This window comes from Coturnix japonica, chromosome 4 (assembly GCF_054131305.1).
Source record: "Coturnix japonica strain WE chromosome 4, WE-NBRP24, whole genome shotgun sequence".
In the NCBI taxonomy this organism is placed as follows: domain Eukaryota; kingdom Metazoa; phylum Chordata; class Aves; order Galliformes; family Phasianidae; genus Coturnix; species Coturnix japonica.
In genome coordinates, this window is record NC_140666.1 from 29,022,484 (window position 1) to 29,088,057 (window position 65,574).

Below are 65,574 nucleotides of genomic sequence, written 5' to 3' on the forward strand. Positions count from 1 at the left end.
ACTGGAAACCGTCCCAAAAAGCTTCAGTTCAACATTATCAGGCAGAATTACATTTAAATCTTCAACTGGAGGCAGTTCCTGAAATTAACAGAGTCACACATTCACCACTGAAATAGAGAACACATTTTAAACTATTAACCATGCTATGTACCTGAATTAGTGCAAAAGTGTACATTTAATCACTGTTTCCCTGACAATTTAAAAATATATAAATTACTTCAGGTTGAGTTACTAGAAAAACATTTAAAAAGACACTGCTTTTTACTTACATCAAGGGGCAACTCATCTTTTGTTCGAACACAGTGTGTTCTGTTATCCTTCTCATTCGGATGATCATCATCATCATCAGATACTACCGAAGGAGAACTTGAAGAGGATGATGTAGTTGATGAACTATCTGAATCTGTATCACTGAACAGAAAAAAAATGGAGTTAAAATATGGACTCCTATATTAAAATTACTAAAAACTGCTACATTACAAATGTGCTTGCACAGCACATTTTCTTAAATACATTTGTATAAAGAAGAGATCTTTCCTGATCCTATCTTAGCCACAGGACAAGACCACAAAGAAGCTGAGAAGAGTAATGGATTCAGCAGTTCAGAACAAGTGCTAAAAACAGCTCACCAAAAGTAGTTTTGAAAAATAACATACTAAGCTACCTACCACAGCCAATCTTGCTACAGCTTCATGCTGATGTTAGTGTTCTAAGCCAAGAAAATATTAATTCCAAGGAATGCATCTTGTATTAGAAAGAATTTGTTTTCATAGATATAAGGAAGAATTCCATAATCATTACTCATGTTGACACATTTCTTGCAGCAAAAGGCTAAGTCCTTCAGGAGCTGGCAGGCGAAACAAGCATTATGAAGGAGTCAGTCCTGGAAACTTAAAACACCTCACAAATTCTATACAGTGATACAAGCAAAGATTCATAAACTAGCACCAAGGCTTTATTATACTATCTGGCAGTTAACATCACAGAATTTAGAAACAGCAATAAATAAAATACAGAAAGTGCTCTCTTCTAGAGTCTTGATATCACATTGTTCCCCTCACAATCAAACTGATTGCTTTCAACTCTCTGTTGCTGTAATTCTAACAAATAGGACAAAAATAAGTCAACAAATAAGTATGCCACCATTAACAGATCCTATGAAAAAGCCAACTAAGGACTTCTTCCTAGAAAAATCAAAATAGAAAAGCAAAATAAAGTTTGGCTATTAAATAACAAGCTGTGGTGGGCTGAGGAAAAACAAAGAAAAACAAAGGAACTTTATGATGCTGTCAGCTATATGCAGTAGTTTAAAGCTTCCAGATTATAATGAACTTTTAGTGACTGCTGAAACAGATATTGGAAGCAAAACTATAGATGTCTGAGCCATGAACCAGGAAACTCTCCCTCCATCATTCATCATGCCTTATGAAAACTTGAAATGAGCCAATACAATGTTTGATCGTGGAAACTTTACAGCATCAATTGTTAGAGAAACTCAAGAGGAAACCCTTAAGACTTCCCAGAAACCTCTGATGGTTCGAACGAGCATACACCAACCTGGCATTATCAAACGGCACAGAAGGAAGACGCAGATCTCAGTGAAGCTGGGAAGAGGCGTGCTGGTTTCAGAGGCTCTGCCTACATCTAACCTCTTAAGTTAACTTTAATCAACTACACCGAATACCAACACACTGATGAGTGTGTAATGTAAATGCTTTCTTAAGAATACATGGGTGTGGGGGCAGAGCAAGTCCTGACCCCGCAAATCGCCGACCGGCCCCCCCACGCCGCCCCAAACCCACCTCTCCGAGTCCGAAGCGGCGTGTTCGCCGGGAGCCTCCGTGGGCGGCGTGGAAGGGCACGTTCCCTCAGCGATGGGCGGCTGGTCTGGGCCACCCTTCTCGCTATCTGGAGGGCCCGGAGAGTTCGCCGACCTCTGCTCCCCTTCCTCCACGCCCGGCGCCTCGGCGACAGAGCTGGGCTCCACCGTGAGGGTCAGCAGCCGCTCCAGCACCTCCTGTTGTGCCGCCATCACCGCGCCCCACGTGGTTTCCGGCCATCCCACGGCGTAACGCGCAGGAGGCATGCGCAGGAGGCGGGTGCTTCCCCCTCCTTGCAGCCTTTCATTAAAAGCTTGTATAAAGAAGTGCTGAGTTGAAAGCTCTGGTTTATTATTACGGATAGTAAACTCTGTGATTAAATTGAACACGTTAAGGTTTTGACTGCATTAGGCTACTCCAAAAGACAAAGCTGCCGTTCCTCTGAATGGCAGCTCTCTGCAGACCTAGTGGGCTGCAAGCTGCCATAGCTCCTGCTGACAACATACAAAAGGGATGTGTGTAATTAAAATTAAATAATAGTAACAATAATAATAATGAAAACTTTATAATCTTTATAACCTGCTGTAGAATGGCTTCCAAACAGAGCCAACAGAGTTTCCACTCCCAGCGAATGAATGAATGGCGGAGTGCAAAGTAATTCTAAAGAGGAAAATCATAATTTAAAAAGAATTAAGATATTACATGGTGAGAGCACAAAAAAAGGTCAAGATTAGTATGTATGGTGAGAGGCAGAAGACAGAGCGATATGTATCGTCCTACAGAATTTCCATATAATAAGCTTCCCCTCCAGCTCCGCGTAGAGTGTACTCAAAACACCTGTTTCTCCTCCAAACTGCGTGGGCAATGTTTAATAAAGGCTCAGAAGTGTGCTTCACAAATACCCCAGGCAAGCTGAAGTGAGCACATGCCAGAAGGTAGATCTGTTTCTCTGGCTGTTCCATTTTTTGTTCACAACATGTAAGAGCAGCTGCCATATGAGTTTATGTCATGGTTTTATGATTTTAGTTTACTGGTACTCTGCATGATAACATCATGTAGTGCACTGGAAGTTAAAGTGTTAGTGCTCTAGTTCCAGTTCTCCTTTGCCTCTGCTCACTGCTGCCTGTCCCAACTGTGCACATCACTTTGGTATTACTGTAAGGCCTACAGCTTTCAGATACTCTCCCAGTATATTTGGTTTATTAGCTTCAATTCTAATTATATTATGTTATAGTGTTTTATCTTGCCAATACCATATTTAGTAAAATTAGTTTCATTCTCCTCAGATTGTTGCCACTGTTTTAAATTATTTTGGTATCCCCTGTTTCCTTTTTCTGGAGGCACAGATTTTGCAAAATCCCTCTGCCCCATTGGTCAGAGAACTGGGCCAAACCAGCCTGCAAAACACTGACAGTTTAGTAGGATAATTAAACACGTATACATAAATGTATTTCTAGTTACAGCTATTTAAAATAATATATAGGCTAAGCAGGACAGACATATTAAGATTAGTTTCCACAAGAAATTTAACATCACAAGCACCTTGTATTTTTTTTTACTGTCTTAGGCAAGGTGCCTATATAAATAACTGTATAAATAATGGGCAGAAATAAACTCATTGCACATCTACTCAGAACACCTTGGTTAGGAATTGCAGTTCTTTAACTTGATGGAAAGTTCTGCAGTAACAGCAGGGTGGCAAAGCCCCAGCTGCAGCAAATAAGAATGGGCCCAAATGCAGCAACCATAAACACAGAAATGAAGAAAAAGAACTGATTACCTTTAGAAGGCCTCTAAACAGCAGGGGTCTCCAGCAAAATACCCCTGCCTCCACTGCCAACCCTTAAATGAGATTTGGGAAGGAGTGGATCCTGGCTTCACCCCTTCCAATCACTCAGGTGCATTGGGTGCACCTGAGCTCCATTCCCACCATGTGCTCTGTCACCATTTCAGGCCATGGCTTAGCATTTCTGCTACAGGAATCTTCTCCAATGACTACATGGAGGTCCTGAAGTATGTATGCTCTTTAATTAAAAGGATCTTTGCAAAATTATACAAGGCTGGCACACAATAATTAAATATTGCACGTTCATAAAATTGTTTTATATTGAATCTCAGTGGCAAATACGTTCTTATCCCTCATAAAGTGAGTAAAATTATGTATATATGGAAGTAGAGGCAGAAACCTACTAAAACCCAATGCCACAAAAATTCAAGTTTCTATTTGTCCTTATATAAGTAAAATCATTCAACTGTCACAGTTTGCCTTTCCTGCTTTTAAAAGTGCTTTAGTTAAGTGTTATGTAGTTGTACACTGGCAACTAGATTGTGTTTTGACAGTTTCCTCCATATTTGTGCAGAACTCACAGCATTTTTCCAACAAGAAGATACTTCATTTCATCTGAACACTTCAGCTTAGCCTCTATCATATAAGATAGTGTTTATGTTGGAATGAGGGTAGTGAAAAACATGATGTACGGTAAACATCATCATTCTTTCAACCAGGATATTTTTAAGTAACCTGCGACGTAGCAACAGAAGCATGAAGATGTTCTGTGAAAAGAATAATTTCATAGATGAATGCTTGAATCACTGTAGCAGTAAAACTAATTCTCAAGATGTAGACAGTTAAGAAATAATACTGCTAGGGCTGGAATTCAATGTCAGCTGTCAAGACAGCGCAAACATGACTGCAGGCCTGTTTTCTGCCTGCAGTTCCTTTGATGAAGCTCTCTGGAGGTGTTGTTTTCTAAATTTGTTTGATAGATTCCTGCTGCTAAGACAGGTGTGTATAATTGTCTCCATCATACTTCTAAAGCTAGAATGACACCGTTCAAATTATTATTACGTTCTACTAAATTTCCTTGGTTACAGAGGAGGAATAAGTTAAAAAACATAGCTTAATCCCAATATTTCTCCTGGAATTGAAGGTTGAAAATTGCTTGGAGATTTTAGTATATTGTTTTTTATGTCTTCAGTGGAAAATAAACAAACAAAACAAAGCAAACAAAAACACATGATTAAGAAAGTATGTTTCCTAATATATCTGAAATGTGAAACCCAATATTGTTGTGACATTTATTGTTTATGCATTTTGTGCTTCTTTATTCTAGTCAATTATGCACAGAGATTAAATGCAGTATATGAACACTGCACTTTAATTAATAGAGGGAGCACAGTAAATTTGAAAAATACACTGTTGAAAATATTTTTCCTAATTTCTAGGTCAATTTATGCAGGTTGTCTGGCAGCATTTTGTGTATAATTAAATTCAGTATTTCATCACTATAATCAGCTACTTAAATCTTCCTTGAGATTCTTATGTCAATTAAGAATTATTCTTTTCTAACAAAATAGGAAGGAAGAACACCCTGGAAATATTGTTTCCAAGCTGTATCAGAACAGAACCTGAAAGTGAGTTACAACAGTCCTGATGGTTTCATCTTCCATATATTCTGCCCTTTCTTATTACCTCCCAATTTACCTCTCACCCAACCGTAGCTTTATTAACTGAAGCTGCAGTCAGTTCATAGTGACAGATTGCTCCTCACTGCTCTGAATACAGTCTCCAAGAAGCATGAGCCCTTGGAATTCTGTCTACAGGTTTGGAGGTGGTGTAGGCATGGATTCAACTATAATTTTGTTTCCTCCTTACCTAATGTCCTGGGATGGGTCTGAGGAAACCCTTCAGAAAATCATTTATTCTTCTGATCACTCATCACTGTTTTGGGTCAAGAGATGTCTGAAATTCAGTTAGCATTGATTCAGAAATAAAACTTGCACTGAAGAACAGAATCACATCACCAAATATGCTTTCGTATAGACAAATGTTTAAAAAAGACTTTGGCCTTTTCATTAGGACTGGTCAGAGCAGAATGTGCTGCTCCTTTACATGACATGAGTACATACAGCTTGTCAGATCTCCAGCTTAGGTCAGCACCAATCTTTCTGCTAGTATAGGGAGAAAAGAGAGACAGAGAATGTATGAATTTGATGAGTACAGAAATAATGGTAGTAGAAAAAACATTTGATACTCATAACACTGCAGTTGCAGTAGGGTTTTTTCCACCATATTAAAAAAAAAAGAAAATTACATCCATATGTGTATTTGCTTCAAGCTGCTTCTTAGATTTTCCCCAAGTGGTCCAGAGCAAAAGGATAGCACTTCAATAAGGCCTGATAATGCCTCACTTTTAAATTGATAAAGGAAATAAAATTGTTCTTATAGTCCCTGAAACTGCTTTCATTCTAACCTACAAAAATAGGTACCTACATGAGCTGAATGCCTTGTAAAATGACCAGCAATTTCAAGTACTGACATCTGAATTGTCACACTGACATCTGAGAATAATTACTCCAGAGAACTGAACAGATTGCTTTGAAATTTTCTTGGAATTCTGTTTGCAGACTCTAAAAAAATATATAAAAAATAAAAATAAAAGTTAAGAAAATTTTAAAAACCCTCTGAAAACTATTCTTTTGCTGTTACAAGCAATATTCTTAAGCTGCATGTGAACTCCATCCTTTGCAGAATTGACAACAGAAAGACTAGCTTACTATATCTCTTACTAAACAAGGTCAGAAAGAAATGACAGTTGCTAGTTTCTCTTGTATTGGACATCCTTGCTAATATAGACATATAGTACATGTCTGTATATCAGTTTGCTGGGAAGATTCTGTCCAAGAATTATTGGTTGCTCTTATGGAAGACAGGATATTCATCACTTCTGGTAGTAATGACCATAGTACCTGTTTGCTATTTTATATTCATGCTGTTTCTTATACATAGTCAGTTTTTAAGGGGAAAGTACAGCCTTAGATTTGCAGCAATTTTGAATATACAGCTCATATCTCAGAGCATTTTTTTCACCCATGAGTTAAACTACTGCAAGTGATGTTGAGGTATTCCTGGTCAGGAACAGTGAAAGGACAATGAATCAGATTAACAGAACATTCTGTATCACTCTTGCTAGTTGCATTTAATTCCATTCAGGTGAATCAATACTCTAGCTTGCACAGCTGAGATAGTTTGTTCTGATGCAAGATTAAAGTATTTACGGTACAGAATGATTTACTCACCTCAGAGTTTCACATTATTATACAGAGTTAACACAAACTCTTATGTAAAGCTATAACAAGAATAGAAGAAGCAATGATTTCTAAGTATATCACGTTTTTCCCAAAAAATGTATTTTTAAATATGGAAAAATACACAACTTCATCTTATAGTCCTATATTCTTCTTTCACTTTATTCTTCCAAATATAGCCAGAAATTTTCTGATGATTGAGCTGCCCACAGCCAATTTTATCAATAACAATTCAAATCCCTTCACACTAATAAGCTGACTGCATCACCTCCAGTTATTCTCTAAGAGTTTGTGCAATTCATTTATCAACCTTTTAAAATTGATTACATTCTTTTTCTAGTTCTGATTTTAGTTCAATATTTGAATTTATAACAATACCAGCATAATTTGGTTAGTTTCCAAACCAATTGCATGCAGACTGCATCCATGAATATCACTGATTCTAGTATACATAAATAACTCAAATTTCAAATATCTACATAGCTGAAATCTGCATATTAGACATGGGGGAATCATATTTGGAGAGAATAATATGCTTTGTAAAATTGACTCTGGCTTCCATGTAATAACCACAAGATAAAAAACTAAGAGCAAGAAAAGTTGCTTGTTTGTCTGACTATTGTGTGTTCTTGTGCATCAGGCATGTCTCCCACAAACATTTGCATGAAGCTTTTGTGGCTTTAACAACATTTTAACTGTCTCTGGAACATTGAAGACCTTTTTTTTCTGTCCTGACAAATGTTCTCTACCAATCCATTTCATTTTGGCTGCACAGCCAAGTATTCCTTCAACGCTTGCAATGTTTTTGGTAGACAGGCATTCATTAAAGCATCAATGTGTGACAGATATTAGTCTTGAAATTCTTGAATAAATTAAAGAATGTAATTTCTAATCCACTTATGTAATAATTCAATCTTAAAAGATCTTCCTGAATGCAGATGGTTTGCTGTAGATTTCTGTACGTCGCAGTCTGTGTTTCTCATACTGTAGTTTCAGAATTTTAATGCAGCATAAACTGGCACTGCTGACAAAATAAATGGCTTTGCCGTTCCCCAAGTCTGGGTCTGCTGTCCTGTTCCTTTTGCCAACGCTAATGTTCATGCAGACACGAATGACTGAGGGTAGGGAAGGGATCCAGTGAAATTTAACACAGAGAAATTATGATTTTTTGCCATATTGGTCTCAGATCACACATTTCACTGCAGCTCTACAAATAATAGCACCTGCATAAAGGAGCTTCAGGATATGAAAAGAGCAGGTAGGAAGGAGGCAAAAGCATGACTGACATTTGTTGCCAGTGCAAATCTGCGCTGGATTTCAGGGCAATTTAACAAGGAAGGGAAGGAAAAAAAGAAACAAAATGGAAAAGGAAAAGAAGAAAAACCCCACAACAAGAAGAATTAAATGAAACAAATGCTGCACAATGCAGTTTTCACAGGGCATGCATTTGGCCAGCCTGGGTAAGTTGTCCTGGTCTTGTCCCCTCTCAGTCCTTGTGCGCCCCCAGCTCCTCACTGGCAGGGTAACATGAAAAGTCCTTGACTTGGTGTAATCACTGCTCAGCAACAGCCAAAACATCAGTGTGTCATCAACATTATCCTCATAAATACAATGCCATACTGTCTACTAGGAAAAAAAATTACCTCAGCTAAAATTAGAAGAATTATGTAGATAATAATCTTCATTTAAGACAAGGTATTTAAGAGTTAAGGAATAATATCAAAGCTCCTAACACTAAAAATTGTGCCTTCTCCCAATCATGATGAACTAGCCTGTTTATTTTTTTCCCCAAAGACCAGCGTTAAGAAACAGAACAATAAGAATATGAAAAAACCTAAAACTTTCCTTTGAGACAAAAACTGTTTTGTATGGAAAAGCACAAAAGATGCATTTTTGAAGTATTTGAAGAAAGCAATAACAAGGTAACAAAAAAGTTCAGGAAATCAGCAGGTGAGAAAGTTGCAAATTCAGATGCATTGTTGGATACTTTTGAGAAAGTACTATGTATTTATGAATTTTGTGTATACTTATTTGTCCTTTACCTTGCCTTTGGTACTCAGGGAGTTCCTCTCACAAACTGTACTGATTTCTCTATCTATTTGGTGGGAGTATGATTATCTTTCCTTTGCATTCAGAATAAACTACTGGGAAAACAGAACCAGTTTACTTTTGACCTTTTAATCTATTATTATAATTCTGTATATATGCAAAAACAAACAAAACTTACAAAAAGAAATAGAAAATATCTCAATAAACAGAAGCTCTTCTACCTAGTGAAAGTAACTACTGAAAGCACATTGCCTTTAATTGCTCAAATCCCATCACTGATTCCTCATTAGCAGGTAAGGTCTACATCACACACTCTCCAATATGAGAGCAACAAGTGAACAGTCAAGCTCCCCAGTAAGGCTTGTGTCTGTAAGAAGCAGCTTTTTTGGAAACCAACCTGAAGAAATGTGGAATTGATTCCAGAGAGAAATTATGATGTCTCTGAGCTCAATGTCTTCAGAGAAAATTGAAAATCTTGTAGACAAAGTCATCTTCCCACCACTAAAAGACACTGGAAACAAACACAGTTCAGAGCAATTACTCAATGATTTTTCAGAGATAATAGAGTGGGAGAACAAGCAAGCACATTTCACATTAGATATACAAGTTGTACCCAGTGTACCACAGCAATCTAAAGAAGAAAAAAATAGGCCAAGCATGTTACACAGGATATTAATTCTACCAGATTAAATAATATCCAATATCATTCATTTAAATTAGATAGAGGGAAGTCTGAGTACGCATCATGATTTTAAACATTTTTGCTGCCTTTAACTAAGGGGTCATACAGTCGGTTTCCCTTGTGAAATTTACAACAGTGGGTTGCATTTCTCCATTTATTTCCAGAAACACATCTACATAACTGAGCTATGTTTATGCTGAGCTTTCGCCCTTAGTAGAGAAAGGGGCTTTGTAAAATTTCTTGGGAAACCATGAAGAATTTCAGATAAAGTGGCAGGAAAAAATCAAAATCAAATATTGTAAAATCACAAGTATAAGAAAAAACGGTGCTAATTTTCCATATTCTAAAATGGGTTTGGGCCTGTTTAATATAAATCTGGAAAGAGATTTTAGGATTATGATAAATTTATTAAAACACTAGCTGAGCATTCAATAAGAATTAAAAAAGCTATGGATTACTGCAAGCTAGGAACACCTATGCTAGCTTTGTTAATTATATTCCTTTTGACAGTCAGCATCACCCATTCCTGCAGAAAGGTTGTTCAGCTAAATGAGTCTTTGGTCTAAACAAGTACAGATGGTTTTTTGTCCCTTCTCAGAGCTGTAGCTCTAGAGTGCCCAATTCCTCTGAGACTTCCTAACAACTAGTAATCCTGAAGCAATGACTACTGCATAGGAACTCTCTGATCTGCTTACATGCAGATACAGAAGCGATGCTCTGGTGCATTGTACACACTCAGGTCAACTTATTAATGTATTCAGTATTGTCATGTCATTGCCCAAGAGTCACACATATTATACTCATACTGAATAGGTAAATTTGTATTCTTTCTGTGCAGAATTCCCCTGAGACATATTTTGCTTTTGCTGTTCAAGACGGAATCAGAAAAACAGTTGATGTAAAAACTAAGCTAAAAAAAATAAGGAATATTTATATATTATTATATATAATAATATGGTAGCAAAGTTTACAGTTATACAGACCTGTCCCATTTGTTCAGTGCCAGAGTAGAGGAGTGGGTTTCTGTTGCAGATGAGTTCATGGAAAATGAAGAGTGTTTAGTGACAGATGGAATTAGTGACAGATCAGACTAAGTGACAAACAGGTGGTGTAAAAAGATGGAGAGAAATAACTGCTAAAGGACAATTATTTTCACAGAGGTTTCCCTGACATCAAGCACTAGAAAAATACTAGTTGTGGTAGCGAGAGGTAATGTGGCTACTGGTAAAAGAAAAGGAAAACTGTGAGTGAGAAGGCAGTCTAGTAGCATTAAGTATTAAACTATGACACTGCGATGTATGTGACATTGACATATGAAGCCCTACCTTGTGAACAAGCACTGTGGATCTATTCAATTCTTTGGGAAAGGGTAACAAAAAAGAGCAGAGGAGATATGTGTTTCTGTGGGGTTAGGGGAGGACAATAATCAAGAAGTGGAGTTGTTTTGTGTGGTCCCATATTAATTTCAAAATTTTAAGAAAATTAAAGCTAGCCAGAAGATTGAGTATACTTGAAATAATAATTGAAAACATATATTTTTGCAACTATAATTTCAGTGCTTATCTCTTTTTTTACCTTTTTAGAATCTATTGCATTTGCTTCTGGTAAAATTTGTATGCAAAATAAGAGAACAAACTGTAAAGATGCTCAAAGGACAGTTACTATAGCAAATAACAGCACGATCCTCATTTGATTTATTATTTATCGTCCCTTGCTATCAATCCTTTCTGCACTCAGTTCTTCCTTTATCACTGTATATATGTATTATATATATAATACATATATATAATATATATATATGTATTTTATTTAAGATCAATAACAATTTTGGGTGTTGGGGGCAGGGGTTCTGGCATCCTTCTTGAAGCTTACCAATCCTGAATAAAGAAGCTGTATTAACAAAATACCATATTTAAAAGAGTTTGCTTAGGTAATGCAGTAATTGATCTGCTAGATATTCTTAGACAATTCTTCTCAATTTTAAGATGTAAGTGTAAGAAAAAGCTAGGTTTTTTTCTTCAGGCCAAATTTCATTTCTGTGCAAAGTATATTCTGATGTTAGTCATAAATCCAAAATAAACAATATATAGATTCCATTAATATCAGTAAATTGAAAACAGAAAATTTGGCATTTTATATAATTGTTGATAATTCCATATGGTACAGTCCTATCTAAAGTATTTTCAGAACACAAGTTCAGTAATTACAGTTACTTGTTCTGAATTAGTTTCCACAGACAAAGTGTTTCATTTTCTGATTTCCATTTAGTTAACATATAATCTGGATAAATTTACACCAGCTGATGCCTTTTTGAAGAAAGACAGTATTTATATATTAATGTACTTTCCATATTTTTCAAACACTGTGTTTTCTGGACATTTCAGTTTGAGAGATACAAAAATTGGCTGTTGTCCTATTGCTATGCACAGCTAAAAAGGGACTGGCCTCATTCCTTTGCCTCCTGCACACTAGATATTTGTAGGCTTTGATCAGATCCCCTCTGAATCTTCTTTTCTCAAGGCTGAACTGACCCAGGTTGCTCAGCCTTTCCTCATAAGAGAGGTGCTCATATGAAGAAGGAGAATTTTGGCAAGCAAGCTTGGCAGTGACCAATTGCAGTTCCTAGACTGCTTGCAGACCATTGTGAAGTTGTCTTAATAATCTGTAATGAACTGTCTCAACAGGAGCTCCAAATCCTGCTAAGTGTTTTACATTCTCTGGAAGGATTTGATAGTCAAAACAGTTAATTTATTTTCAACAGAATACTCATACTTGCTAAACATAAATAATAGTCCTCTCATGCAGATGAGTATATGCTTAGACTCTGCAATATCTATACAAGGTTTTGGTTGTGGGTTTTGTGTTGGTTTTTTTTTTAAATGTATTTCAGAACTCTCCTGCTTTTTTTCTGAGTCCAGTATTCCTCTTGTCACCCCATCTCGGAAAATGGATAAAAACAAGAACATCAATACTTACTTTTAGCACTTTCGATTCTGAACTCTCAAAGAATATAAATGGCTTCATGATCTCTTTGCCATCAGAAGTATTGATGTTATGAATCAATCACAAACCCAACTCCATACCTTTCCACGGATCTTTGCAGTGTCATAGTAGAAAGGTGTTGTGGCTTTTGTTGTTTGTTTGTTTTGTCTACAACCTTATTTTCTTGCACTATGATTTACAGATAACATTCCTTTGATGGAAAATTTTTATTCCTCTCATTATTTGTGACATTTCTCTGAGTATGTTCTACTTCACATCAGCCACAACTATTCAGTAGATGGGTATGGGTATTAGCAGGACGTGATGATGTAAAATGAGACATAATAGTGTTTTCACTGCCCAAAAAACCTGCAAGATTTTCTCTGTTTACTTCAAGTAGCACAAAGCTCTTTCAGTAGTGGATATGGACTCTGTAGGATGGCTTTGGAAGTCTATGGAGTCTGAAGTATTGCCTCTATATTGGTACATGAAGGTGCAAGTATAGGGAGCAGGCCCACAAGTTTGGGACAGAGCTCCAGGGCATTTGCCTAAGGGCAAGGGTGACTGTTCCATGACTGTGGAAGATGCTGGCTGAGGGGATGAGAAGGTCTAAAGCAGAAGAATAGAAGTGCTGAGGTGCGCGAGAATAGCAGAGACCCCAAGCAGGTAGAGCGGCTCTGAAGCAGTGGAGATGGTTGATTTGCATCTGAGAGAGGGTAGAATGTTCTGTCTGATCATCTTTACTCTGCAATGGCCCTCTCCTGACACTCCTACCCCTTTTCTTCTTCTTTCAGCTGCCAGAGCAAGCCTTGAGGAGGAAAAAAAGACAGGGAAGGAAAATCACTCTAGGCATGGGGACCTGCCCATAAGAGAGGCTCAGATCATGCATGGGCCTCACTTGCATTTTTCTATAGTGGAAGAGAGTAGAACCATATGAATTCTGAGATAACCACCCACAGCTGTTTGCTCAAATGTGATATATCTTCTATCATTTCTGATATTCCTGGAAACAGCAGAACCAGCTGGTTTGTGTGCACTTGCTACAATGTGATTTTAAGCCTTGCACTTTGCTTCTTACTGTGAAATTTCAAGCATTCAAGGTTGTAAATGAGACTTGCTGATGGAACTGTGTCCTGAGATAATCACATTGCTCAAGATTAAAAGTCTTTTAACGTTTTAACATTACAGCGTGCACAGAAAGCCTTGAAAGAGTCATTACTCCTGGTCAACTCAGTGAAAGGATGAAATGAGTGACACTTTAGATATCAGAAACATCATTCATGAATAAAAGGACTTGCTAAAAGCCCTTGAGAGAAGAACAGAGTATAGGCCCCTTGAAAGGGAATATCAGCTTCCATTGAATAAGGCCTTGAAAACAAATTTATGTAATTGAAATTCTAAGAACTGATGACACAGATATTTCATGTCAGTAACCTTGGATGTATGGGTTTCTAATTTGCACATACATAGATATGGATTCAAACATCTCTTTTAGGTAAAGCTTTGAATTTATGGAAAGCATTATATCCAGTGGCATAGTCTGATTGTAATATAACTGCTCTATAAAACAGTGAGATATGGACTTGCATCTTAAACCATAAGCCAAATCCAATCCTAAAGATAACAACAGCATGAAAAGTTGGTTCAGCAGCCAGCCTGAGAATGCTTTAGTTAGGTTAACTAGTTCAGATTTTTAGTTTTCTTGCAAAATGAGGCTGAGCTGAATAAATAAATACACTGCAGCAGACCTACCTCTTTTTATTGATAACTGGAGAATATGCTGATTTGTCAAAATGAGGAATGCTGCTGGCTATTCCAGCAGTGTGCTGGAAAAGAGCACAAGGACTTTTTCTGTTCTGATACTCTGACTGCTTTTTCTTCATTGTGGAGTTTATTTTTCCTACAAAATCATGGTATACTTACTGCCTCACTTCACTTTCTTGCATCAGCAAGGAGAGAAAAGTGGTAGGCAAGGAAAAATTACATCTGCAAAGAGTGAGGCCCAGCGCTCTTCAACTACATACCCCTGGAGTCAAGTTATTGCCTCCACTGGTGTGAGATGATTCATATTATCCAGCTGTTCCTATCCCTGGTTTAATAAAGAAAATTGAGATAAGCAAGCTATTTATAGAAGCATATGCGAGATACTAGGAAAAAGGCAAGTAACAGTGGATTACCATAGATTTCAAGACTCATAATTTTGGGACGAAGCTTTTATGTACCATGAGAAACACTGCATATGCCTTAGCTAGGGTAAAAATGTTTTCTAGGTAAAAATTCGGTTATGTTTTAGCAATAAATCAGTAAAAGAATTCATCCTTTGTACTTTTTATTTCCTGTAACTTCAGAAATACTTGAAGGCAGCACATTTTTTTTGTGTTTCCCCCCCCCTTTTATTTTTTAATAATTTCTTTTAATTTCTTCTAATAAATTTAGATTAGGAAAAGACCTTGAAGCCCCATGTGATGGGAACAATCACATGAACTGTTACAGAAATGTGTTCTATTCCAGCCTAAATTGAGAGAGTACTATTTTGAATTTCTATTTCTCCTAAGTGGTTATAGAATTATTCTCAGATTTGTATAAAGCTATATTTTTACGGATAATTAAATATGGACGTGAAGCTGCTGTGTGCATTATTTAATGTTGGCACCAGTGAGCTTGCAAAGAAAACATTTTTCTTGTTATGCAATAATCAGAAAAGCTAACACTGACACTTAGAATATGTTTTTGCTTTCAGGTTTCTGTATGAAAACAATTGTAGTTTTTCTTCTCCTGTTTCTCACTGTCTCATTGAACCTTCCTATCACTGTTGCAGCAATCTTTATTGCTAAGATTTAGCACATAGAGACTGAAAAAAAATATATTGTATTCACATAGTCTTTGAATAGAAGAGATCATCCCCTAATGCTCTTCTAGAATGTGGGCACTTTGTTACACAAATTGAAGTGTTCCACATGCAATTTAAATGATCTTTCTCATGAGCATAAAAGAAAATTTGCTGTGTGTTATAAAACAATGTACACAAACTGCCTATGTGATTATAACACTACACAATGAGGTATGTTTCCATTAATTCAAACGAGCCTTTCATTTGGTTCCCAGGTCCAAAACACAGCTTTGGTTCCATTAAATGTCCCTTTAGGTGAAAGAAGTGCAAAACAAGAAAATTTGTGATAGCTTTCAAACAGATGCATCCTGAAATAGTCATATATTCTTCTCATTCCTTTCTAGAGATAGAAACAATATGCAGAAACGTTTCTGACAATTCTGATTGTGAGTCCTGACATGGATCTGTTTTCATCATTTTCTCACTGAACAAGTAAGGTTATTTGAAGAGTCAGTTCAGAGCAGCAGAACATCAGAAATAGCAGCACACCGTTAATCTCATTGTCCATGGATGATCAGTGGCATCCCATAGTGATCTCTGTACAAGTGGGAGTGCTTCAAAAGCATTCTGAAGGATTATTGGATGTAAATATTTACCTTTCCAGATAGACTCAAGCCACATAACTCTGCAGAATATTTTCAACTACTCTGATGACGTATCTTGTTTAGAGTAATGTCAGTACCAATTTGGTAGGGTTTGAAGATTGTTGGCTGTCTTTGAATAAAATATAATAAGGATTCTTCACTTTAACATTTGAAAAGACCAAGCTAAATGCAATGGTATTTTTTTTAAGTTGTTAAAGATGAATACTGCATTGGCGATGCTATAGAAACTACAGTGACATAGTATCTAAGATTTGAAATGTTACACTGCGCAGCAGATCTCTTTGACAAGATACAATACTGCTCAGATGCAAGATCTTCAACTGTAAAAGCTCCCCCAGTGATGCTTTTGGAGAAAGCTACATGCAACACTTACATGTCCTTGAGAAAAAAAAGGCATCACATTGCTTAACACTTAAGATGACCACAATCCCAAGAATATGCTATCAGCTCTTCAAGAGACACCACCACTGTAAAATAACGTGCATACAAAAAGAAACCAAAAATCATTTCTAAGCAGTGCCAAGATATTAACGCATCCAAATATTGCACCATTATGGATACAGTTTGGGAAAAATATACAACTTGGATTAAGTCAGGAAAGGCAAAGAGGAACTTATTCTTAACAGTTAATTATACATCCTAAAACATGTATATACAACATTGTGTATCCCTCAAAATAGCATCATCTTTTGGGCATGTTTTCAATTGATAATGCTGTGATTTGCAGTTCTGCTATTGCTATGCTTGTAACTGAGCATAAGGAAAGAAAAGGGGACTATATAGGTAAACAATATGACAGAGACATGGGTTTAAAAAGATAACATTTACTCCCTGTTGTGAAACTCAAGTTTGGCAAAAGTAGGATTGAGAGTTCTAATGTACAGATAAGAGAAAGAAATTGAATAAACACAGCTTGGAACGTTCAATATGAAGATTACTATTACTTTGCCAAACTGACCATATTCACTTTCCTAGCCTACTGTAGCATGAAATTAAACAAAATTTTATGGACCAATTCTGTGTTTTCTTAGAATATGTTTCTGCTTGGTAAGACAAGAGATTTCATAGTGTGTTCACACATCAAAACACCAAGTTTAGGGATGTTGGATAATTAAGAAGACAGAAATCAAATGAGTCATCAGTCAAATTAGTGATTTTATGGAGACTTACAATGTACAGAACAGGAAAAATTTGCTTTCTACCAGTTAGAAGTTCACACCATGCTACATTAAAGACATTTTGGAAATCTTACTAACTATATGTACTGTGCTGCGTTTAACGTGAACCCTACACTTCCAGAAAATGTTTGTGAGGCTAAATTTCATGCTAAAAAACAATACTTTTTTCACAATACCTTGTTTCTGATTCCTTCCATTATTTAGCATACACTATAGCTTCCTGATTGAACAAGACAACAGGTATCAACACAACCTCAATCCTTGCCGAGCTTTACAGCTGCAAACACAACACACGACAGAGCACTCAGTACCTTTCTGCCTCAAAAATATCACGTTTACAAGACTCCTGAACCTTCTATGGAGGCAATGTGCACAGGCAGCACAAGTTATTAAGATCTGGCCATTTTGTGCCAGATTGCTGAATTTTCAGCAACCTGGGCTAAACCACCAATTCCAGTCTAATTTGAATCAAGTTGCTGAAGATCGGGAAATCCCAAAGAAACAACTGCCTGAAGTAAGACTAATGTAAGGTTAGCCCCATTTCCTCATTATTACCTTCACACTTGATTAAAACTGCATTGAAAGACATTTAGAGGGGGGGGTGGAAAAAAATTAAGGTAAGTCAGTAGTAGTAAATCCAACCTCCTCCCTTTATATCTATTGTGCATTAAGTGATTCCAGAACTAAAATGAATGACTCTGAGAAAAGATATTATTGCATATCATATTTCAGAGCCATAGAGGTAGCCAAAGTTATATCATAGTCTGTGAAAGTAACACAACCTTGAGAATTTCTTGGAACCAGCATGTCTTGGTACAGAGTAATGTACAAAAGAGCTTATTTCAACACACTGACTGTGCTAACTCGTGGATGTACCTAAATATGCATCCAGAAGTAAAATGAGTAAAAAAAAAAATCATTGCCAACTCACAGTTACCAACACATTCAGCTATGAAACGGAGGAAAACTCATGCTGTGGATAGTTTGACTTGAAGCCCTGGATGTCTCATAAAAATTTAGATATCATTAAGAAAAATCCATTGTTTTCAGAATTATTATTTCCCTGCTGAGAAAACATTCTTTAGTCTGCAAAATCAGCATATTAGTTTAGCATGCAAAAATAATCTCATGGCATTTATATCAGCTAGGATACTAGAAACTCTAGGGAGAAACTGAATGTGCAAAGATGCTTATTGATGAGAAAGAAACAGGCTTAGAGAACAAAAACTTTTTTTTTTTTCCTGATAGAGTTTCATCTAATCCCACAGAAACATACTGTTTGATAAGATATTTAAGTCACATTAAGCAAAAGAGAAGCTGGAAATACCCTTACAGCTATTACTGAGATCTTACTTATTCATTTATTTAGTATTGCACAAGGTTGAAATCTAAAAGAACATACTCTCAGAATTCAATATAAGAACCTTGTGCATCTGTGTCAAGGTTACATGCACCTTTCCTGAGACACATCATCTTACCCATGATAAACATGTACTGCGCTGACCTGGCTATGTCTGGAACCTTCCAACTGCATTTAGCTACAATCCCAGCTAGGGTGACCAGGCAAAATGCAGTCTCTGAGTACATAACATCTTTAACCTTCTTTATGAAGCATCTCTAGTACTTAGTTTCAATCAATGTCAATCCTAGAGGCTCAAGAGGACGTTTCCTGGTGCTCAGAGATCTTTTTTCTGTAAGTGACTGATCTGCTACCACTTATTAAACTTGTACTGCAAAATAATAATCTTGTCAGGATGTTTCCTTATGTATGAAGCAATCTAGATGTAGAAAGTACATGTTTTTCAAGCAATACCTTCTAGTATAAAAGGCAATTAGGCATCTCTGTAAGGTGCATGCCTGTCAGATTGATTTGAAAAAACTATACTTCAAACAGGAAATAATTTAGAATAATAATAATTTAAAATGTGAAATGTAATCAAGGAGAGGGCATCTGAGACAAATTCAATCTATTTATGGTGTAGGCAGGTGAGACAGTTATGTTATCTCCATAAATTCAGCTTTGCTGTTTTCTGTGAGTTGTTCAAGGTTTCAGAAAAGTCATACTTGAAAACAAGAAGATATCTCCATGGAAGTGCTGTTTCTGTAGGAGTTTTTTGATATTAAGTTACTGTGTGCATGATTTCCTAACTGAATGCTAAGATATTCAGGAGCTTATAAATTTAAGATTTTGAATTTACCACATAAATTCCAGTTGGTCATTCTACTTATCTCAGATAAATTAGAGAAAGAAAAAAAATTGAAAGGACACATTTTTAGAACAAAGTCTTCACTTTCTTTAAACTTTGTCAACATTCGCTTCTATCATTCCTGCTACAATCAAGTAACAGTTTGCTTCTTCCAATATATCAGCCAGAGTTACTGCTACCAAGACAGCATCACAAAAGAATCCCTCCTTTGTTACTCACTCTGCAATGAACCTGCACATGCTTTCAGTCCAAAAGGGTTTCTGCATGGGTGCGCATGTCTAATTTACATCAGGTTTGTGAGAAATTTGAATATAGATAACTATGTTACACAATAGTAAACAGAAATTGTAACATTGAAAATAAAGCAACGGGTATTTTATTTAGACATTACGAAATGGTGTGTTATTCTGACAACACCAATGCATAATATGGATTCTGAGTGGCGTTCATAATCAAATCAATCCTATCTTCTCAGAATATTGGCCATCTCAGTTCTTCACTGATAAATAGAGAAAACATAATTATGCTAGATGGGCCTGATGGGCTCATAAGCAATTATTTTCACCACACTTAGCAATCAACTTCCTGGTTGCCTAATATAATCTGTCAGTATAATTAAAGCTAGTTGGATGGAGGAACGAAAAAGTTCCATGAGTGACAGAGGTAAGAGGAAGCAAAGCATCAGGTTGGACATGCAGATGCTAACTGTCCATACTAACATATTGCATGCACAGAAGCCAGGGAAACAAAGGAGACAAAGAACTGGCTACATTTAACAAACTTAGTAGCAGCTGATTTGTCTATATAAATCATTATAGCTTAAGGCAAAAGGAACACTACAGAAAACCAAAGGTGCCTCATTTTAGCTGAGTTACACAGTTATCCCTGCTCAAGTTCTGATTTTAGCATTGTAGTGGCATCTGAATGCTCTTCCAGAAGCCCACTACCAGCATGACTAGTACTTGTTAAGTCTTATTTCATTAGACAGCTTGATCTTACTACATTCTGTACTAACTGCATTTGGAATAAGGTAAGTGACCATTTGCCAGCATCAGATTTTCAAGGACAGACTGTAAATTTCATATTTTGTCCAATCTTCTGCATTTCATCCCTCTCACACACATACTTTCAGCATACTCTGTCTCTCTGTACTTTTTCTTGAAAAAAAAATCAAAGAAGAACTTCCAGTATCATGAGACTAAGGGTCTGTGTAGCTTGTTGGCATGAGCTACAGTGCTCAGTATGCATTCCATGCAGTGCTTAACCTAATACCCTCTTTCAGTTAACAGACAGAATTTCAGTTACTGGTATTGCAAAAGCAATTTGTTCTTTTTTTTTTTTTTTTTTTTTTTTTGATTGCTTCCAGCACTTTTGCTTAATGTATAACACTTACAGGAAAAAATAAATAAATAAATAAAATCCCTCCTCAATCAACAGAAAAATCCTACATTCAAACCAAAGAGAAACTGCTCTTGCAGAAGACTTGCATCAATAACTAAGGTCATCTCTTCTAATACTGTATGCCCAGAGAAAAAGGCACTTTGGAAGCTGCATTTTCAGAAATCTCACACTGCAATTTTATTCCCCCACTCTAATTAAACGAACCTAAGTTATAACAACAGATATGGTCAAAATTAAATAAGACTCAGGAGATTAATATACTGGACAGGATCAGCACATGAAACTTGATATGAACTGCAGAACTGGGAACCAAACTAACACTTGTTCCTTCATTATTTATATATTACATTTTTAAAAAATTGAATTTTCAAAACTGTACATCGGCATGTGGCAAGTTTAAGTTCGTTGCCATAGTGACTAGGGCTTGTTTCCCAAGCTTAGTCTTTCTACAATAACAAAGCGATCGCCCACACATCTGAGCTTTTTCTTCCTTGTATAAACATTTTAGTATATAATGCCATAGAATAAGTACAGTACATATCGAACAGGATTTTTTGTGTGTGCGTGTTTTGAGTAGGTTAGTTTTATTTATTTTGTTTTTTGACACATGGAAAAATAGCAGAAAAGTGTGAACTGTACATGTTCATAATTATTGTGGAAACATAGAATTATAGAATCACCAAGGTTGGAAAAGACCTCCAAGTTCATCCGGTTCAACCTTCTACCTGTCACCAACAGTACTCACTAAATCATGTCCCTCAACACAATGTCTAAATGTTTCTTGAACATCTCCAGTGTTGGTGACTCCATAACCTTCCTGGGCAGACTATTCCAGCACCTGACCACTCTTTTGGGGAAGTATCTCCTAATGTCCAGACTGAATCTCCCTGGCACAACTTGAGGCTACTCACCTAGTCCTACCACTACAAAAACAGGAGTTTGTCATGGTTTTATGATGATCAATATTCCACACCATCACATCATGTAGTGTACTGGGAATTAAAGTGTTAATGCCCCAGTTCCACACACCAAAGAGAAGACACTACATTCCCCAGAAGGCTGTTCGCTGTGCTGACATCATTCCTGCACAGGGGGGAACACATATAAGGCGGGTCATCTGATGCTCTCTCACTTTCCTTTGGCTTTTCTCTTTGCCACTCTTCTCTTTCGTCTCTCCTCACTGCTGCACATCCCGACTGTGTAATTACCATAACGCCTACAGCTTTCAGATACTCTCTCATTATATCTGATTTATTAGCTTCAATTCTAATTACCTTGCATTCCAATACCATATTTAGTAAATTAGTTTATTTCTACTCAGATCAGTTGCCACTGTTTTGTGTTTTTTTTTTTTTCTAATTATTCTGGGGTCCCCTGTTTCCCTTCTTCAGAGGTGTGGATTTTGTGAAATCCCTCAGCCCCACTAGTCCCGGAACTGGGCCAAACCAGCCTGTAAACCTGTGTAAAACACAGTTTACCAGGGATTCATGACTTTTTCCAGCTTTCACCTTAGTTTTTAATAAAACATCTCTGAACATATTTGAACAGGAATACATTTCACGACCTTCTCCCCTCAATTTTCTGAAATTTTACTCACCTTAGACAATTCACAAAATCATTATTTGTATCCATAGCATTGGTATGGATTCTGAGATGAATGCAATCTAAAAGTTACGCTACCAAGCTCCTCTTCCATTTCTCCTTCACACTTCCTGTTTTGTAGTGTTTTGGTTTTGTTTGTTTTGGTTGGTTTTTTCCTTCAGTTAAACTCTCCTTTAGGATACGAGATGAAAATCTATAGCACAGACATTCTGTATCCTTTTCTATTTTGTGATTCTCCAGCTCAAACTTGCACAGAACAGTCCTGCCAAGCCTTTATCATCCTGTACTATAGCTTAGAACATACTTATATAGTAACTGTTGAGTCACAGCCTGAACCACTGATTCAGCACTTGGGGAAAGGATCTAGTCAGCCCTGGGAGCACAGGTGAAGGCAATTCAGCTGTGCAACCCAAAGGGTTGGAGCTTGGCTGCACCTCTCTTAGACCTCATCTGAATACTGACTGGCACTGAGAAAGGTTTTTGTTTAGGGGAAGGGATCGTAGGTGTATCCCAGGCACTCTAGAGTTCTTCTATTTTTTGTTGTTGTTGAAATAAATCCAACTCTGGAATTTTCATGCAATCCAAACAATTTTACCCAGATTTTTCTTCCTTTTGATCACAAAACAAAAGGATCTATCATTATTTTAACCCCTATTACGGTGTCCAATTAAGCAACATTGTTTTTCCTCAAGTGTTCATCAAGCTGTTTATTTACCAAAGGATTTCCTTGCTCTGTCAGCAATCTAACTCACCTGTGTAAAGATGGAAACATTATTTGTGATTCTCTGACCCCCTCAACATGAAATACATTTATACTAAATCAAAGTTACAAGGCCTGTTGTCAGAGCTACTTCTGTCTCTACCTTCATTGATCTTTAAATTTCCTATTGATAACCACCTTCCCTAATTTCTGATGTTCTTGTTTCATTGTGCACAGAATGGTGTTAATGGGATCTTATGGGTTCAGTGCTTACTATGACAGGATGAAGTTCAGCCCTTATTAACCTTATGTAACATAAAAGTATTCCTTCTAACTATAAAACTTCACAAGCTCCAGGTTCACAAAGAAAGCTTTTCTAAAAGGCATATCTCAAACTAACATAAATCATACGTATGTGGAAGTTAGCTCCTAACTTGACACTTCTAGTTGCCAAGCATTAACTTCAAAACAGCTAAAGGCTCGCTTCTCAAATCGTGCTTCCCATACAACTTCAAGAACTAGTAGCCACACTTACAGGATTTTAGAACTATGATTCCACTAACTCTCTGAGTTCGTTAGTAAATAATAATAATAAATCTATGAGAAACAATGATTAGTCTCTTAAGCAGCCTGTGCAGTAGAAGAACTTATCATTCCAAGATTTTTCTGTTCTAACAAACCAAGGCAGCATTCAATATAGCCTGTAGATGCCTGAATGTAGGATACCCTAATTCTCATTGAAAGTAAGTTTAAAAAATAAATAAATAAATACAAACATATATATAGTAGAATATAATACAAGAATGGTGCTATAAGAGATAGCCAAAGGTTATCTATAGGAAAAACTCACCAATTCTGAGGTCTTCAGCCTAGATGGAAAATGCTGAGGCTGGTCAACTAAACTCCACAAAGGAACAATCTCCAAAAGAGATGCTGCTGTTGTGGTGGTCAGCCCTTAAATGAAGTCTAGGAGAGGTGAAGTTAGGCTCCACCTGTTCCAGGAGCACAGCTAAATTACCTTCACCTGTGCTCCCACAGCTGACCCAACACTTGCCTCAGCTGGTTAATCAGAGGTTCAGGCTGTGATTACCAATTTCCTATACCATATATCATATAAATGAAAAATGCGTAATGCATCATGAAGCAGAGCTCATATGTGGTAAAGGCATTGCTCAACAAGGTAGTAAAGAAAACATCTTGCATTGCAATTAATTTCAATTTGTAGGTTCCACAACAAGACCTTGCTACCTTAATAGCCAATCAAATGCAAGTTAGTTCTAATTTTAAAACTCCTAATATCACTAATTCAAAGTGATTCCAAAAAGTTGCTGGAGGGGACTGGCTGGGAAGAAAAACTAGGATATTCATATAGATGGCTAGTGATAAGAATTGTGCTGATCCTACACTGAGTTGTTAAATCTGAAATGTAAAGGAGGTTTTATTTTTATTTGAAGAGTTTAGAGCAGAGAGCATAGGGACAGAAATAGGTCAGCTGTTTTGTGTACTGACACAACTTGTAGCCCAGTTATCTTAATCCCCCAGGTTGCAGAACACAAATGCAACAGCTGTTACCTAAATCATCTGAAATATACTCACAGTGCACATGGCACAGTTCCAAGGATAAGTCAGATGCAGCTAAACACCACCATATCATTTACTGAACAAGCTATACCACTTTGAATTTCCAAAGACTTTTTAGCATCTGTAGATATACATGGAATCCAAACGAGTTTTATGAGGATTAATATATGTTTAAGAAACTGAAGCTGATTGCCATGTATGATGATTTTTTAAAATAAGATCTCCATGCTCATGATGGTATGCATCATGTCACGTACTGATACTAATGCAACAGTTATAAGGATGACGTTGGATAAAGGCAGACTTGATTAGTATTGCAGGCATGGCATTTTGGTCTTTCTCTGTGCCTCCATTTAAACTACCTACACGCTACAGATTTCTCATGCATGTCCTAAGCCCTCTTGCAAACATGGTCCTTCATGCTAACATTCTTTTTCACTTTGAAGCTACTTTGCAAAGCCAGATAGTCAGAATGGTTCAAGGCTAGAATAGAACAGGAATAAAGATGATGGATTCAAGATCCTTTCCAATGAGAGATTACTTCCTCCTTTTTCTATCTTCATAATGATTTTTTTTTTCCTGCTATGATGGAGAGAGGGGAGAGTTTAAGAAATTGTATCAGAATCTACCTCCTGAGAAGGGAGATTTGGGTTGTGTTTTTCCCCCTAGCTGCAATCATAGTCACTGTACAAACAGTACTGATTTTCTAAGAAACCATGTAGGAAATCAAATGGCAAAATCCAGTGTGACAGAGCTAACACCAGTTTTAAAAACAATGTACAAACAACAGTTGCATCCTTATTATGCAGCTAGTAGTATTGCTTATATATTCATCAGAAACACTGCTTCATCTGTAGCTTTTTAAAAATACATTACACCAAGTAAGCACAGTATATTAGAGCAATCAGAACTCTTTCAAATTCAGCTGGCTTTAAAGTTGCAAAAGTATAATTTGTGCTGTCAGCATCTGCACTGACAAGTTCTTTCTCTAACACAGGAACCATGCTAAACTGGATTTTACTCGCATAAACTATTAAGTTTTATTTTTTTTTAATTACCAAAACAGAATCTGTGACAAACATATATATACAAGTACGATAGTTTGTCTTGAACTGATAATTATCCTGGATTCCATTCTGTAGGTTATTGTAAATAATAGTATAAAGAAGATTTGGATTCTGTGTTTCCATGTAATATGTCTGCTCCTCAGCCCAACAAATCTGCCTCAGCTCTCTCCTTGTGTTCCTACACACACCAGCTCTGCAATACCACAGCTCTTCCATCAGATTCTGAAGTACCATGGTACTTCCTCCCACGTTGTCCTGACTCATTCAGATGTAAGATTGAGCTTTTTGCCCAGATAATGCTGGCCAGCTCACTGCTGCTCAATATAGCAGACAGGAGCGAGTTTTGTATTCTTTTCCTTATTTAATCATTGATAGAAATGCTTTTTACCAGCATAGCTCCAAATCTTCCACAAACTGATCTGAGTACAATCATACTATGTTACTCTTGCATTCAGTACTTTTGTATATAAATCAAATCAAGCTTTAACAAGTCCATCTAAAAGTTTATTACACTAAATCTGGATATCAGGGAGAAGTAAGTGGCAAATACTTCAATACAAGAGGGTTACTTGGATCTTGCTTAATGGATTAGTAACACCAATACATCATGTAATGTGTTAGCACTGAGATGTTTATGAAGTAAAAAGGCTTTTTGCAGAGACCAGTGTCTTTTAAGAGATTAGAAAAATCAGATTGTGTTTTTCAAAACACTTAAAGAATTGACATTTGAGATCATCTTCTCAGGTGGTGTTTTAACACCAGAGTAAAATAAATGGAAAGCTAACAGCATAGCAAATAGAATTGCCAATAGATACAATTTGCAAACACACAGTAATTCATAGCTTTGAGATAGAAACAGCTCCCTGAATTCTTTACTTAAAGAGAGAAAATGCTCTATTCTGTGAAGCAATTTTTGATGTTGTAGTCCACAGACTCAAAGAATGGTTGGGGTTGGAAAGGAGATTTCCAGTTGCCAGTCCAACCTCCTTCTCCTGCAGAGACACAAAGAGTAGAGTGCTCAGGACCTCATCCAAATAGTAACTTTAATACCTTGTACATTGCTTTCTTAAGAAAGGATTTAAATATCCAAGGTTGTATTCTCATCCTCTGTAACATGGACCTAAATAACATCTGACAACCTTCATAGGCTGATTGCCCTTATGTGCTTCATCATCATAATCATAATCTTCTCAACAGTGTTAGAAGAGCAACACTGGATGAATATGAGCAAGATTAGGCTCAGACTGTAATTTCATGAAAACATTCAGTTATTTGAATGAGTAACTTTCACCACAAAAACATCAGTATTTAAGTTCAAGTTTTGATACATTGTTTTAAAGATGCCCTTACCTAATTCTGAAGACAGCCATTTGTAAGCAACAATTTGTGGTCGTTTAATTCATTTCTGATGTTTGTGCTGAGTGAGCTCCCAGCCTCTCACTGCAGACTGATATCTCTTACCACCTGGGTGATGCTGTCCAGGTGGCAATGATCTTTCTTATTTTATTTTTGACAAAGTGGGAAAAACAGCAGTAATAACAATAATAAGCAAAATCCACACTTGTGGCTGTGAAAAATCTATGAATATGCGTATTTGTAGAGAACCAAGACTACATTAAGAAGTGCTAGTGCCCTCTTCAGTTTTCTGAGAGGCAAATTGGTTTAAGTCAGCAAGCCAGACAAGCTGGCAGAGATGTTTAACTGGTAACTCTGTCAAGGAAATGCATCACAGTAAAAGTCATGGATGAAGCTAAGAAGGAGGGTGATCTATAAGTACTAGTTGAAGGCAACTGTCTGGTGTGTATTCCTTAGAACGACATGGCAGCTGTGGAGTTGTGTCTCTACTAGGTCCACAGAGCTAAAAAGTGTCTTTTTATGGCCTGCTGCCATCACTAGGAAACAGAAATTCAGACATGTACTGCTACTTAGTGTCACTTGAAACAAAAACCATACCCAAAGCTTATTGAAGTCAATAGGAGGGTTTCCATTAACCTTGCAGTGCTGTAGGTCAGGTTTGAAGGCTCTCATTTCAGAACGCACCTAATTATAAGCACATGAACACCATAACTGACATTTATAGGACTGCTCTAGACTGTAATAAATCAAGGCTCATGTAAAGAGCCTCAAATATTATTGTAATAATAGTGGGGTACAAAAAAATCAGGAAAGATATTCCAATCACCTCTTAAATTAACAACATTTACTGATCCTTAAGAGGAAACAGTGAGCACTTTGGCTTTTATATCCAAATATATTACAGACAGTGAGAAGGCTGTAGGCAATCGTTAAGACCATAAGTAAGGAAATAAGGTATTGCCCAGTGTTCTCTGTGTCTCCAGAGATAGGTCACCAAGCAGGAATACTGAATACATAGACTTAGGTGACATTTAAATAGCATGAAACAAAACTGTAATCCCCTCCCCTACTCCCCACCTCCCCCCCCAAAAAAGGCTGGAGAACTGCATGTAACAAATACATTTGCTACTTTTCTGCACCCTGAAATATCATCACAGTGCTGGGCACATTACTTTCATCCATATGTTCAAGCACATGTAGAATAGGATCTTGCAAGTACCCTTTTTTTTTTTTTCACATAACTTTTATTAAGAAAGAATATAAATAGCATAATAAAAATGACATCGCTTTGGAGAAAAAACAAAAGAAGACTGCAGAGTGAAAAATAGCAGCACAGTTTCAGTGTGAATGTGAAGCAAGAAAGACAAGCCCTCTTCAGCGTTGCTCCTCCTGCCATAAAAAAATGTTCTCCATTTTGTGCAGAATTGAAAGAAAATGGACCCATGTGCCTGTGGGTGGATGCAAGGAAAAGCTGTTCTTTTTAGATTTTGCCAAAAACGTTCTGATTCCCTCACCTCTAAAAAAGATCTAGATTCATCTAAGATGAAGAACCTTAAAATGCATTTGCAGAGCCATTTATAGATCCATGTCCCTTCTTTTGAAAAAGAGATGCAGAGAAGCCATTAATCTCACATGATCTTTGGACCACCACTTTGCCTTAGAAACATTTAAATATCAGTCTGTTGACTCCAAACTGAAACAGATATATGAGTCTGTCTTTTAATGTTTTTGTATATATCTGTCAGAACACCGAGACTTCATCTTTACCTTCTGCCTTTTTCTGCTCTTATCCAAACTCTGTCTTTATCTCTCCGTGTCTCTGAAAGTTAGCATTATTTGTGGGAAGTTAAGGTCCCCTGTGCAGTAACCTCATAAACTGTTGAAACTGGTGGAAGTTTCTTGCAAAGAAGACTCACCTGTGTCAGAAAAAAACAGATGTCCAGGAATCATGAAACACAGTGAACTGTCAATATTGCTATAATGTACAGGACATTTTGTATGGACATGTTTCCAACCTACATAGGCATTGTAAATTATGGACTTATATGGAGTGAAAATTCTGAGAGGCTTGCCAACCAGGAAATTGCTGGCACTCCACAAAACAAGAATACAGATTCCTGGGACTTCCTCAGGAAACGCCTTCCAAAGGTGTGAGGAACATCATAAAGCAAGGAACAAGGGAGGAAGATTCAGAAGCACGGACCCTGGAAGTTGGCCATCCCTCTGCTGTATGTACATGGTGTTACATTGTGATAATGGAGAGGAAAACACTTCTGCAGATAGTAGAGCAGGTGTGCATACCCTTGAATTGACACTGAAGGAAATAAGGAAAACTACCATCCTCCAGCTACAGCGAGTCGTGAATGCTCTCCTTCATCTGCAAAATTTATACTTATATATATATATATATATATATATATATATATAGTTATTATTGTTATATATATATAAAAACAATATATATAGTTATTGTTATATATATATATATAACAATATATATATATAGTTATATATATATTGTTATATATATAGTTATTATAAATAACTTCAATTAGAATATTAGCACTGTTAAGCAAGAGCAGAAATATCATATGAAAATTACTTTGGGCCACAGGCAAACTAAAGTATGAGAGACTAACGCCAGTCACACTTATTCCCTCTCTTGCATGTAAACCTTGAACGCTTGAAATTCTGCAAAACGTGGATGAAAGTAAATAATTTTCTTTCACATCAACTTTAATAATGACTAGGAAGGTGAAGACCACATTTTAAAAAACACAAGAATGAAGATGCCATGTGACAGTGTGAGAAATAGCTGTCAACATAATGCATTAGTTATAATTTCCCCACTATTTATGCTCAACTGAACTATTTTAACTTCTTGTAGATGAAGATGGTATTTAAGTCCACATTTCCTACTCTAATATATGTTTTAAAAAAAACTAAAAATAAAGTTTCCTCAATGCCTTCATTCTATATGTACTGCTGATGTACTGTATACTACATATATTCTATATGTACTGCTTTGGTAAAATCTTTTAACCAAGAAATGACATACATGGTTGAACCAAGGCATTAACCTCAAATATTGTCAGGCACTGGACTACAAATTAAAAATCTAGGGAAAAGCTGACAGGAAAATCTACATGTTGTTGATTTATTTCTGTAATAATCTGAAATCCAAAGTCTGTTTGGGTTCTTATTAGGAAATAATGTGAGGTCCCAGCCAGCATTTCATCATCATTCAATAAGTGTGCTTAGGCAAATGATTAAGCAAATGCTTCATTTTCATTGTTTCATCTCAGTTCGTTCACATGAACTCAGAATCAAAACTGAATAAACAGGGATGGATTTAAAAATATATGTGGAAGCTGTGGTGTACAGAAATGCCGATACCTTATAGATCCCTCACTGTATGTGTTTCTTTCAGATTCTTTTGGTTGCTACCAGTCTAAAAGAACAAGCAAGTCTTCAGGCTTTTAGGATATGAATCGGTGCATGCCAAAGTTTGGAGAGTTTGACAAAACAGCGCATAGGAAGAACAAATATCAAAACAGAATGACTGAAAAATGATTCAGAACCACGAAACCCAAGAATGTGCCCTGTATAGAAATTTCACACAAACGATGAGCAGCCATGCTGGAGATCTGAAAGTGAAAAAGAGGATTAGTGCTGTAGCCAGGTGTCTGGAGGAAAACGTCTCCAGCAGCTTTTTAGGACTCTAGTGTCAAGTCATACAACCAGTGACAAAAATACTGCACTCTGTAGATGTCATCTACACCCTGCAGATGTCAGGTCAGCACCTCAGGAAGACTTCTTTTATCTTTGTTCTCATAAAAGATTCTTTTGAACAGCAATGATTTTTCTTCTGAAATTCTCCAAAAGCTTTTTTCCATTGAACACCCCCTGCACAGTGCTCACTGCCCGCTGCTGACACAGTCAGTGTAACCCGTGCTGTATGTATGAATCTGCACCCTTTGTGGAGCCTTAGGAAAGGCAGCATAGCATGCATCTTGCAGGGAGGGGAGGAAATGTGGGAAAGAAACCTGATCCTAGAGTGCAGTGCAGCAGAGAAATTGCTCCTGAGCTTTACCCTTATGAACTGAAGGGGTGCTTTAACTTGCACCTGCTGGCACAGGTACCACTTGATTATCAGACAGTAGGGTAAAAATCCCCAGGCACACACCCTCAGGAGATGGGACGAGATGGATGCTTTGATTTGAGGTAGTACCATCAGCAGGAGAAAGGCTGGTGCAGGACTAACCATGCTGCTGTCCTATCGAGGACCCGTGAATCTTAGCATATGTTTTTAGGACTCCATGCAGCAGCAGACACCTCTAAAGTCACACCAACAGCTCCCATGTGTAAGCATCTAATTCAGCTTGATTGTTTCCAACAAACTAACTGGAAAACTTCCCAAATGATTTTATTTTCTTCTCCCACTGGATCTGAAGAAAGTGATGATTTTTCTATTTCTTTTAAACAGGAACAATAATAATCAAAATGCATTATGGTTTTGTTTTTTTTCTCTCTCTCTTGTGGGGAAACTGTAGTGTGTCATTCTTAACAGAAGAACAAATCTGGGTTTCTACAATGCATCTCTGTGGAAATACAAATCCTTTGGTATAGCAAAATTACTGTGAAGAGACAGGGGAATAATTTCAGGAGACTCTTGTCATATTAACAACACACTCCATACAGAGCCACCAGAAGAGGGAAATCCCATAAAATACAAAAAGACAAGGCTCTGAAAGAAAGCTCTGTCATATAATTCATTTTACATTCTCTCTCTGTTTTCAAGTACAGAAACTTCCTTTTCAATTAAATTTTCTATCAGTAAAGAAATACATGGAATTATAATGCACAAGAACACATTGCTACTTTAATATTCTACACTGTTTTTAAGACTGTACAAGGCACAGTTCTTGACTTTTAAATACTGGCAAACTTAATAATTTTCCTTTCTTAGACAGTTATCCATATCAGATTTAGAGAGTATTAAATTCACCATCACATCCTGAGATCTTTTTGTTCAGAAAGATATCAGATTTGGTTCCCACTGATGCTACATTTACACCTATTTTAAATACACTCTTCTCTGTCAGAAGGGTATAAAGCGATATTGCTAAATAAAGACTATATTGTATTTTTAAAAAGCTGATTACTCAGAAAGGCATTGATTGTATAGCAAAGTACACTGTATGATGTAGAGCCTCAGCTGGCTGATATTGTTATCGTTTCATTACAACAGCCAAGATATGCAGGCTTCCCTCAGCTGGGGATCTAGTCACGTATATTTTGTGTAATTAGAGGACATATATTTTAAGCAGTAACACACAGAGCTCTATTGTGTATATTTGGCAAATATTCTCACACTTCAGTCAACTGTAGGAACTATGAGTTTGGAAGGAAAATGTACCAACTGCAACACTATATCCTTCTTTTAAGTTTTGCAGATCTCAAGACACCCATCACCTTGGAGATAATCCAGGTTTATATCATTGCATCTGAATACAGAATATAATGAGGCAATACATCATTTATATAGATCAGCACTAATTATCACAAAACAATTCATGTAGCTACAGCTATTTTGGAAGGTTTTTTTTAACCCAAAACCTGATTTGTAACATCACCTGCAGGGGTGGAATCACACCTGGTACAGAAAGCAAACATTGCCACCTCCCTTCAGATTCTTGACATTCATACATAGGACATAAGAAGAATTTACATGGTTCATATGCTTGGGACCAACAGCAGATTTCATCTCAGTCTTCCAGTGATAGCAGATGAAAATGGGGTTTGTGTTTTTTAATTTAAAAAAGCCTGTATTACTAAAATCAGCTATAATCATTTGGGATTAAAGGCCCGTTTGTGCTTTCATTTGCTGTGGTTAAAATCAGAGTTATCCCATTGTGCTCTGTGGAATTACTCCTCTTGTAAATGACAACAGAATTTCTCTCCTAATCCTCCCTTTGAACCGAAGTGATTACAGTCTGAATTGCCTCTGAATGAGACAAAGGCACGTCCCCATTTAACGTGATCTAAGGTTTCTCAGAATCATTTTGTGCACTCCTCCACTACTTTCACAGGATTTTAACACTGATCAAAAGACAGATTAGAAACAACAAAACAAACAAACAACGGAACAACTCTGCAAGTCAGAACATCCTAATTTTATGCTAGGATGGGAGTCCTTCGTAGTGACAGTCTCCCTGCAGTTCGTATCACTTCTAATGCTCTTATATGGACAATCCTGAGAACTACTTATTTGGGGAAATAAACAGTAATAAATAAAATAAATAAATAAAAAAGTCTAAAAAAAAAATCTATAAACGTACCTTTGTGCTAAAGTACATAACTGTACAAAGAAACAGAACAAGAGAAAGTTGATGAAAACCATAGGTAGTAGCAAGTTGAGCTACTTTCTATAATAAGATTCGGATATAACTGCTGTGAACATTAAAGCAGCATAAGGGGCAGAAATGCACAGCATAAAATTTCAAAGTGACAACAATCAAAGTTCCTTGTAAAAAGAAGAAAAGCATTACCCATTTAGTACTTGTTACATAATTGTGCTTGTCCTTGGGCACATTTAACCAGCGGGCAAATTTCAAAGGTTTGGTGTAGAATTATTATAACATCTTTATATTTTGTCATCATCATCACTATTTATTTTTTTAAATGCAACTGGGCTTGCCTGCTTTAGAGAGGTTTTTGAGACATCTGTGTGCATGGTGGACATGGCTATAGTCTCATAATCTTCCTCACGGGAGCGGAAGTGGCAGAAGTGAAATAAAAACTGCAGGTCCCTCTGGAAGTTCTTGTTGAGAAACCCGTAGAAAATAGGGTTCACACAGGTGGAGATCATGGCAGTGAGGTGGCAGATCAGGAACAGCAGATTGTGGCTGCAGGTAGCAGCGGGCAGAATTTCATGGTTCCAATCAAACACGATATTGAAAATGGTGAGAGGAAGCCAGCAAACTGCAAAGGCAACCACTATCGAGATCAGCATGATGTTGATCCTTTTGGTTTCAGAGGATCTGTACTTACTGTCTCTTATCTTGTCCATCATGTTGCTCCTTTTTTTCAAGCGAAAGTATATCTGTGGGAAATTCAACAAAGAAAAACGCGTGGGATAATTTAACCTACAACAATAGCTATTGCTAAGATAAGCAAACATCAGACAAAAAGAAGTACATATCACAGAGGGAGCTCTCTCTTACCTTTAAGTAGCAAATAAATATGAAACAAAGTGGTCCAAAGTACTGAATCACCAAAAGAGTGGTGGTATAAGAAAGCCGGGCAGTGTCCAAGGGGAAGAGGTCCAAGCACACATATTTGTCCTTATATTCATCAAATGCTATGTTTCTGAAGGGTTCATCTGTTAACACATGGTAGATCAGGAAAGGCAAGGAGGAAGCTATGGCCAAAACCCATATGGCAGCTATCCCCATGTAGGCATGCCTGTTGTTTGGCCTCCAGCCACGGGGGTTGATGATCAGCTGATGGCGTTCAATAGCAATAAGAACTAAAGAAAAGACCGAGACTGTGATCGAGGCACATTGCACGAAAGGGTTCAATTTGCACATGGCCTCTCCAAAAATCCAGTGGTCCATTAAAGTATACACAAAGGTAAAGGGAAGACACATGATGGTCACTAGGAGGTCAGAAAAGGAAAGGTTGACAATGAGGATGTTCGTAACATTGCGCATTTCCTTTTGTTTCAAAATGATGACAATCAGGGCCAGATTCCCAGAGACTCCCAGAATTATCACAGTCCCATAAGCCAAGGCCAAGGTGAAGACCATGGCCAAAGGCACATGGCAGTCCTCATCTTCAAACTGCAAGATCTGAGAGTTCTCCGAAAAGTTCAGGTGACTGGAATTATTTCCCAGAGGATCAAGAACCGAAGCATTCATGTTTTTTTCCAGCTTGCTGTTTAATATTCCCAGCTGCCACAGGTCTCATCCAAGCCACTCCTGACCATCAACGTATGTCAGTCAGCCCACAGGGAGCTCCTCCGCAGAGCCCGCTCCTCGATGCCACATCTGCCTGGCAAGACCTGGGGGAAGGAGGAGGACCGGTCACCTCCTGCATGTAGGCTACCCCAGAACCCCAAAACTCTGTTGTGATTATCACCCACCTTCAGCACCAGTCCCCTGGCACCACTGGACTTCAGGACCAGGAATTGCTGACCAGAACAAAGGGGAAGGCCCTATGGGAGACTGGCAGTCATGGCCTGATATCCAAAGAGAGAGCAAGGGCTGCAGGACAGGGAAAGGAAGGAACCAGAGCTTAAATGTGGATTTGCAGGCACAGCCCTTCCCAGCACAGTCTCATAAGCACAAGTGACAGAAAAACAACAGGGTGTGAATCAACTTCAGTCTTAACACCAGTGTAGCCTTTGTTTGATGCTTCACATGTCATTCCTACAAGTTTAATCTGCAAAGATTTGCTTTCTCAGGCTGCTCTAAGTGCAATTACACCTAGCTATAGCATAAGAGAGAGGAAAACTCCTCCTGAGGGGTAGAAAAACTACATGAAAAAATTTGCTGTACTCTTTTTTTACCTAGTGTACACATGATACTGAGTGACTGAGTTGTCAGAAAGTGTTTTCCCTTAATCTTTTACATGAGTGCTCACTGCAGCACTATCAGTGAGTCAAAGGGAAATCAGGACCTCTGAACACCTCAGTCTTAACTTGCAGGGCTGCACCATGAAGAAAGAACAAAACGGGTAACGAAAAAGTCAGCAAAAATTAAATACAGCAGAGCGTGTTCCTATGTAAGATGAATAGTAATGCCTAAACAACCACCCCTTTGCAATGCTTCTGATATTAAAATCAGAGAAACTCAGGCATATGCGTAAAGGAGGAAAAATGAAAACAAACAAACAAAAAAATCAAATAACCTGATACAATTCTAGTTCAACTTACCATTCACAGCAGCCACCTTCAATCTGAAAGTTTCCCTCTACCCCCTCTCCTATGTGCTATATTTATTGCTCACTTAACCTCAGGTTATGCTAATGACAATGATGCCACTTAAAATTCACACAAGTGGGCTCTAAACCTGGCTCCATATGGCAGTAATCACTAAAGCTGTCAAAGCAGAGCTCACTGAAATGTGCTTCAATGGAAGTGAGAATGGGTGAGCTTTGGTCTGAAATACTGTATAAATCTAGGTGCCACCTAAGCTGACTCTCATGTTACTGGCGCCAGACATCCCTTCCACTGGTCCCTGCTGGACTTGTGCCTCCAGCTCCTCCAGAGAGTCAGCAAAAGGAGGACCATACTGACACAATATTTGTTTCAAGTGTTACAAGATCACCTCAGACAGCTTTGCTAGCCCTCTGTAATCATCACCTGGCTACATGGAACCATGACAGGCAACAGCCTGCCTCTGGGTGACATCTTACTCACAGAGTTCACAGCAGCAGCTTGAGAGAAAAAGCGTCTCTGCTTGAGGTTTGGCTGTTCCGATTTTCTAGCTAGCTGGGGCAGGCACCTGAGAATTATTTCTCAGAATTGCTGCCTCTGATAACTAAATTTACCAAGTCTCCCTAGGCCATATCATTGGGGTCCAACGAATACAAAGGCTTCTCCAGGGCCCCCTGAAGCATCACTTCAGATGGAGTCAGAGTAAAGTGCTTTATCTGAAGGACAAGCATATGAGTGATGCGGAGTCAGGACTCAATTTCCAACAGGTTAGATTTTACTCCAGCCTGAAATTCACCATGTGGATTTAATCATGTCTCTGTTACTTGTACAGCACAAGATGGGCAGTGCAGCCCTTGGAGCTGATGGGACAATGGCAAGAGCAAAGTGGGTGAGGCACCACATCCTGCAAGAAAGCAGGTTTTCTCAACAGCCAGGACCTCACTGCAGCCAGCATAGCGTCAGGACATGATTTCAAGCTCTTGCTTTTTCATATTTATTAAGAAGCCCACAGCTCTGCTTTTGCTTATTTATTAAATAACAAATTCAAAACCAGAAAATGCCACTGCTCCTTGCCTTCCCTTGCCTCTCCCCATAGCAGAGACCAGTATAGGACCATGGCTGAGAACGAGCTCAGAAGCACAGCACTGTTTGGCAAGCAGCAAGGCGTCCTGTCACCCTGCCCACCTTTCCAAAACTGGCCAGGCATCGGTAGGGGTGCAGTTACCTCTCCTGGGGCATGGTGCTGCTCCCCGCCCCCTACCAGCAGGGACAGCCCTCCCCATCCCGGGGGCTGGTGAAGCTCTGCAGAGCTCTGCGGTGACCCACCGGGTCTCCCCATTTCACACGCCTCCGCCCCTCCAGCTCTCCTGGATTTCTGTCAAAAGTTTAGCACCAGCGGATCGAAAGGGGAAAAAAACGTGCTGCGAGCTGACTGGCAACTCACTGTAAAAGCTATGGGAGCTTTTCGAAAGGAAGCCCAAAATGCTGCCAGTCCCAGCCGCTCGCAAGTCTAGCCTGGCACCTGCTCCTCCCTACCTCAAGTCACCTGCCCCGAGCAGCGCCGGCATCGGGAAGCGATCGCAGGGAAACTCACCTTGCAACTGCTCCGCCTATCCGCGATCTTCTCGGGGGCTGAAGGGAGAAGGAATCAGAGAAGGGGAAGAATCCACCGGTTTTCCTCCAGCTGAGATGCTAAAGATTGGTGGGGAAGGCTGGAGACTCCCCCTTAAAGCCGAACTCCACCTCATCCCAGGATCACATGATGGGGCTCTGCTGAGCAGATCCTGAAAACCTCATTGCAAGCACATCACCTTTCAATTACACATCTGGGGGTGGGTTGCCTAGTAATTCTGAAATACATGCAATTAAATACTGAAACAAAAGAGGAGGTGAAGAGAGCCGAGAAGAGCTCCGGGAGGGAGAGTTTCGCATCGCTCTCAGGCAGCTCCGGCGCTTTGTTTGCAAGTTATTGCCACCGTGTGGCCAGTCAAGCCCGAAGAAAAGCTTTATTGGAAAGTGAAGTGGAACAGCAGTTAAGAAGTTCGGCATTGGATTTTTGAACCTGCACAACCCCTAGCTGCCAGCAAGCAGATTTTTTCATGCAGCCGTTATGAATTGCCTTGCAGACTACTAGCAGCTGTAGCAGATTAGAGCACTGGTTACCAAACAACTTCCATGAATAAAACCAAGTATTTTATTTCCCATTCCCTCCTTTCATGTTTCAGAAATATCTTGGTATCTCACACACACAAAGCACTGCTGCTGCAGACCTACTTTAATAGCCAAAAATATATTAAACAAACAATGAGTTGGGAAGCCAGTACAGAAGTCCAAGAAAAGTTACCTGGATCAATTCAAGTATGAATGCCCTGTCAAACAGGCTGCACTGTGATCTTGGAATTCATGGGAAGCAAAAGTGCCCTGACTCCTTCAAGGTTCCAGATTAATTTTTCAAGAGTAAGAACTTGCTGAAGTTAAAATATCCCTTTTACAGGACAACTCTGTTATATTGAGGATAGGTCTCAGGAGGGTAACTGTACTATTACAAAAAAGAAATAATAGTTGCACGTATTAAATGACTGTAATATGTTTTGCAAAGTAACTCTCGTGGGAATGCTACAGAATCCAGTACTCTGGAATTTGTGTATATCCTGTATTTCCAGAAAGCTCATCTTAGCTGCATCTAACCTGCAGCTCTCACTGTGAGGAAGGAAAGTGTGGGCATACCTCCTGGTTGCTCCAAACCTGAGCTCTGCTGACACTGACCCCCAGCAACAAAGAGGTAAGTGCAGGCTGTAAATTAAACCTCTTGGGGATTTCAGTCATATGTGGATGTGGATCATTACTGTGCACCGGTGTTTACCTGAGCACAGCAACGGTGGACATGGCTGGGCAGAGAACGCAAAGATATAAGCAGGTGCTGAGGATCCCATGAAGACTGTATTTCTACCTGAGCCAGTAACACTTTCAGACATGGAGAGCTGAGGACACACATAGTTATGGATGTGGACAATACAATGTAAAATAGTTATCAACCGTGAGAGACTGGAGATAGATCCTGCATGTCACTCAGTGACCTGAACTCACAGTGAAGGGATAAGGCATTCACAGAGTTATTTGCAGTGTAGATGGATGTTTCAAGCAGAGCAGTGGAACAATGGAAAAAGCTGTGTGAGTCACTGAGTCTTTCAGATATATACTCTCCATATATATATATATATATATATATATATATATATATATACCTCAGCAGGTTTTTACTACAAAGCTCCTGCTCTGCCATACTTGCCCTCTGCTCTGTGCTCACCTCAGATGACTGAATCTCTTGGAGCTACACCAATCTTCACCAAAGCATTTCATGCAAATGTGAGAATTAAAACACACTGATAAACAATTACTCTAGTAAACTGATGTGTTCTTTTCAAAGGTTTTCTACTATATCTATACAAAATGTGTTCTGTGAAGTTAATGCCATATAGCATTAGGTAAGTTGTGAAGGAAGCTCAGATTTTAGCAGTTCTTAGCTCTTCTGTGCATACCCAGTTCCAGCACCAAGTTGAGCACCTCCAACTGGAGCACCAAGCTCACAAAGACACTAAGTAATTCCACAGCAACTCTTGTTCTATTGCTAGTTGTCAGGACACAAGAATACTGGAATAGCAAAACAGCCATAGTGTAAGAGATTATCCTCCTCCTTGGAATATGTTATTTCAGTGCATCACAGACAATGCAAGCTGGAAGACTGTGTTTGTGTGAAGATGTGACGCTGTGAAAAGAGAATAAATGCAATACAAAGAATGCAAGAATCTTAACTAAGAAAACAGAACAGCATGAGTAAAAGAATAGAGCATTTCTTTGAATGAATAGCATTTAGAAGGAAACAAGATGTTTCAAAGAAACACCTGGGAAAATATGCCAGGAAATCAACCCATTAAAATACTCTCCCTGCAACTCAAAAATGTAAAAGAAGAGATCATAAAATGAGGATAACACTTTCACTACAGTGTATTGTCATGTGTTCAGCTAGCACAATCTCTCCCTAAAACTTAAAATCCACAGAGTAAAAGAATGGCTTGAGACTTGTTTGAGGTTCCTATTGCACATAAAACAAACTGAAGTCACCACTGTTTTGGATGGAAACACTGAAGGAGTTTTGTTTGCTTGTTTTTACTTCCACTTTTATTGTTTATTTTTACTGTTTTCATTTTCTACTAATGAACTGTGGTACCATTGAAAGGCTTTCATATCACATTAGAGAACTCATGCTCCTTGGGGGCAACAGTCAGTCATCAGTAGAATAAATAGATGTTTTGCTGTTGAGTACAAAATCTCTGTTTGGCTAAGAGCATGTTTATTCTGCAATGACTGCAACTGACACCAAACATAACAACACTTCATTTGACTGCTAATGTCACTAACACAAAGAAGCTGCATGAATAATTATGTGGTTAATCTTGTCTGAGTGCCTTGCTGCTGCAGTTCTGCTTTCCGTGATAAAGTCAAGCTAACCAGTGCAAAGCTGCCCTGATTATATGTAACATTACTCAAAGACTGATTGAGATGTAACTTAAATTATGACTACCTGGCTAAAATACGAAGTCATGTTTTCTACTGTAGCCTTAGGGGACTTGAACTCATATATGAGCATCCACCTGGCTTCAAACAAAGCAGAAATAGGCTCTGTGCTTCAGCATAACCAACAGACAGTGGTATAAGCACCAGCCAGCAAAAGTGACGAGACCCGTTAGGTAACAAAATTTCTCACTCTCAGAAGTGTTGCATTACCTAACAGATGTCCTGTCTCCTTGCAGACATCTCAACCATTAGAACATTTTCATTAATCTGCAGCTCGCTGTCTTCATGCCCAACACAAGATAAAACCTGTGGAAGGGACAGGCTAAATATATATCCATAGAACAAAAACATAATCAGCATTTTGTAAAGTATTTTTAACATGAGTAGTATGAATACTGAAAATGGGCTGATTTAGATTGGATGTAATTAAGAAGTTTCTTTACAATAAGGCTGGTGAGGCATTGTCACAGGTCGCCTACAGAGGTAGTGGATATCCTGTCCCTAGTCTTTTCAAGGTCAGGCTAGACAGGGCTCTGAGCACCTGATGGAGCTTTAAGTGTCCCTGTTCATTGCAGGAGAGTTGGATTAGAGGACCTGTAAGGGTCTCTTTTGACTCAAACACTTCTGTGGTTCTATGAATAGCTGGGCTGATTTGTGGGGAAAGTTCCAACCAATAAGAATGCTTTATACGTATCTCACAAAATGCCTCAAACTCTGTAGTAGTTATGTCCTACCATTTTAGGCTGTCTTGCTGATGGATAGGTGCTCTGCTGGCATCAAACTTTACATTAACATTGGACTCTGACTCACAGCAAGTTTTGATTCAAGGCAATCAACTGCACACTGCAAAATTTCGAAGCTAGGTGGATTTGGGCTTGATTTTTCAGTGGCATTCATTAGTTCTCACTGACTTTGGTTGGAGCTTTAAGTCTTCATGTCTTTAACAGTTAACATTTAGAAGCTAAATTTTCAAAGATATTAGGATTCTCGAAGATACATTTCCCTTGGGAGCACGAGGGAAGAAACATGGCAACATTAATTTGTATTCCTTATAATGGCAGAGTTCTGTCCTGCATTTACTGCTGTGCCCTTCTGACTCACAAATCTCCCACTCATACAGTGGTGTTTTCTTTGCCAGCTCCTCCATCATCATCATCATCATCATCATCATCATCATCTCTGACTTATTCAAGGACTCCTCCATGGTTTCAGCAACCCTAGAGAAGCTAATTTCTAGGGAACCTCTGCCATCATCTGTTGCCAGAGCTGACATGTCTCTAATGTCAGTACCTTTCCTATCTCAGGATCACCTATTTTATTATTCAATAGTATTACTGGCAATTCTGAGGTTCACAACCACTAAAAAAGGAAAAGAATGCTAGTAGCTTGAATAGTAATTGCTTCTGACATACACAAGTGCCAGCAATTAATTGTCCACATACAGCTGAGAGAAATCTGGTGTTATTTACAGAACTGAGGTAAAAATGGGGGGGGGGTGGGAGGGGAGAGAAAAGAAGAAGAAAAAAAAGCCCACATATGCAGTGCATTGCTGGCTGATAAACCCTCCTGAAATAACACAACAAAAAGAGTAGGGTACTCTGTTCTTAGACAAAAATGCTTTTGGGAGTAAACACTTGTCTTACTGCTTTCACCAGGAAGCATGTAATTTCTGGTGACTGCTTGGGAAACCATAGTGATTGTTCACCTTAGAAATGGTCAGCACAGAGAAATCACAGAATGACATGGGTTGGAAGGGACCTCAAGGATCATGAAGCTCCAACCCCCCTGCCTGGCAGGGCCACCAAACTTCCACATTTACTAGATCAGGTTGCCCAGGGCCCCATCCAACCTGGCCTTGAACACCTCCAAGGACGGAGCATCCAAAACCTCCCTGGGCAGCCTGTTCCAGGACCTCACCACTCTCCTAGTAAAGGACTTCCCCCTAACATCCAACATAAATCTACCCTCTTTCAATGCTGGTTGTTTTTTGTTTGTTTGTTTGTTTGTTTGTGGTTTTGTTTATTTGTTTGTTTGTTTTAACCTTACAAAGTAACAGTGGTATCCTGTGTAAGTCATAGCTATGGGATGCAAATTCCCATTCGTGGGCTCTGCCAGCAAATTCAGGTTGGTTTCTTTGTTTTTGAAAGGCAATATCTGTTTGCTATAGCCAGAAGTTTTCATGGAAAGGTTCAGTTCCTCTAAAGCTTCTCTCTTTCCAGGAGCTTCCATGTCAAGCAGCAGGGTCAGCACTGTGGGAAACTGCCCTGGAACAGGGAGCATCCAGCTAAACAGGTGCTTTGGGAGATGGTCTTAAACAGCAGGTCAGAACCAGGGTGGGTTTCTGCCTTTGGTGTGAAAACTTTCCAAGTACAAGTGTTAGGTGAGAAGATGGTAAAAAAATGTTAGGAACTGCTTCTTGGCCCTAAAAATGATTAATTTAGTTCTCCTTTATGACTAACAGGAGAGCTGTCTTAAAATGATGAGCTGGATTGGCACGTCACTTCCACCTGGCAGCTCCCTGTGCTCCACTTGCACATGCAGTGATTCACGAGCAGTGGGTGGTGAATAGTGCAGAAGCAGATGAAAAGAATATGGGATGCGATCTTCTTTGCTATACTGACCCCACCCCATGAAGAGTGAAATTTATTGTTCCCTTAGCACTCACCCTAAAATGTGTACTTTAAAAATCCAATTAAATAAGGAATCTAGCTGGACATTTAGGGTTGTAAAGCTATTTTACAAGTTGGTTGATCCAGGTGGTTCGCCTTTGTGTAGTGCACTTTTTCACTGGCTAATTACACTGACAGCTTTTCTGCAGTACTCTGTTAATATCAACTGTGTAAGGAGTGCCTTGGCAAATGGAAAAGTCATTACATTCCCATGTCACACTCTGCCACCTGTGCTCCCAGAGACCCGCACGTCACTCTGTTCTCCAGTAGCCCTGTAATTGGGCTATGATCAATGCGACTTAGCTTGCTAGAAGATTCTGGTGCAAGCAACAGAATTACTTTTCATCTGTTGGGCTATGACATACCCAACCATTTTTAGACTTTAAAATATCATTCACTTAAAGAAAGAAAGGAAGAAACAGGGAAAGCATCCTGCCTTCCCACTGATGGCTCAGAACAAATTAAAACCACCCTTTAGATACTTGTGTCTGGGAAAACAGAGTTACTCACCTCAGAGTGGAAAACATGGGGGAATCCATCACCTCCCACCTGTTCTAAAATAATGGTGGATAAATGCCACCAAAGCTGAGCTCCAGCCAAGGTGACGGGAACAGCAAGGTGCACAGGGCAGCTCCCAATGACCGCTCGGCTCTGGGCAGGCCTCCCCATGGCCCACAACAGCAGAGCACTTCACCTTTGCAAAATGCAGTGTCCTGAAGTCAGACAGCGTGGGGCGGGGGAAAGAAAAGATAAATAGAGCGCATCCCTTCAGTACCGTCGAGCTGGGGATTTGTTTACAGTCTCACTGTATTTCCATGGAAACTCTAATTGTCATAGCATGCAATAGGGAAATAACACGCTCCGGCCCCGCACGGAACGCTCTCCCGAAATGCACCCGCGCGGCAGCCTCAGCCTCGGCGCCGGCAGAGCAGCGAGCACGGCCAGCAGCATCCTGCCCGGGGGCGAGGTTCCCCGCGCCGTGCCGCGGCCCGACCCGCCGCCCCCGCTATCCCCGCGTAAGATGCGCGGTCGCGCAGAACGGCTCGCAGGGAGCGTGGCGAGGCGCTCAGCCCCGGGGCTATGAGCTCGCCGCCGCCGCCGGAGCCCGAGGCGTGGGGCGTCTTCCCCGCGGCTGCAGGTGAGCGCGGCATCGGCGCGGGGCGCGGAGTTTTGCGCGGGGATTTTCGCTGCCCGACCTGCCCCGTCCCATCCCAGGACGCGGCTGCCGGGAAGGCACCGCGCCAGGCAGTCTCGAGAAGGACGTTTGGGGGGGGGGAACAAAGCAGAGCCTGTCCCGCACGCGGCTGGTCCGTTCTCCTTTGCGCAAGGTGCTGCAATACGTTGCAAGTTTTCTGAGCTGCCCTACTAATCCCTCATTACTCGGCACCGTGCTTCCTTGGAGCTGAGGAAATAATCTCGTTAAATGGGGTTGGTTTGTTTTTGGAAGCCATGTTCTCTTTTTCCAGACCAGCACTGTAATCCTTGCTTAAGTTGGGCACATAAAGAGGCATAGCACTAGCACGCACCAAAACCCATTTTTTGGACTGGTGGAGTAATGTCAAGCTCCAGAACTCTGCTGGTTCCCAGACCAGCTCGTGCTGTTGCATGTGAAGAGCAGCTGCAGTCGATCTTCAGCCTTTGTTGTGACCATGACTTCAGTGGTTTCAATTTGGGGTTTGCATTTCAGGCTGTGCTGAGATAAGGGCATCGTCTCTCAGGTCAGTGCTTCCCTTAAGCTCCGGTGGCCAGGCAGGCACAGCCTGTCTCATTCGCTGTGTACAACCTTGTGTGAGTTAAGAAAAAGACTGACTTTTTTCCCCTATACATTCCTGTATTACAAGGGCAGAGGGGTCATGTTCCACAGGGTGGTTTCGTGTTTTGCTTTCTCCTTTTACATCTTATTCTTGAAGGTTGAGAAAGGACTTTCAAGATTATAAATTGTGCTCAGCAGTGAAGATGAATGACCCTGTGCAGGCACTCTAACACGGACTGAACAGACTGTACTGGCACCAGCCAGTACAATACAATGAGTATTTATATCATAGGATACGAGATGTTGTCTGTAAACAAGCCTTGATATAAACAACTCATAGAGTTGAAGGAAGATCTTCTGAAAGAGCAATTTGCCTTCAGGGCAAATTCAAGATTGCCTGCCTAACTTTCATGTTCTTGAAAATCAACCCATAAGCATGTAAAAAAAAAAAAAATTCCAAACAACAACAACAACAAAAAACAGAATACCTCGTGTATTATTCTGCTGAATGGTGGCTTATGGAGTTGGTATTTTAAACAGCAGCTTTAAGTGGAATAAGAAGACAAATGGGAAGATTTTAAATATTAAAGTAGCACATTATTTTAGGTTATCTGATATCTTAATTCAGCTAAAACTGAGAACTGTTTTAAGTTCTGCCTGTCAAATGCAAACTGCAGATCAACTGCAGTTGGGTACCTTCAGACTGATTAAATTTGATCTGGAGTACCAGAACACTTTTGGACACTGTAGTGCATTCAGTGTAGAAATACACTTCAAAAATGGGGACGGTGTTTTCAAAAGAGGCTATGTCATTTAATTCTATTCCCCACAATGGACTTTTCAGGAACCATCATATCACTGAAACCTATGTTAAACATACTACCTTGCTGCTGGTCAACTGATGGAGGAGAGTGGATGAATCCTTAGAAAGAATACAATAAAAAGCAGGAACATAAATGCCAGTAAATATCCACATCCCTGTGAAGTCATTGATATGCTATTGTTCAACTGGCAACTGCTGATCAGACATACAGGAGGCATGTATGCTGCTAGTAGCTTCTTTCTCATGGATTGCAGGACGTGTGGTGCCTACACAGCTCTCACCCCATGCACAAGGCAGCATTGCACAGGCAGGACATGACTGGTGATCCTTGCCTGGACTTCATAGGCACCCCTGTGAAGCTCTTTCAGTGTCAATCAAGAATAAGAGAATTGCAGTGGGTAGAAGAGACCTCTGCAGATTATCTAGTTCAACCCCCTGCTAAAGCAAGTCCCTTGAAGCAAAATATTTTGATTTCAACAAAAAATTGCATACTTACTTACTGTTTTGTCAAGAATTACATTAGAAACATGGTTAGCAGTTGAGCTAAAACCACACTGCACGATATTTAAACAAAGGCAGAAATGCACAAAATCTGCAAACAGTCTTTTAATTAAATTTTTAAGAAGCCAGTAAAGTTTCATTTAATAAACATGTTCCAGTGTAACAACACAGACAAAGTTTTGCTCTTTGACATTAGCCTTAGCATTACACCCATTGAATATAGGAGATAAAATAATTTGCCACACACTGATGAAACCTGTCAATGGCAATTTCCCCAAATGGTCTAGGTAGGGAACTGCAGTTTTGGCACGTGGATCAACAAAACTTTTACACATATGTAACAGTCCTTGGTCCCCTATTATTTTAAATCAGCTTACTATTTTAACTAAAGTATCAGAGTGCATTGTCACTACTCAGTATGACTTCTGGACAGATATGACTCAGTGAGAATTTAATCATTACCAAAAACACCTGTAGATATTCTAAAAGCAGTCAATCTCCAGGTTTCCTAGAGAGAGAAAACATCTGCAGTTTCTGCTTTTTTCAGCCTTATACCAGTTAAAATAGAAGAAAGTACACAATGGCCTTTCTTGGCTAAGAGTTACACACATAGGCAAACAAAATAAATGGATGGCTTCTTCCTTCAAAGGCTTCATCAACTCAAGAGCACTGTAAGAATTTGTGTGGTTTTTTAAATACCTAGATGCTACTCGATTCCTTCCCTCTTTCTTGTTAGTCTTCTCAGGAAATGACCGTGTGGTTAGTAAGCAAGATTTGGACAGGTATAGCTCTTGACTAAAGGTTCATTTCCCTTTCTCAGATAACTCCTGCTTCATTTTGTATCTGCAAGCAGTCAAAGACATGTTCAGCTCATGATGTCCTCTTCATTTGTGCAAGATATAAACTGGAAAAGGAAGGCAAAAGGAAGGCAAGCAAAAAGAAAACTATCTAGAATTACGCCAATGGCTTTTTCATTATTAACTCCTCAGCTGGAAGGGTTTTTCCTGCACACTTCTCAGCTAAGATGAATGCTTTTGTACAAAGATAATGGATATTGTTCACTCTGAAAATGTTAGGTAGTATTTCATATGGAAATGCAATATACAGTTGAAATGGCTTTCATGAATCAAAAGAGTCTGCAGGTTACAGCAGCATGCACACTCCAAAATCAGCAGAAACTTCAGTCATTATCCAAAGCCATGCATCTTCCATGCTGAAATAAAAGAAATATATATGATACAAGATATATAATCCTGTAAGACTGAGGTAGGGGTATATATTTTATCCAAGGTAGAGACTTGCTTGAGTTTACTCCTTAAGTTGGCTCACATTTAGAGAACTGAAGTAAATTTCAGGTGGTTGAAAAAGCCACTGTTCTGTGCAGATCAGATCATATTGTTTTCAGATGATCACTAGCAATGCAGAGACACTGACTCAAAAAAAAAAAAAAAAAAAAAAAAAAAAGTAAAAAGCATTTAATTTTTTAGGTAATAGTTCTACAAGGAGAATGCTACCAAACTGAAAACTACTGGTAATATCAGTATCAAAATAGAGAGTCAATGGGTCACTTACAGAGTCTTTAGTCTGCTTCCTTTAAAGATGGTTGAGACATGGGTAGTTTCAGATAGCGTTAATCATCTGTTAAGTGAGTTTTCCCTATTTCACAACAGACTGGGAAAAATTAAACAGAAGTCACTTTCATTAGCACCATCAGCTCATACAAGCATGGCTGTAATATATCTATGATGTAAATTCACGCATCCAGTGCTTACATCTCTTTTAGGTGTTCTTAAAAAGCACTTCAGCTCAACATGGTGAGAAGCTGGCAAGGTTTAGTTCTCACACAGTAGTGAAGGCATGAAAACCTACCATATCTTACTCATATTTTTAAGTATTTCTCATCTCACCTGAGATTAGAGGTTCAAAGTTACATCCCAAAGCACCGTCAAGGAATATTCATCCAGGGCGTTAGATGGTTTAGTTCCCCAGTGGCAGCAGGTAGTGGGAGCTTACAACTTTTGGTTTAAAGGAAGGAGCACATCTGGAAGTGTAGAGGAAATCAATATTGTTACTGTTCTTTGAAGACGGCATGATACAGTCTACTGGGAACAGCTGCATTCCCAAGGAGGCCTACCTCTTTTTGTTGCCAAATTCAGCTTTCCTCAAAAGAAAAAAAAAAATAAATAAATTAGCCATTTCCTGTAAATGTATATTTTGGTTTTGTTTTGATCTTTGTCTTAAGATTTCTAAACATTAAGCAAGGACAGGATGCTGGCACATAGGGGAATTTATACTTCAGAATTCTATATAAGCAGGTTTTTAAGTTAAACCGGCATTTTGAACTGAATTTGACTGTTTTTCTCTGTCCTTTAAAATGAAGACCAATCACATCAAGATTCTATATGTGGAATAACTTCATGCTGAGCTAGGATTCAATGTTAGGTGCTTTTGTGCTGAATACTTAGTGATTCCTTAAATTTTCTAATGATTGGGTGGGGCGTGCATGTAGTACAAATCACAGTCTCGGTTTTAAGTAAAATTACTTTGGGTGATTTGGACACAGTTTTCCTTTCTGCATGAGTTCTAGTTAAAATATGTTCAATACTTTGTAGAGGATGGCTGGTATATGCACCATATTAGGAATTCCATCTTGGGGTGCTGACAGTAGATCTCCCTAGAAACTGATCATCTTTGAAAGCTCATACCTACTTTGTTTCAATTTTCTACTAGCAAGGTAAGAAATGCTTCTGCTGATGCTAACATATGTCAAAACTTCATATGTTTTCAGGTGCTCTCATTATATTTTGCTGTCATGTAATGACTAGGCACATACCCAGATGGTAGTTGTAATTTCCTTACTCATATCAATGAGCTGTTATTCACATGAGTAATCTCACTGACTGTAAATGGATTGCTTTTGTAGCTAACTGTTCCTTCACAAAAAGCTTGACAATATGGTCTATAGTGAAGAGTAGCTAAAAACCAGCTTCGTAATGCCAATCTTTAAAGTTGCAATTTTCGAGTCATAGAATGGTTTGAATTGGAAGGGACCTTTAAGATCACCTAGTTCCTACCCCCCTGATACAGGCAAGTACACCTCCCTCTAGACCAGGTTGCTTACAGCCCCATCCTGGCCTTGAATGCTTCCAGGGAGGGAGCATCCACACCCTTGCTGGACAACCTGTTCCAGTGTCTCACTACCATCACAGGAAAGAATTTCTTCCCAATATCTAGTCTAAATCTACCCTCTTCCAGTTTAAAACCATTTCCCTCATCCTGTCGCTACCTGCCCTTATAAAAAGTCCCTCCCCAGGACTTTGAGATGAGCAGCCACCTACTAGATCTAGGTGCACTGAATGCACCTATGATAAAACCTACCGAAGGAATTTGCATTAACCTGAAATTATGCCACTGCCATACAGCATAATAACACCTCTATTCATTTGTATTAAGGTGATACAAAGTAAAATTACATTTCTGTACAGTCCACTGTATGTCAGTATATTTCCTTCAGTTGCTAATCAGTGCCTTTCTTGTTTTAAACAGGAATATAAAATGGATTTAGGATTCAAAGACTATACCAACAGGACACCTACCAAGAACAATTCTGCTACTACAAAGAATTTTTCTGCCTGGGAGGACTACAAGAGCAGTGTTGATGACATACAGTACTTTCTTATTGGGCTGTACACACTTATAAGTCTGGCTGGCTTTGTGGGAAACCTGCTTGTACTAACAGCTCTAACAAAACGCAAGCAGAAGACAGTAATAAACATTCTCATCGGTAACCTGGCCTTTTCTGACATCTTAGTCGTGCTGTTTTGTTCTCCTTTCACGCTGACGTCTGTCCTGCTTGACCGGTGGATGTTTGGTGCTGTCATGTGCCACATAATGCCCTTCCTCCAATGTACATCCGTTCTAGTTTCAACTTTAATGCTAATATCTATTGCTGCAGTCAGATACCGTATGATAAAATATCCCCTCTCCAGCAACTTAACGGCAAAACATGGCTATTTCTTAATAGTTATCATTTGGACTGTAGGCTGTGCCATTTGCTCCCCTCTTCCAGTTTTCCACAAAATTGTGGACCTCCACAAAACCCTCAATTTAGAAGCACTGGAGAACAGGCTCTTGTGTATTGAGTCATGGCCTTCTGACTCATACAGAATTGCTTTTACCATATCCTTACTGCTCATGCAGTACATACTGCCACTAGTATGCTTAACTGCTAGTCACACCAGTGTCTGCAGGAGTGTAGGTTCCCGGCTGTCCAGCAAAGAGGGCAAGTTCCAAGAAAACGAGATGATAAACCTCACACTTCACCCATCCAAGAGCACGGGCACTGAGGCACAGCCCTCCAGCCATGCCAGCTGGAGCTGCGCCCTGGTCCGAAAGCACCACAGAAGGTACAGCAAAAAAACATCAACTGTGATGCCAGCTATTTTAAGGCAGCATCAGGATGCTGATTTCAGAGACCTCCCAGAAACCTCTGGCACAGAAAAAAGCCAGCTTTCTTCCTCTAGCAAATTCATCCCAGGGGTACCAATCTGTTTTGAGATGAAACCAGAGGAAAATACAGAGATCCAGGACATGATTACAGTATCCCAATCCATCATCAGAATTAAAACAAGATCCAGGCGAGTGTTTTGCAGACTGACAGTGCTAATCCTAGTTTTTGGTTTTAGTTGGATGCCTCTTCACCTCTTCCACATTGTGACAGATTTTAATGCCACTCTCATTTCTAATAGACATTTTAAATTAGTGTATTGCATATGTCATTTACTTGGCATGATGTCCTGCTGCTTGAATCCCATCCTCTATGGGTTCCTTAACAACAGCATAAAAGCTGATTTAATGTCCCTTATTCCATGTTGCCAAATGCTTTAATTTTATGAGTCTCAAGATAAAATAAAGAAATCTGGCTTTCGTGCATGCTAATGCATATAGCTATATGAACTGTATTTAGCTTAATTAGTCTGATTTGGTTGTGATTAGTAGCGTCTCACATGAATGGGTAGTTCTAAGGCTGCATGTATTTCTTGCATTGGCTAGACTGTCTGAGTGTATTATAATGTTCTTCAATCTATTACACGTAGGAAATCATGCCCAGTGTACAAAACCAGAGTACAGATTTCATTACCTGAAATATTGCCAGTCTGTACTTAAGAAATATACAAAATATAAAATGAATCATAAATGTGAGAATACCTTGACTATTAGCAGTCATACATGTAATTATAATAAAATACACATATTTTACTAAGTTACTAGTTGAGACTAATTCAGTGCCAACTTTGACTGTTATCTAAATTAATAGAAAGTCTGTTTCCAGATGGGACTAGAAAAATATTTTTCTCTTGCTCCCACCATCTTTTGCTGCTTCTTCCCAGGTTGCCCCATTCCCTGGAATGAGTTTGGGGGCAGTTATTATTGTTGAGATTGTTTCCGTCTCACTCTGTTTACCCAATACATCTATGATTACCTTAGCTGATTTTCACTCTGGCTTATCATTTTATGGTATTTTCAGCCAGGCTTGAACTTAATGTATAGCTATACCTTTGTGTTTGCAAATATGGCTGCCATGAACAAGTAGCACATTTCTGACCAGAGTAAGACTTAATTCTCTAAGAAATTGATAGAGGAAAAAGAAAATTTATTTTGTCCGAAAGCAAAATCTTTATGCACTTCATCATAGATGATCCTTTTGCTTTAGGTCAACAGCTTCAAGATACACCTCCCCGTGTGCACATACCTGCATACACTTTCAGCCCTCCTTCATCATCTTTTTAACCAGATGGGTCTTTTTTCTTCCACAGTTAAATCACACACATCTTCCCTAAGTCATAATACATTTCATAGCAGAAATGGGAAAAAAATCTATATATACACATATATTTCCCATGGGCTATTCTAATTTCATAACCCACCTCTGCCCGCAGGGGTCAGTAAATGTACGAAACCTCTACTCTTGAGTTTTCAGCTGTCAAACGTCTCCCCAGGTCTAGCTGGTGATTCTTTCTTTTTCTCCGTTTGAATTCTCAATCTGCTGGCCTCTTTAGTATAGCATTTCCAGTCTGAAAAATGAAGTTGTTATTTTTGTTAATGAGTGGATGGGAAGGCACATGATTTTTTATTTACTTTTTTTTTGCCTTGGGATACTTTCTTTCCAGATAGTTGTTAAAAGTGGAAGCGGTTCTTTTATTTGAAGAAACACTCAAATTATTCTAATGTTACAGTTTTGAGACCTTTAAGACTCAGACTGTCATCAGGTAAGGAGATTATTACATACTAGTTGGTAATATCATACTTTCTGTCATTATGGTACTTCCCTGAAGTCTGGTTCCCAGTAACCCACACTGCTCTTTGTTTTCACTAGTGATACACTTAAATAGTTTCTTCCTGGACAATGATTATTGCATTTTTCAGATTATTATCTCCTAACAACCTACAGTATGTCATTTTATAAAGTACAAACACTGCAGGATATTGAAACAAGACATTCTAAATAGCTTTTTAAAAGTTTAAAATTGTTTAATTTGAAAATATTTATGGTTATTCTTGTTACATAAATGCAAGTAAAAAAAAAAAACTTAAACCTCACTGAGAACACAAGGATGCAGTTTTATAAAAGTTACAGCAAATTATGCCCAACTTGCATCCACGCATTTCCTTGCCATTGTGATGTGTCATTTAACTTTATTTTACCATGTAATGTAACCAAATGCTGTAAAAAGGGAGTTGCATCATTTCATCTTCTACTATTTATTCATCTTCTGCTATTTATTATTTATTTTAATGTATTTTTAAATTAGTTTTACTGTTACCTTCCTTCCTACTTGCTATTTATAGTTAATTTCTTCATTTCTTTATATACTTTCAGAGTTTCAACCATTTTCTTTTCCTGCTATGTTTAGGATTGTTTCTATAATGTAATGTTTTATTCAATAATGACTCTTTTCAGTTCAAATTCTACTCACTTTTACTGCGTGTGGCACACAGAAGCATCCTAGCATTTGAATAAGCCTTTCGTCTAGTTTCAGGGGCTCACGAAGATTAGTCTGCACACTGGTGATTTTATGAGAGCCCCTTCCATTTGCCTGGATGGAGTTAATATCTGTGCCCTCACTATTTATACTGATCAAAACATGAAATTGTAGTTACGCAGTAGGAAATTAAACGAAGACAACTAGTGAACTTCTTTATTCCTGTGATGTGATTGTTTACAATCAGTGGTGGAAGAATGTGTTTACTTTTTATTTACAGAAGAATCATAATCATTGGAATTTGATGTCTCCAAAACATCACTATCTTTCCTCTGATAAAAATATTTTTTCTACCTTCTGTATTCCTTCAGCAGCCAGTATACCTCAGTCTTGGTATCAGCAAAGAATAAATAGGAAGTAGATAGTAGAAGGAACAAATTAAGTCAGGCAGAACACATTTCCCAAAAGAGTGAGAGGGGGAAAAATGAAGCATATTTAACACTTTTCCTGTCTAGGAGAAATTCAAAATACAAGGATCCTCCCTACCTCGCACTTGTTGAGTGGTCCTGAGCCAGGTGGAGCAGAAGCAAGTGCTCCTGCATGTTCCATGTACAACATTGACTGGCAGCACGATGCTGTCTACAACCTGCATATCTATAGATCTTGGGAAGATGCATCTCACCACAATATCCAGCAGCACTTTAATGAGAATGGTATTGTTCTTCTATGTAGGTAGGCAGGTACATACACAAATATGCTAGAAAACAAAGCACATAATCAGTCTTCAAACAGCACATTAAATCCCCAGTCCTTAGGACAGTTAAACTACTCTTGAACAATTACTACTATAATGAAAAATCTAAATGATGAAGTTACTGCATAGAATTGAAGTTTAGTTTTGTTGGCATCTGCTGAATGGAATCAGAAAATGCCAGATGCCAGTTCCACTGGAGTTCAAATAATAAGAGAACTTTGTCACACAGGAGTTCATCCCTTCTAATAAAAGAATGAGGGGAAGAATCCTCTCAGGCAGCTGATAATTATATATGATGGATGTTAAAATTCTTCTGGCTTGACTTACATGAGGAAAATATATGTTTGGTTTTCATAGTCCTACGAAATATCACTGACAAAGCTGGAAATGTCAAAGAGTAAATGTTGTCAATGGCTGGCCCTTGTCCCTCTTCTTTCTGCAGTGAAGGAAACAGGAGCCTATTAGGACGTGCCCCTCAGATAGGTCACTCCCAGGCCAGCAGATCTCAGCACACCAAAAGCTCAGTGTAGGCTGACACTATAGTATACTCATATAAGGGAAGAGATTGGATCTACTGTGGTCCTCCAGAGTACTATGACAACTGTGGCTGAGGCAGAAGTATATATCTCACATATCTGCATCAGCTGCAGTCCTACTAGGCAGTGCCTTCATCAGTTGGCAAGGAGCACCAGCTCTGCATAGGAAAGACAGCAGCTGCTGAAGAGCAGGCAGCAGAGAAACAGCACTCCACTGTAGAAACAGAAACAGAGAGGAAAACCATATTGCCACTGTATTCCCTGGTGGCTGCAGCCTTTGTAGACATGTCACCCTGCTCCTGGAGCCTAGAAGCTCATAATATGATGTTTCCTTCCCAGCAGTGTGAACTCCAGAGGACTGAAAAATAAATCACTACCCTGAAGGTGTGGCAGAGCCAAGAAGAGGAGCACAATAAGGAAAAAAATTTCTCCACTACCAATCATGCTGAGACAGGCACCAGCTCTCCTTATGAGTAATAGTATAGGTGGCATGGAAACTTTCCTCTGTACCGATGTTTGTGATAATTAATGTTACCTAAATATTACTAATAGATCACACAGCCCTTCTATAAACCCTGGGGTTCCATCATCTATCATTGCACTTCTGGAAGAAAAAAAAGTCATTTTTTCACAGCAGTCCCAATATCTATCTGTGCAGCATAAAAAATAAGCAGCCATAAACATCATAGCCTGCAGAAATACATTCTTCATAAATACCGTTGGATCCAGGAACTTATCCTTTGAATTTGATGAAAGCCAAACAATACCTATGCAATTTATTATTAAAAGTCCTAGCAATAAAATATACTGATAGTATCTCAAAGTAAAAAAAAGAAAAATAAGCCCAAGAAAAGCCTTAATGCAGCGGTTCTGGTGCAAGACAACCCTCTTCTTTTTCTGCCCTCAAAGGCTAAAGTAATTATATAAAATCATGATACTTATGGAATTCATTTGTCAAGATTATTAGATAAAATTGGGGACAATCTTCAAGCATGATGTATCATTTGTAATCTCTAAGATCCGATTTTTCTTTTACTTAATATTTTTAATATACTTTTGAATGAGAAACAAACAAACCTTACTTTCTAAGGCATGCTACATGTTCTACATAATGCAGACTCCTGAAATTGATTGATTTGGATACTAATGTAATTGGTTAAGTGTTGCCATTCCAATGAAGGCAGACAGATATGCTGTTTTTGTTCGTTTTCAATTAAAGTGATTTTTGATAGGAAGAGAAAGTCAGAAAAGAGAAAACAACAAAACAAAACATATCTCTGCTAAGATTAGCTAGCTATACTGTGCTAGTGACAAAGGAATATGGCCGAAACAGACCCTTCTGAAGTGTCTTCCCCTGACATCTCCACTGAACTGTTACTCCCACATATGACCAGGAAGCCTATTACAAGTTTTGGAATGTTAGGAAGTGACAAGTGATAAATGAATGTGTACACATGTCCATACCCCTCTCAGACTGTTTCTTTAAAGTACAAACGTTTTCTTTCCAACCATTTGATAAGGACAGTTTTGCCCTGTGATTGTTCGTACTGTTCTGTTCTATGCCATTAAGATGATCTCTGTCATACTGTGCTATGATGTTATCTAAATTGGCAAGTCTAACCACAGCACCTTAAAACTCTGCAGTCTCAGAAAAAAATAGTGACATCTGCTATACTCCAAAGGTTATCATGACCTCCTGGTCTCCTCAACAAACTCTGCCTCATTTTGTTGTAAAAATACAGCATGTTCTTGGAAGAAATACCTATTGATTTTGACACATACTTTGTCACAAATATTATTTCCCCAGAAAGAATACTACTAGTGACAGGAAGATGTAGTCATAGTCTTTTCCAAAAAGCTAAGCTGTGCATTAATAGCACAACTAGCATCACTGTTGTAAATAGTTTAACTATAAAATATTTTTAATTAATCTTACTTGGTTTTAAAGAGAAATATTCCAAAATCTTTGAAATACTTTTTCCATTAGAAACTAGTATTAGGAAATACAAGACAAGATAACATTGTCACAATTCAAATTTAGTTCTTTTGGATAAATATGAACACTTCCTTGTGCCCTTGTCAAATTTTTATGATGATCCATTTAATAATAAGGCTTAAAAGCACCCCTCTAGGAAATTAGCAGAGTAGTAATTTGACATTGAAGACTGAAGTACACTGGCTCTGCTCTTATGTCCAGTTAATCAAATGTTTGCTTTATATTAACAGGAGAAGGATCATATCTGTATTACTTGAATGCCACACTAGTCTGACATTTTTAGCAGGAAACATTTACTCCTGTCCATGTGAACAAAGCAGTGTACAAAAGGATTTTTCAGGCTACTTCTAGAGCAAAATTTCTTCAGAGTAACTTGGTGCTGGTCAAACAGTATCGCAGGTATTAATTTCTTCATACTCAATGGGAACCAGAAAGACACAAACTCCAAAACAGATTGTTAATAGTAACTTTAACTATAAAACTGCACATGGTTTTCATTTTGTGCTGTTTTGTTTGGGGTGGTGGGAGGAGCACAGGTTGGGTACTACAAGAAAAATAGCTAAATAAGCAGATAACATCCCTGCAAGAAGTGCCCCTTCATAATTAACATCCAGATCTCCTTAGTTTGAGAGAGACGATAGTCTTACTCATTTAAATGCTAGTCATTTTCTTGGCTTTTTGAGGATCTCCGCCAAATTAGGATTCATTTAGTACTCATAAGGATATTGGCCTCTTGGCCTGTAGGTTAAAGAGCCACACGAGAGCTGCATGCAGTCTAAATCTTCACTTTCTGCTGATTTTTTCTTTTTAGTGGTGTTAGCACAACTGTGAGACGTGCAAGCTGTTCACTGCAGGAAAATTAAATTCATTTTTATGTAACTACTGGGACTCAATACAGGCAAAACAATTAGCAATTTTTTTAGGCTCTATCAGTTCCACCACACATCCCGCAAAGATAATTGTTTGAATCCTTGACAATACATTCTGTCAATGAATATCCTAGATTATCAGAGCACATTTCAGATAACATAGCTTCCTCTGGTCCTCACTGCACATCAAAATGGGTGAAGTTAAGAGTTTTATTCCTATGGCAGAACTGCAAATATGCCCTACTTGCAATAATTTCTTAAGATCATTTGGTGAGTAAAGCTCAGTCAGGGTACAGTTGATCTCTTACTGCTTCTGTAGGAATCCACTCTTGAGAAAAAGTGCTCCAAGGCCATTAATGTCACGTTACGTCCCACTAGCTCTCTGGGCACACAACACATCTCATCCTTGCACACTGTCACACGCCTGCATCAGCAGTGGTCCTCAAGTGCTGTTCCTTTCACAGAGGAGAGGATGGCTGAAAAAGCAATGAAATTATAAGCTCTCCAGTGTGTATTTTCCCTCTTCTGAAATCACCTAAAACTGGAGACATACCAGAAAGCTGTAAAAGATATTTGTGATGGACTCTTTGGAGAGGAAATGAGGAATCACATTTCAAAGATGAAATGAAGAAATTTGTCAGTGCAGGACAAGCTGATTAACTTAATGCATCCAGGCCTTAATAATGCCTGGAGAAAAAAAAAAAAAAAAAAAAAAAAAAAAAAGGAAAATAAGAAAAAAAAAGAAAAAAAAAAAAGTAATATCTGCTTTGCTGATTTTCTTCTAATAAGACGCATCAATTTTAACACAATGAATGGGAAGTCTGCTGTATCCTCTGACCCAAGGGCCTTCACACTGGAACACAGATTTGAGACCAAGCTACTCTGGCTCTACAATATTCCTTCTATTTCTTGTTGGCTCATTACATGCCACAGTAGGTCTGGTCCTGATAAAAGATTCTGTTGAATTACTACCTTGAGAATAATTAATGAGAATGACACTACCAAAAAATTCCAAGTATTACATCTGTCAAAATCAGAAGTTGAATAGATCAAGCTCCTCCTAACAAGCGATAGGAATGCTTCAGCATAGCTAATTGACTTTTTTTCAACTGAAAAGTAAAGGCTTATTTTCCACAGTCTGGCAGATCCTTTTGCTGAAATAGAACTTCTGTTTTGTCTCTTTAATTATAAAAGTTTATTATAAAATTTTATTTAAAATGACTGTACTAAGATTTTTTTTTTGACCAAGAGCACCAAGAAAGAACAAAGTAGAAAAAGCTTTTGTTTAAAGATCAATATAAATTATAGTGTATTTCCTTCTATTACTGACTGCATGCATTGTAATAAAATGATTTCTACTTTCCATGAAAGAACTTCATGGGGTAATGCTCACAGTAGATTGCAAACAGAACAAAACCTGTAATTTATAACAATAAACAATAACTAAAAGGCAGAGTTCACCTAATTATCATTAGAGACACAAATAACCCTGCTTTATTTTGTTTAACACAGAAATGAAGACAGCATCCACTACACAATTTGTGCAGCAGCATTCACTGTATTTATTTCCAAAAAATAAGATGTATAATAAAAATCATAGAATTGTTTGGCTTGGAAGGGCCCTTTAGGATCATGTAGTTTCAGCCCCCTGCTACACACAGGGACACCTCCCACTAGACCAGGTTGCCCACAGCCCCATCCAGCTTGGCCTTGAATGCCTCCAGGGAGGGGGCACCCACACTCTCAACGGGCAACCTGTTCCAGTGTCTCACCACCCTCACAAGAAAGAATTTCTTCCTAATATCCAGTCTAAATTTACCCTCTTCCAGTTTAAAGCCATCTCCTCTCATCTCATTGATGAACACCCTAATAGGAATTCCCCCTATTTTTCCTGTAGCCCCCCTTTGGGTACTGGAAGGAGTTGGCTGATTCTGTGCTTGTATCCCAGTGTAAATTTATCTTCATGATACAAAGGACAGCAATAAAAAAAGATAAACAATACGCAAAGGGTCCTGTTTCCTATATGAACCGTACATTTCTATTCATTTTCCTATATCTCCCTAACAATAATGAAATCACATTAAGTACCCCACAATGAAGGGACTTAATAAGTCCTTTCCTTTTCCTTGGCAAAAGCAAGCCTCGCACTGTTGACCTTCATGTCTACATGACATGCTGCTTACAAACATGTTCACCGCCATACCGTTCAAATGCTGTCTGGCAATATTTGACAGCCTTATAGAGGAAGAAGCGAAGCCAGTTTGCAACAACTACCTCAGCATCCTTCATTTTCACGTTTCAGTAAAACCGAGAGTGATTTCCTGAAGTTTGAAGTTATCATTTTCGGTAAGCACAGCACAAAAGAACATCACCTGATTTTGCGAGGTGCTGCAGGAGTTCTCCCCAGCTTCGCCTCCCCCTCTCCAGCCTCTGGCTGCGCTGACAGCTTCAAGCTGCGGGGGACCTCTGCTGGTGGCTGCAATTTATCTCCCAGCAGCTGCCGCTTGTGGACCGGGGGTCGACGCCTGCTGTAAAAGAGGATTGTGTTTAGAGCTTTCAATGTTATACTCCGTTGACTTCTTCATAGTGGCAGCATGAATAGATAAAAAGGAGTGGATGTTTTTTTGGAATAGTTCTACATCTGTCAGCACTGCTAAAAACAACTTCATTACCTTAAAGTTATGTGAAAGTGGGAAAAACAAAACAACTTAGCAAAGATCCAGATAAAAAGTGTATTTATGAGAGTTCACACAGAAGCGATCAAGTGTTAATAAGAAAAGGCAGCTCAATTTCCCTACAAAAAAAATGCTCCTTTGCAGAAGAAAAAGAGCACAAATGAAAGTTTGCAAAAGAATGAGCCTCACACAGCAGATAACATTTTTCTTTGTATCAATACTTCCTCAGCAGACAGATGTTTCAGATCAGTTCTTCCAATTTTATCACCCCAGTGAGAATCTAAAGTAATTTCAGAGAGTCTCTCCCCATTCCCTGCAACTAGAAGGTAAACATCCAGTTGTCAAAAATTCTGCGTAGATCGCCAAATGAGTCAATAAAACAAAGATGACCAAACCAAGGCAAGATGTATTTGGCACAAAAACACATTTTACTTCAAAAAGCTATGAAGACAATAATTCTTTGGGGATACAGAGGAACCATACAGCTCCCCTTCCACACACTAGCATAATGTGCTAATTGTGGCCCAGCTCACTATCTCATTCTTACACCTCTGTGAATGTTAGGTTGCATACACCAATGCTGCCTGTCTCTTACACTGCCACACATTCTGACCACCAGTAAAAAAAAATCTACTTTATTTTACAGCTTTAGACTTTCAAATCCAAAAGGGACTTTTGTTAAATTGTAAAGTTTCTTGAAATCTGCAGATATGTGTTCATGAAAATTGTATCCCTAAAGGAAAGAATCTGCTCATAGCATTCACTGAAGTGTTGCTTTTAAAGCATATGTTCTTGCCATGTTTTTAGGTAGTACTTCTAAAGTTCTGCTGCTGTAACAATAAATCCCATTAGCTAGTGATAAATGGGTTGTTATTTGAAGTGGCAGATGAACAGAATGAACAATTTTACAGTGAAAGTAGCAAATGCCCATCAAGTATAAAACTGTTCTTTAGACTTTTATAAAAGGAAGCCAATTCTTCTGACTGAAATTGTCACATTTAGGAGCAGAACTTCTCTGAAGAGTCTGAAAAGAAAATCACCTGCCCGACAAATAATATTTTACACTTTTAAAATTAAACAGCAGATGAAAGGAGCAAAAACCAATATATTACTGGACAATTATAAAGCCTGTATAAAGTTGTGTGAAACATAATGGAAATAATTTTACATTTCATTTCTATTTGACCTATAACACCTGCAAGGTGCATATATATATATATATGTTATATATATATACCTATAACATATATATACCTATATGTTATATACCTATAACATCAGCAGGAACAGCAGACAAGTTATCCTCATAAGACTTTCAGGAAGAACATTCAGGAAGAACAAAAGCTGAAGAACTTAATTCCTGTTCCTCCTCCTGCACCAAAATAAATAAATAAATAAATAAAACCAAGATGAAACACTTGTATACGGTGAAAATAATACAAGTATAGTATTGTACAGTTGAAATAATACAAGTATAACGTACAGTTGGAATAGTACAAATACAGTTGTAAATAAATAGCCTGTGGGTAATTAAGGAAAAAGACTCACCAACCCTGAGGCCTTCAAGATAGGTGCTCACTGATTTCAAGGCTCAATACAAGAACTCCACAAAGGAGCAAACTCCTGAAAGAGATGCTACCTTAGTGGTGGTCAGCCCTTAAATGGGATCTGGGAGAGGTGGAGTCAAGTTCCAACCCCTTCCAGGAGCACAGCTGAATTACCAAAACCTGTGCTCCCTCAGCTGACTCATTGCTTGCCTCAGGTGGTTAATCAGAGGGTCAGGCTGTGATCAACCATTTCCCTTACAACTTGTCTTTCAAGTCCTGCATTAGTTAGCCTGGGGTTCTAATAGGGTCTGCATCCATCTCTTGCAGTCAGGTTGCTTGCTGGGAGAGATGGCACCAGTCTGCTTCCTTAAAACTCCTCATGTCTGTCATTTAGGAAATATTCTCCTTTGTGTATATAAACTTCCTCCTATAAAAAATCTGGCAATCACTATGACCCTGTGAGCAAACCACAGAGAAGGTCTGGTTTTGATGGGACGCTGTGCCTCTGAAAAAACCCATACAGAAAAGCCACCAAATCCACAAGTCATTTGCTATATGTGTGCTCAACAAGCAGTAAAAACCTCCACACTCAATCATTCTGTATTGATTTGTTACGGGACAAACACAGTTACCATAATTATTAATGCCCTGTTTACCACTGAGGCAGCCCACAGTTCCTTCTAAGTAAGTTTTGTCTGCAAATTTAGAATGCGTTCAATACCCACATCTGGATAATTTATAAAAATGCTGGAGAGAACTTGGCCTCTATATTGTATCTAAAAGTGCAGCGAGATGTCAACATGTGAACATCCTTCAGGAATACATTTTTAATACGTAGGAAAATTACATGTTAGCTTGAATGATCAAAAGGGAGAGTTTCTCTCCATGGACAGGATCTGCTCTGTGCAGCATGCCATGAAAATTTCCATCTAAGCATTCCTATGCTGCACAAAGCAAAGTGCCCAGCATCTTAAGGGATGTAAAAATGTATTCATGATCTGTGTTCCTCTCCTTATTCTTCCTCTTTTCAGCAGTTACCTTATGAAGCCATTTGTTGCAGTTAGCCAGCAGAAAGTAGTCAAAACCCAACAAATTGTTGAGATGAACTGGAAAGCTCAAAAGGGAAGGAGATTAACTTCTAAATGCATGCAGGCAGGCATAACACTGAAGCATAAGTAAGCAAAGGAATGTTCTTTTGAACTCACTCAAATTCTTTTCTGTTGTAATTTTTATTTGTTTATTTATTTATCAGTAGCATTCGAGACAAGAATGGCAGGTTAATTTAGCTCTTAGATACCATGTGGTGCCGTATAACAAAGTTGCATCCCCCTGTTCTGGCACAGTTTCTCTATAAACTAATTGAGACTGAAGTACTGCACAAGTCTTCTTGATATCTTTCCAATTTCCTCCGGGAAATGAAGGAAAAGTAAATTTAAAAGAAAATCGGAAGGAGATGAACTATTACCTCTTCTTTCTGCAGCACCAAACTTACTGTCTGACCAATTTATCTGTTTCACTTCTCTGCTTATAAAAATGAAACTGAGTACAGAAGGTTCTAAGGAGTAATATCTGCTTGTATAACAAAGGAAGGAAGATGCAGACCAAGTGACTGGCTTTACCTATCAGGGGAAAGATAAGTGAGAAATTCAAATTAACTGATGTGCATCTATACTTGCCCACATTGTCCATTATAACACTGAGTAATTGGTGTAAACTGAGTAGATTGCATACTTCTTGCTTCTTGTACCAAAGTAGGCACAGAGCTCTGTGCTGTGAAGCTTCTAGTTCTGGCTGATAACATAAGAATGAAAAATAAAATTAAAAAAACACTATTTGTAGTAAATATGTTGCATGATAAATGTAATGTCTGGGAGAAACTCAGACAAACAAGTTCCTTCCGGGTAGATCACACAATAAATTCTTCACTTTTTCTGGAGCTCTGAGTCTTATTCTGAACACAGCATTAACTGGCTACTTGAATACTTACCCTAAGGGTCCCACATCTGATTCAATCTCAGGAAAGCCAAAACAAACCAGCAAACGACAAACAAAAAATACTGGTGCCCAACATCATTTGGTACTTTGTGGTTTCTGAAGGACGAGAGAAGAGTAAAGTTGTTACACAGCTCAGCCAGTGATCTCTGGACATTCCAAAACAGGTATGTGGTTTGTACACACAAGACAACACCATGTTGAATTTAAAGGCTGACAAACTTCAAGTGAGATTGTGCTACAGCTTGAACTCGGGCAATTTTGATGCATAATAGTTCAACTTAGATTTTTATGGAAGTCAGGGTTACATTTGTTTGCAATGCAAAAAAAATATGCTACCATTTTGTTTATTATTTGCAGCAATTGTTAGTAACATTTCACATAGCCCCAAAAGGCACCATTCATTTCTATGAATTCACTTTTACAGCTGAAAAAAATCCCATTTTTTTTCATATTTCTATATACATATATAAACCTACTGTGCTGTTTCAGTTAATGTCACTATGGTTTTAGTTGCTTCTTCTGCTTGGTTTAATTATCTTACAAGTAATAAAGACCTGAATCCTCTGGAGTTATAACTTGGCTTACCGTTTTCCCTAAAGAATGAAAAGCACCGCTAAATCATATTTAAAGTTTCTCAGCAGTGCCAGCTCATAAAAGCTCAGCATATGGCTGCTAAGCTTTAAGGAATAGCTACTCTGTTGCAGTGTTTTGCCTTTTTACCACTGAAAGTCAAACTGAGAACTTTCAGGTTCTTAGTGTTTTCATGCAGAAGATGAGTTAATTGGTGTGAAGATTTTTGTCTAAGCTCACAACTTCATGGGCCATTTAAATAGAAAATACACATTCTGCAACTTCAGCATAGCAGGAAGTGATTACTAGCAGTAAGGCTACTCAAAGATGCTGTAACAGATACTCTGGGGAAGGAGCCGTGTTTTTGCCAACCCCTACAAATTAGCTTCCAAGTATAAACAGCAGTGAGCAAGGGGATTCTGGGTCCTGACTTGAGCAATAAGCATCAGAGTCTTATTTTCTAGAATTTGACGTTATTTAGCATGAAGATCACTGAACCACACACAATCATTGGAAGGGACCTCAAGTCTAACCCCCCTGCTAAATCAGGTTCCCTACAATGAGTCACACAGGTAGGTGTACAGACGGGTCTTGATTGTCTCCATAGAAGGAGTCTCTACAACCTCTCTGGGCAACATGTTCCAGTGCTCCTTCATCCTTATCATAAAGAGGTTCTTCTGCATGTTAGTATGAAAAACTCCTATGTACAAGTTTTAGGCTATTATTCCTTGTCCTATTGCTACACACCACCAAGAAAAGTGTCATCTCATTCATCTGCCTCCCACCTTCCTTTACATACACACAAAAATGAGTCCAACAAAATGTTTTTGCTGAAAGAAGCGCACTTGTTGTTTTACATTATTAAGAACTGATAAAGCTAACCACCCACTTTCTTGAGGGGAGATCCACCATCAAAACAAGCATTTTTTCCATTCCAGCATAAGAATTTCTTTTTAAGGATTAAACACATTTGGATATGGTACCTATGGGTCTTGGCATGCTTTGGTGATTTTAGAAGCTTGATCTTGACAATTTGCAGAGGGCAAAATAATTCAGTCTCTGGAAATTACAGACTCCAAAGTCTTTAAACAGTCCAAACTCTTCATTACTTCCTTATACAATGCTAATTCCTTTAAACAGACATTAATGAAATTGGGGAAAAAAAAAATATTTGATGAG

The 65,574-nt window shown here is 38.6% G+C and overlaps 3 protein-coding genes and 2 long non-coding RNA genes across 11 annotated transcripts in view; 1 reads left to right on the forward strand and 4 right to left on the reverse strand.

Moving 5' to 3' along the window:
- Positions 1-2,693, reverse strand: part of NAF1 (nuclear assembly factor 1 ribonucleoprotein) — a 13,817-nt gene extending 11,124 nt beyond the window's left edge. Inside the window, exons 1-3 of the mRNA XM_015860972.3 lie at positions 1,803-2,693; positions 270-411; positions 1-78 (exon numbers count right to left, since the gene is read on the reverse strand). The exon at positions 1-78 is cut by the window's left edge and continues 16 nt beyond it. Of these exons, the coding sequence (XP_015716458.1) occupies positions 1-78; positions 270-411; positions 1,803-2,086 (504 nt within the window). The 5' untranslated portion in view covers positions 2,087-2,693. The remainder of the gene's footprint in view (positions 79-269; positions 412-1,802) is intronic.
- Positions 2,694-28,950: 26,257 nt separating this feature from the next.
- On the reverse strand, positions 28,951-38,110 carry NPY1R (neuropeptide Y receptor Y1). Of its 3 annotated transcripts, XM_085544812.1 has the most exons (5): positions 37,744-37,879; positions 35,355-35,475; positions 34,435-35,273; positions 34,262-34,313; positions 28,951-29,124 (listed from the first exon to the last, which is right to left on the reverse strand). In XM_085544812.1, the coding sequence occupies exons 3-5, from the start codon at positions 35,128-35,130 to the stop codon at positions 29,078-29,080; spliced, it is 795 nt and encodes a 264-aa protein (XP_085400938.1). In that variant the 5' UTR covers positions 35,131-35,273; positions 35,355-35,475; positions 37,744-37,879; the 3' UTR covers positions 28,951-29,077. The 3 variants fall into 3 exon arrangements, with proteins under 3 accessions (XP_085400938.1, XP_015716501.1, XP_015716502.1); XM_015861015.3 differs by lacking the exon at positions 28,951-29,124 and having other exon boundaries at positions 31,957-34,313; positions 37,744-38,110; XM_015861016.3 differs by lacking the exons at positions 28,951-29,124; positions 35,355-35,475 and having other exon boundaries at positions 31,957-34,313; positions 37,744-38,073.
- A 6,283-nt stretch (positions 38,111-44,393) lies between these two features.
- Positions 44,394-53,672, forward strand: NPY5R (neuropeptide Y receptor Y5). Of its 2 annotated transcripts, none has more exons than XM_015861002.3 (2): positions 44,394-44,531; positions 50,017-53,672. In XM_015861002.3, exon 2 carries the CDS (start codon positions 50,026-50,028, stop codon positions 51,355-51,357), a length of 1,332 nt encoding a protein of 443 aa, XP_015716488.1. In that variant the 5' UTR covers positions 44,394-44,531; positions 50,017-50,025; the 3' UTR covers positions 51,358-53,672. The 2 variants fall into 2 exon arrangements, with proteins under 2 accessions (XP_015716488.1, XP_015716489.1); XM_015861003.3 differs by lacking the exon at positions 44,394-44,531 and adding an exon at positions 49,083-49,204.
- On the reverse strand, positions 46,561-58,084 carry LOC107313066 (uncharacterized). 4 transcript variants are annotated; one of them, XR_014945233.1, is made up of 8 exons: positions 54,535-54,656; positions 54,000-54,210; positions 52,398-52,544; positions 48,605-48,626; positions 48,378-48,511; positions 48,043-48,141; positions 47,800-47,899; positions 46,561-47,683 (listed from the first exon to the last, which is right to left on the reverse strand). It is a non-coding gene; the product is annotated as an uncharacterized LOC107313066 (long non-coding RNA). The 4 variants fall into 4 exon arrangements; XR_014945234.1 differs by lacking the exons at positions 47,800-47,899; positions 54,535-54,656 and adding an exon at positions 57,917-58,084; XR_014945236.1 differs by lacking the exons at positions 47,800-47,899; positions 48,605-48,626.
- A 4,956-nt stretch (positions 58,085-63,040) lies between these two features.
- Positions 63,041-65,574, reverse strand: part of LOC146761012 (uncharacterized) — a 3,806-nt gene continuing 1,272 nt past the window's right edge. Inside the window, exons 3-4 of the long non-coding RNA XR_014945237.1 lie at positions 65,379-65,525; positions 63,041-63,921 (exon numbers count right to left, since the gene is read on the reverse strand). This is a non-coding gene — a long non-coding RNA (uncharacterized LOC146761012). The remainder of the gene's footprint in view (positions 63,922-65,378; positions 65,526-65,574) is intronic.

Excerpts from the sequence above, each read along its gene's own strand:
- NPY5R (XM_015861002.3), top strand. The coding sequence starts at position 50,026 with ATGGATTTAGGATTCAAAGACTATACCAACAGGACACCTACCAAGAAC.
- NPY1R (XM_015861015.3), bottom strand. The coding sequence starts at position 35,130 with ATGAATGCTTCGGTTCTTGATCCTCTGGGAAATAATTCCAGTCACCTG. Across the intron at positions 34,314-34,434 it reads TATTTATTTGCTACTTAAAG|ATATACTTTCGCTTGAAAAA; the intron begins GTAAGAGAGAGC and ends AATTTCCCACAG.